This window comes from Salvelinus fontinalis, chromosome 10 (assembly GCF_029448725.1).
Source record: "Salvelinus fontinalis isolate EN_2023a chromosome 10, ASM2944872v1, whole genome shotgun sequence".
NCBI classification, from domain to species: Eukaryota; Metazoa; Chordata; class Actinopteri; order Salmoniformes; family Salmonidae; genus Salvelinus; species Salvelinus fontinalis.
The window spans coordinates 25,014,725-25,085,835 of NC_074674.1; the positions used below are offsets into that span (position 1 = coordinate 25,014,725).

The 71,111-nt window shown below is 43.6% G+C and overlaps 4 protein-coding genes across 8 annotated transcripts; all 4 read right to left on the bottom strand.

Moving 5' to 3' along the window:
• Window positions 1–1,160: 1,160 nt before the first annotated feature.
• On the bottom strand, window positions 1,161–27,542 carry LOC129863867 (dual specificity testis-specific protein kinase 2-like). 2 transcript variants are annotated; one of them, XM_055936213.1, is made up of 10 exons: window positions 27,224–27,542; window positions 26,654–26,771; window positions 10,691–10,887; window positions 6,115–6,236; window positions 5,940–5,988; window positions 5,464–5,613; window positions 3,010–3,186; window positions 2,778–2,861; window positions 1,957–2,043; window positions 1,161–1,475 (listed from the first exon to the last, which is right to left on the bottom strand). In XM_055936213.1, exons 2-10 carry the CDS (start codon window positions 26,682–26,684, stop codon window positions 1,374–1,376), a joined length of 999 nt encoding a protein of 332 aa, XP_055792188.1. In that variant the 5' UTR covers window positions 26,685–26,771; window positions 27,224–27,542; the 3' UTR covers window positions 1,161–1,373. The 2 variants fall into 2 exon arrangements, with proteins under 2 accessions (XP_055792188.1, XP_055792189.1); XM_055936214.1 differs by lacking the exon at window positions 26,654–26,771.
• A 526-nt stretch (window positions 27,543–28,068) lies between these two features.
• On the bottom strand, window positions 28,069–46,899 carry LOC129863864 (calcium/calmodulin-dependent protein kinase kinase 2-like). 4 transcript variants are annotated; one of them, XM_055936205.1, is made up of 18 exons: window positions 46,580–46,898; window positions 45,616–45,707; window positions 40,023–40,609; window positions 38,539–38,586; window positions 37,894–37,947; window positions 36,821–36,872; window positions 35,434–35,567; window positions 35,086–35,122; window positions 34,810–34,831; window positions 34,594–34,685; window positions 33,251–33,450; window positions 33,062–33,115; window positions 32,853–32,926; window positions 32,683–32,770; window positions 32,465–32,596; window positions 31,489–31,601; window positions 30,986–31,039; window positions 28,069–30,262 (listed from the first exon to the last, which is right to left on the bottom strand). In XM_055936205.1, exons 3-18 carry the CDS (start codon window positions 40,539–40,541, stop codon window positions 30,190–30,192), a joined length of 1,746 nt encoding a protein of 581 aa, XP_055792180.1. In that variant the 5' UTR covers window positions 40,542–40,609; window positions 45,616–45,707; window positions 46,580–46,898; the 3' UTR covers window positions 28,069–30,189. The 4 variants fall into 4 exon arrangements, with proteins under 4 accessions (XP_055792180.1, XP_055792179.1, XP_055792181.1 ...); XM_055936204.1 differs by lacking the exon at window positions 45,616–45,707; XM_055936207.1 differs by lacking the exon at window positions 45,616–45,707 and having other exon boundaries at window positions 30,174–30,262; window positions 30,986–31,034; window positions 46,580–46,899.
• Window positions 46,900–47,673: 774 nt separating this feature from the next.
• Window positions 47,674–50,907, bottom strand: LOC129863868 (small nuclear ribonucleoprotein Sm D3-like). The gene is made up of 4 exons (XM_055936215.1): window positions 50,784–50,907; window positions 48,393–48,531; window positions 48,064–48,256; window positions 47,674–47,926 (listed from the first exon to the last, which is right to left on the bottom strand). The coding sequence occupies exons 2-4, from the start codon at window positions 48,516–48,518 to the stop codon at window positions 47,859–47,861; spliced, it is 387 nt and encodes a 128-aa protein (XP_055792190.1). The 5' UTR covers window positions 48,519–48,531; window positions 50,784–50,907; the 3' UTR covers window positions 47,674–47,858.
• Window positions 50,908–61,603: 10,696 nt separating this feature from the next.
• On the bottom strand, window positions 61,604–67,001 carry LOC129863866 (adenosine receptor A2b-like). Its single transcript, XM_055936212.1, has 2 exons — window positions 66,448–67,001; window positions 61,604–63,463 (listed from the first exon to the last, which is right to left on the bottom strand). Exons 1-2 carry the CDS (start codon window positions 66,777–66,779, stop codon window positions 62,398–62,400), a joined length of 1,398 nt encoding a protein of 465 aa, XP_055792187.1. The 5' UTR covers window positions 66,780–67,001; the 3' UTR covers window positions 61,604–62,397.
• Window positions 67,002–71,111: the final 4,110 nt, after the last annotated feature.

The following is a 71,111-nucleotide window of genomic DNA, read 5'->3' on the forward strand; positions in this document are numbered from 1 at the left end:
TGTTTTATTTAATACATTTTAGAACACGGCTGTAACGTACAAAATGTGGAAAAGGTCTGAATAGTGAATACTTTCTGAAGGTACTGTATCAATAGTCTGGAGTAAGTAAGATGGGTATCACCTTTAGATTCCCCTGTTGCAGTAAAAAGGAAATATGAGAATTGCAGAATGAAGGAGGATCTCCAAGCCCATTTTCTGAGTGAATTTTGAATTATTCAACAGATTGGTTTTAGCCAGACACCAACTAAAGACCTTAAGCTAATGAGGCTAACGAGCAAAATTGTGTCAATCTTTTTCCACCCATGGAAAGTCCAGTTCAAGTAAATACACACAAGTCGTTTCATGCATTTTATTACAATGCTTTAAATCTTCTAAGCAAGATCCTAGTTTCCCACCAAAAATCACAAAATATAAACAGAGTACTGTATGGATTTGATATGGGAAACAAAATGTATCTCCACAAAAATGGTGAAGCAAAATCGTTATTGTACAAGCATGACAAGACACAAAGGCATTTCACATAAACTGATACACAAACTGCAGTTAAAGTCTTGCTGAGGTTAGTGTTTCATTGAGTTTAGTACTATTTCATTCACATCCTGAGAGGGAGGGATAGTGCCCCTTCCTCTGCCTACTTAACCCTAGTACTGAACACCACCGAACACCAACCCTTACCTAACACCGGCCAACTCTGTTCATCAACAACAGAAAATATGCGACATTACAAACCAGAAAGGATGAGAGAGGGAATGAGAGAAAGAAAGTGTAGTTTGGTCCTCACCCAGACAATGGCACAATTCCGCCATCCGATTGACTTCAGCCACATACTGTAACAGTCAGTTCTAGTGCAAAGTCATCCTGACTCCTGTAATCCTGACTCAATGTAATCGTAACTCGTCTCCTGTCCCATCAGCTCCACTGCTAAATGACGTCATTCAGATGACTAGTTGGACAGAGAGAGGAATTTCATGTTGCTTGCGTCGCCACGTGGCTGATGAAAGAGAGGAGAAGCAGTCCCTGTTCAATGATGATAGGAGGCAGCTTTGAAAGAGAAGAGAGAGTGGACAAATCCTTATGCACTATTTACAATCAAAGGCTTCTACATCCTTAACTTCAAGTGGAATAATACAATAATATCATACAATTTAAGAGCCGGGGGGGGGGGGGGGGGGGTTGAACTTTCGGTCAACCGGTTCTGTTTCAGAGAGTCACACAGAGTCAGCAGGGAGAGCTGCAATGGGAGCCCTGCATGTGTTACTGTAAAGCGGTCCTGAATTATAAAGTGCCTCTGCTGTATAAAACTTTGGAGTGGCTGCCTGCTGCAGTCCACACGCTTCTGGAGGGGTTTGGGAGTACACGGTGACCCCACACCCTCACCCCGTGGTCAGGTCTGAGTCGGGGGGTTCCAGGCTCTCAGCGATGTCCTCCAACTCTTCCAGCAGCTCTGAGAAGGAGGGTCTCCGAAACGCATCCATCTGAACCACAGGACAAGAGGACAACAAGCGTTAGCTTCTGCAGTAGATCGCACATGCAGGTCTTTCTCACACTCTTGTTATTGAGGTGCATTCTATTACCTGGATTCATTCAAAGCATGTTCAGATGCTGTCAAAGTGCATTCTAGCGCTACGCACAGAAACACAGACAGTGCGCCTTTTAAATGGGATTTTCCAGACGATCATGGAGATGATAAACGCTGCGGATGTTGGTTCAAACTTAAATGACTTTTAAAAGCGACATCTAAATAAACACAATGTGTTGGTCGGTCATACAACGTTGTTTGAAATGAATCCTAAGTCTCTCAATTTCGTACAGGTGTTCTCACATTAACGCTCTCTCTCTGTCTCTGTCTGTCTGTGTCTGTCTCTCTCCCTCTGTCTCTCTCTGTATCTCTCTCTCTCTCTCTGTCTGTCTGTGTCTGTCTGTCTCTCTCTCCCCTCCCCTCCAGTCCACACTGACCAGACAGCAGTTGGCTGACAGCTCCAGGATGTGTCGTGGACAGCCCTGCACCATCTTACTGAAGGCCTCCATATCTAGACCATAGTCCTGCAGAGAGAACAAACACGATGTCAAAAGCATTGCACACCATTTATACAACAGGTGTGTGTGTATGGGGCCATAGATTATCACTAAGTAGTTACAGGTTAGAGAGCTAGATCAGATAACCAATGTCATGGCAAACAAGGAAAGTTATGAGACCACAACTATTGCTGTAGGCTACTGTTCACCCCACTTTTGATAACTGGGGGCTACTGACGAATTTGCAGAACAAGTACTGTATGGATAGGATAACAGGGTGACTAACTGACCCTGCGGTCCTCCCACTTCCAATGACAAATGTCACAAAACAAAACAAATTTAAGTGAAACCTCAATGAGCACATTAAAGTCTCTCTCTGCTCCCGATGTCGACAGACAGGGACAATGTTACTGTCACTAATGGCCTAGCAACTGACAGTGCTATCAAGTCACTAGACTTGTGGACGTGTGTGTGTGGACGTGTTTAACTATACTTGTGGGGACCACAGGAGTAGTAAACATACCAAACTTTGACCAACTGGGGACATTTTGTTGGCCCCACAATGTCAAATGCTACTTCTAGGGGGGTTAAGGTTCGAATGAATGTTAGAATTAGGTTTAAGGTTAGTTTTAGGGTTTTAGAACTAGGGTTAGGTTTAGGGTTAGGGTAAGGGTACAGGTTGTGTTTAGGGGTTAAGGAAGTGTGTGTGGGTTTGTGCGCCTGCGTGCGTGCGCCAGTGTATGCGTGTGTTTTGTGTTCACCCGTGTTCTGGGAAGGATCTCAGGATCTGCTGGGATCCGACCCAGAATCTCACACAGCATGATCCCAAAGGAGAAGACGTCCACCTGGAGAAAAGCAGTTATCTTGTTTACTCAAGTCCTACTTCCATTATTACATTGTTATGAATTACTACATGTGTTAAATGAACGTTAAATAGACAGTACAAAGTAGTGTACTAAACTGGGATGCAGAGAGTGTGTGTAGGCTAACAACCTTGCGGTCATAGGGTTCCCCTCGGAGCATCTCGGGGGCCATCCAGAAAGCAGATCCCACCAGAGACATCTTCCTCTCGGGGTCGTTGACCGGCAGTTCCACCATCACCTCTCTGGCCAGACCAAAGTCTGTCACCACCGCCTCCCTGCCCCGATACGTCTCCCGGATCAGACAGTTCTGAACACACAATGTTCAGACAACCGTTATATATATATATATACACACACACACACGCACACGCACACAGTTCAGAATATTACTCCCAGGACTGGTCACTACTATCAAATCTATTTAAATTGACTATAAGTATACATTTTTATGTCAACTTTAAAGATGCACTATGCAGAAATGTTCTAGTTAATTTCAGTTTCTGTGACAAAACATGCAAGTATAGTGTAGAGAATCATTCTCGCATCTAAATCGCTGAGAAATATATTTTCCATAACCAAAAATATTGTATTTTCAGCCGTTAGAAGCTGGTGTACAAAACAGAAAGTAAAAAAGACACAAAAACGGGAAGCATAAAAATAGAGCACATTGCTTTCAGTGAGAATGACAGATCAATAACTCACATTCTACGTGAATTTTGTCAGGTCACCCTAAAAGTTACATATTGCAGCTTGAAATGTACAGTAGATATTCATAGAGCTGGTGTTCACAAGAAACACAATCATTGAAGTCATACAGTAGTCACACCGCAGTGCAACATGTTGACCACAAGAGGTCAGTGTAACACTTCTACGTCCACATGACAAGGCAATATAAACATCATCCATTCAATAAACGTCTCTTTGCATTTGAGCCTAGAGGTAGCAACCTAATTCCATAGAAAGTATGTGTGTGTTTCTACAAACACCTCTTTATTCAGTGTTGGAGTGCTGACAGGTATGACTTATCACTCAACTGGAGATCAAACCACAAGATTCTCAAATGTACAAAGAGGCACAGGGACGGAGAATAATAGAACACAGTCATAACATTGGATACAACTGTCAAAACACACTTAAGATGACTGATCTGCCTATGGCTCCTGCATTAAACAGTACCCATATGAAACCAGCTGGTTTAGCAGGCTGCCTCATAATCCGCTCTGAAACCTCCCTCACCAGCCATCCTCTCTGAACATTGAATTATTGAGATGTGACCCGGGGGCCGAGGTGGCCATTTTGTTGTCCCGATACTAGTGATGACAGAGCGGAACAGTAATTTTTGACCAATAAGTCTGTGACAGTGATTTAGACTGTATCCGTATGTAGACCTATGGGTCAGTGGCTAGACAGAGATGATCAGTATCTGTGCTATATAAAACCGAGTATAGAGATCTCCATAACCTCTGTCCCTGATGCTGGTGGAGAGACTTGGCTAGTCCTAGTTAGAGCATGCAGGGTGTTTCCTGACACACCGTGGGCCTGTAATGACACAGCAATGGGAGGATCACAACCAAACAGCCCATCGTTATCTCATCACTGATGTGCTTTACCACCAAAGAGAGGAGTTTGGACTGTGATGGACAGATAATGAGAAAGGAAGACGTGCGTGCTTTGTATATAAACAACCCCCCTTTCATCCCGTTCACATACAGGGTTATCTAGGACGTGGAATACACTCAGCCTTAGCCCCTTCTTACTGGTACTATAGACTAGAGTCCTGTACAGGGGGTGTACTTGTACATCATGGTGCCTCACGCTACAGAAACAGGAGACAGGCTCCTGCCCTTTGTGCTGTTTTGGTTTGGACAAGGCTTACTTACTGACTGACTTACTGTATAATGTACATGTGCAGGAGTTGGGCCTGTCTGCAGCATGGTGGAACTACCTAATGAAGTAGGAATAGTTGCCATTTGCGATGCAGCCTTTGAGAAAGGCTTATTCTTATCCTTTCACATAGTTGTCCAGTGGAACTAAAACTGGCGATGAAGAACGCAAACCCTGGAGCTTGGCATTTGCGTTGTATACAGTGAAACAGTGAAAGGTTCAGTTCCGCGAAAGCTGGTGGAGGTCAAATGGGCATTAGGTTCGGTCCCTATCAGGAGGGTTTGTGTAGAGGGCAGATAGAATGGATATCCAAGCTGGCTCCACGGCTACGTGCTTGAGAAAATAGTCGGCTGACCCTAGTTATCTGATTTACAGACCAAGAAATAATCAGAAACATTTACTTTACTTGTCCTTGATACCTTCAATCAACTTCCAACTCACGTCTGATACATGGGAAAAAATGACGTCAAATGAAAGTGCTTTTTTAAAATTTTGGAGCCCAGATTGCATTAGTAAGGTACTTTGCTCTGGCACCACTGTAGTTATCTGTCCAGACATGACCCGAGCCCGACCGTGGTGTGTGTGTGTGTGTGTGTGTGTGTGTGTGTGTGTGTGTGTGTGTGTGTGTGTGTGTGTGTGTGTGTGTGTGTGTGTGTGTGTGTGTGTGTGTGTGTGTGTGTGTGTGTGTGTGTGTGTGTACCTTGGAGTTGAGGTCTCTGTGGTAGATGTTCTTGTAGTGCAGGTAAGTCATGCCTCTGCTGATGTCACAGGCCAGATCCACCTTCTCCCTCCAACCCAGAGACACGTCCTCCTGGGCCAAGAGGTCTTCCAGACAGCCCCCACTCACGTACTGACAGCACAGAGAGAGGCTGCGTAAGAACCATAGATATCCTATATCCAAGGGTTATACATATACAAGGCAATCTATTCCCTCCAACAACCGTGACTACTCCCAGGTGCACAAATACAGAGGAGGGAATGTGCCCTTGAGATCCCTTACGTGTTTCTATGTGCTATACCATATAGATCGTGTTTCTATGAGTTTTACACAGGCATACCAGTCTCTTCCCTTCCAACACTGCTACTATGGTGAGATGCACACATGTACTGAGAAGAAAACACATCTGCTATCTGTGATTATCAACACGATCACAACAAACAAACTGACAATCTTACCTCCAATATTGGATACAGCTTATCCTCCCGCACGCAGATTCCAAGATACCTAGGAAGAATCAGCAAACATATAATAATAATAGCATTAGTATCACAATGGTAAGCTGTTTTTGCAACAACTACACATCTTCCTCTAAAAGCAGGCATTTGTCATATATGTTGGACAGGGACTGACCTGACAATGTTGGGGTGTGAGAGCTTCCGCAGTAGACTGATCTCTCGTACGATGCTGTCCTGGTCCACGTCGTTCTTATAGATCTTGACCACCATCACCTTTCTTGTGGTACAGTGTGACACCTAGACAACAGAGGGCGATATACTGTATTTTTACAGTGCCATCCTTGCTCAGGTTTGATTGACAACAGTTGGCGCGATCTCACTGTTCTGCATTTGTACAAGTTGTAAACGAGGCTGGATCTCTATGAACTGGAGCGAACGAGCAAAACAAACAGTGAATCGCTTCTTGTATACCAGCACAACACAAAAGCGTGCTAAAAATAGAACGACTTAAGCAACAGCCTTAACTTCCTGAGGTGATTAAAGTTTACTGCATCCTATTGTCTCTCTGTAAGGCAATACTGGTTCAGTGGTTCACCATGTGGCCTCCACAGTAGCATCCTCCACAGTAGCATCCTCTGTCTGCATCCCAAAAGGCACCCTATTCCCTATGTAGTGCACTACTTAAGACCGGTGCACTACATAGGGAATAGGGTGCAATTTGGGATTCAGCCTTTGACTGTTTGGCACAGGTTCTAGGAACCATCACTGGCTGACTGACTGCAAACTAATTACGCTCCTATCAGGACTGGGCTTTATATCGCCAAATCAAATCAGTTTTTATTTGTCACATGTGCCGAATACAACAGGTGTAGACCTTACAGTGAAATGCTTACTTACAAACCCTTAACCAACAATGCAGTTTTAAGAAAAAATAAGTGTTAAGAAAGTATTTACTAAAAAAACTGAAGTAAACAATAAATAAATAAAATGAAAAATGAAAAAAATAAGAAAATAGAAAACGGGGTACCGGTACAGAGTCAATGTGCGGGGGCACAGGTCAGTCGAGGTAATTGAGGTAATATGTACACGTAGGTAGAGGTAAAGTGACTATGCATAGATAACAGAGAGTAGCAGCAGCGTAAAAATGGAAGGGGAGTGGTCCAGGAAGCCATTTGGTTAGCTGTTCAGGAGTCTTATGGCTTGGGGGTAGAAGCTGTTAACTTCTTTGGGTATCTGATATGGGCAGAAAGCTTAAATTCTTGTTAATCTAACTGTACTGCCCAATTTACAGTAGCTATTACAGTGAAAGAATACCATGCTATTGTTTGAGGAAAGTGCACAATTTTGAACATGAACAAATTATTAATAAACAAATTAGGCAATTTGGGCAGTCTTGACCGGAAATGCAATGGTTCATTGGATCAGTCTAAAACTTTGCACATACACTGCTGCCATCTAGTGGCCTAAATCTAATTTGCACCTGGGCTGGAATAATACATTATGGCCTTTCTCTTGCATTTCAAAGATAGTACAAAAAAAATAAAAAACTGTTTTTTTTTTCTTTGTATTATCTTTTGCCAGATCTATTGTGTTATATTCTACTACATTCCTTTCACATTTCCACAAACTTCAAAGTGTTTCCTTTCAAATGGTGCCAAGAACATAAAAATCGTTGCTTCAGGGCCTGAGCTTAAGGCAGTTAGATTTGGCTATGTCATTTTAGGCAAAATTGAAAAAAATGAGCAGATCCTTAAGATTAAGAAGCCTTTTGGACCTAGACTTGGTGCTCCGGTACCGGTTGCTGTGCGGTAGCAGAGAGAACAGTCGATGACTAGGGTGGCTGGAGTCTTTGGCAATTTTTAGGGCGTTCCTCTGACACCGTCTGGTATAGAGGTGTGGACTGAGCATGCACCCCTGTGGGGCCCCTGTGTTGAGGATCGGCGTGGCAGATGTGTTGTTACCTACCCTTACCACGTGGGGGCGACCCGTCAGGAAGTCCAGGATCCAGTTGCCGAGGGAGGTGTTTAGTCCCAGGGTCCTTAGCTTAGTGATGAGCTTTGAGTGCACTATGGTGTTGAATGCTGAGCTGTAGTCAATGAATAGCATTCTCACATAGGTGTTCCTTTTGTCCAGATGGGAAAGGGCCGTGTGGAGTGCAACAGAGATTCCATCATCTGTGGATCTGTTAGGGCTGTATGCAAATTGGAGTGTGTCTAGGGTTTCTGGGATAATGGTGTTGATGTGAACCATGACCAGCCTTCGAAAGCACTTCATGACTATAGACGTGAGTGCTACGGGTCGGTAGTAATTTAGGCAGGTTACCTTGGTGTTCTTGGGCACAGGGACTATGGTGGTCTGCTTGAACCATGTTGGTATTACAGACTCGGGCAGGGACAGGTTGAAAATGTCAGTGAAGCCACTTGCCAGTTGGTCAGCGCATGCCCAGAGTACATGTCCTGGTAATCCGTCTGGCCCTGAGGCCTTGTGAATGTTGACCTGTTTAAAGGTCTTCTCACATTGGCTATGGAGAGCGTGATCACACAGTCATCCCGAACAGCTGGTGCTCTCATGCATGCTTCAGTGTTGCTTACCTTGAAGCGCGCATAGAAGTAATTTAGCTCGTCTGGTAGGCTCGTCACTGGGCAATTCATGGCTGTGCTTCCCTTTGTAGTCCGTAATAGTTTGCAAGCCCTGCCACATCCGACGAGTGTCGGAGCTGGTGTAGAAGGATTCAATCTTAGTCCTGTATTGACGCTTTGCCTGTTTGATGGTTCGTCGGAGGGCATAGCGGGATTTATTATACGCGTCCGGGTTAGAGTCCTGCTCCTTGAAAGCATCAACTCTACCCTTTAGCTCAGTGCGGATGTTGCCTGTAATCCATGACTTCTGGTTGGGGTACTGTATGTACATACGGTCACTGTGGGGACGACATCATCGATGGACTTATTGATGAAGCCAGTGACTGATGTGGTGTACTCCTCAATGCCATCGAAAGAATCCCGGGACATATTCCAGTCTGTCCTAGCAAAACAGTCCTGTCACTTAGCATCTGCATCATCTGACCACTTCCGTATTGAGCGAGTCACTGGTACTTCCTGCTTCAGTTTCAGCTTGTAAGCAGGAATCGGGAGGAAAGAGTTATGGTCAGATTTACCAAATGGAGGGTGAGGGAGAGCTTTGTACGCATCTCTGTGTGTGGAGTAAAGGTGGTCGAGAGTTTTCTTCCCTCGGTTTGCACATTTAAACATGCTGGTAAAAAATGTAAGTTTCCCTGCATTAAGGTCCTCGGCTACTAGGAGTGCCGCCTCTGGATGAGCATTTATTTTTTCTTATGGCCTTATACAGCTTGTTGAGTGCGGTCTTAGTGCCAGAAACGGTTTGTGGTGGTAACTAGACAGCTATGAAAAATATAGATAAACTCTCTTGATATACAGTGTGGTCTACAGCTTATCATGAGAAACTCTACCTCAGGCGAGCAGAACCTAGAGACTAAATGACATTTTGTGCAACAGCTGTTATTGACAAATAGACACAGACCACCTCCCCACTGTTCTATCTTGCCGATGCACGGAAAACCCAGCCATCTGTATGTTATCCATGTCGTCATTCAGCCACGACTCGTGAAACGTAAGATACAGAAGTACAGTTTTTAATGTCCCGTTGGTAGGATAGTCTTGATCGGAGCTCATCCAGATTATTATGCAATGATTGCATGTTGGCTGATAGGACTGATGGTAGAGACGAGTTACCTACTCACTGTCTGATTCTCACAAGGCACCCCGACCTACGACCCCTATATCTCTGTCTCTTCTTCATGCGAATGATGGGTATTTGGGCCTTGTCCTGTGTCTGAAGTAAATCCCTTGCGTTCGACTCGTTAAAGACAAAATCTTTGTCCAGTATGAGGTGAGTACTCACTGTTCTGATATCCAAAAGCTCTTTTCGGTCATAAGAAACAGTGGCAGAAACATTATGTACGAAATAAGTTATAAATAACACGAGAAAAAACACGCACAACAGCTCAATTGGTTAGGAGACCGTAAAACGGCAGCCATCTCCTCCAGCGCCATTATCTCTGATCCTTATCTGAGCATCTGGGAGTTCCAGCTCAAGACAAACACGCTAACAATAGCAGGAAAGCCACGGTGGCCCTGCTACAATTGTGACCTGACATGGCCTCCAAGGAAAAGGACTAGGACTGTTGAAGACGCTGCCAGTGTTCAGTCATGATAATTTAAATGTTGTTCATTTGACTCTACAGACAGTACCTCACACCTAGACAGTATTAAGGGAACTTAAATTGTGTTCCTTTGTCTCGTGGGAATATGAATGCAGAGAAGAACATGTTTGCAGTGTAATTACTTGGGCATGTTGTGTCTGATGCTCTGAGGGGTGTTTAAAGGATCAGCCAGGGCATAATGTTGTCAGTTTTGACACCGGAGTTGGCAGTAGACAAAATGTAGGTTGCTCTTTGTATGGGACGGTATTGTATGTACAGTATGTATTCTGTTAAATATGTTGTAGTACACTTATCTGGATGTGTGCCATATATAGCTTGATGCCACTTTTGAAATATGCTGATTTAATGAGGTAATTGTAACTGAAACAAACATGGTAATTAATGGGAAGTAAATCTTAAGACTTTAATTAGAGGGTGTGTGGAAGGTCAATTCTTTTTTGCTCCATCTTCCACGCACACAAGCATACACATAAAACAATTCCCAGCCATTTCCAAATGGAACAGGTCGTACCTTGTACACCTTGGAGAAGAAGCCACTCCCAATCAGCTCAGCACTGAAGTCTTCCCAGAATTCCAGCTTGCGGACGGCGGTGCGTAGCTTTTGCCATCGGTCCACCTGGCAGTAGGTGTCTGCTGCCTCTCCGAGCAGTGTGGGGCTGCTGGGTTCAGGGGTCCCCTCCACCTCACACCTCATCCTAGACAGCTCGTCTGGTGAGGCACAGGATCACAGGGTCAGACACTTAGTCTCACTCACTATCCATATCCCAGTGTTAAAGCCATCAGGCACTAGAAATATCTCCACGCTCTCCTTCAACCCAATTTTGAAATCTTGGAGACTAGTAAACATGAGAGAACAAGGCTTTTGAAAAAGAAAATAGATTTCATCTTTAAGTAAAGTGGGAGCGATTTGAAAGATAAATATACTAATTTAAAATGCAAATGAAACAGATTCAGAGGAAAGTGAGAACTGTTAAGCGAGCTGAAAGACATTCTGAGACGAAAACATAATTTGCACAGAAAATATATTTTGAATGCATTAGAATTAATTCCAAATAACTTTGCAATTTCCATCTAAGAACACCAGTGATTTTTGACTTGCATCTTCAAGACTGATACAACTTGTAATCTAACTGCCGAGTATAAGTCAATATGGTACTTCTGTAAGAAATCTAGTTTCAGAGGAAATTTAGTCAAGGTAATCTACTATTGGCTGACCCTAACTGTGTCAGGTTTAACACCCAGTTGGAGACGCACAATCGCGGTTTAGATTGATTATTCTTTGCTTTTGCGGTGCGTAACCCAAAACTACAAACACATACGTCAGTAGAGGTCTATGACACCATCACAACAGCATATGTCATTGGGGCATTCAGCTCCAAGACAGAAAACACAAGATTAAAGCCTTGGTTACTGTATGTACTGTAGCCTTGGTTACTGTATGTGACACCTGCTCAAGGCCAAACAACCTCTTACTTGTTGTCTCCTCACTGAGAGAGGCTTGTTCACACAGATTTAATCAGACAAGCTTCTCATAGCTTCTGCAATGGTGCAGAGTTGAAAATGGTTACGCTAAATATTTTCATCGCGATGATCAGATAAGGTAGGCGTGACAATAATGTAGTGGGAAAGTACACCTGGTGACATAGATGTAATATGTCACCATGCGTAGAACATTGTTGTGTAGAACATTGTTTGTTATGGCAATGTCACCATCTAGGCCAAGGCAACCATTAACCAGGAAGAAACCATGAGAAACTAGATTCTTAAGTGTTTACAAATCCTCTAGGGTCAGTTTAGTGCACTTGTAAAATGTTCTAAACGTTTTCCATTTGCAAGAGCAGGAACGTCTTTAATGAAAAGTCTTCAATCACAAGTGACAAGTGGCCACAATATGGCTGCAGCTATCTCTATTCGGTTTCTGGCAACATCTGATGTTGTCACTTTGACATGGAGTGGATTGGGTGGGGAATTCACCCTTGAGGCAGATAGTTCAGCCTTGATGTGACAGACTGAGTTAAACATGACTTCCCAGACTGCCAAGTTCCCTAAAGTGAACTGACAGATTTCTCCCTTCATCCCAAGGTCCCTCTTTATCCGCAGCAAAAACAGAACACGCTTTCTATTTTCTTCCCGAGGGCCTTGAAAGGGCTTATTTTTGCTCCATTCTCACTGTTTTCCAACATATCTGACGCCATAAAAGAGACAGATATTGGTCGAGCCCCAGTTGGAATGTCATGGTTGGGTAAGAAAGTGGAATGACGATGGTATCTTTGCGGAAAGACGCTACGGCAAATTTCCAGTTAGGCAGCCATGGCCGTGTGCCCAGAGTGGAGATGAGAAAGCCAGTGAACTCTGACCAACTACCAGGCTACACACAGGTCACCAGTGGAGGCTGCTGAGGGGAGGATGGCTCTTAATAATGTCTGGAACGGAGCAAATGGAACGGCATCAAACACATAGAAACCATTCCACTAATACCGCACCAGCCATTACCACGAGCCCGTCCTCTCCAATTAAGGTGCAGGTCAAATACAGGCCCCTGTATTACACCTCCCTGCTATGTGTAAACACAGGCCACTGGCAAGACAAGGCCTCTGAGACAGGGACTTCATCTGAAAGGTCAGAGAGTCTTACAAACAAAGGCCAAGAGTTCAGGACTCCAAGGAATGTCATAATCCACAATCATACAGTCATGGCCTTCTGGGCACACTCTGGTTGAATCAATGTTGTTTCAACATTATCAATGTATTGTCTAATCACATATAACATTCAACATAATTTCAGCCACCCAATATACTATATATTGAATACAGTTCAGGATGAAAAAGTAGAATTTCTAAGTAGAAGTTTCTATGCAATTTCAACGTATACATACTTCTGATGATTATGATGAAATGACCTTGATGTAACAACCACAAATATAAACGCAACATGTAAAGTGTTGGTCCCATGTTTCATGAGTGTAAATAAGACCCAAAAATGTTCCATACACACAAACATATCTCTCTCATCAGATTTTGTTCAGAAATATGTTGACATGTCTGTTAATGAGCATTTTATTCTTTATCAAGATAATCCATCCGCCTTACAGGTGTGGCATATCAAGAAGCTGATTAAACAGCATGATCACTACACAGGTGCACCTTGTGCTGGGGACAATAAAAGGCCACTCTAAAATGTGCAGTTTTGTCACCAACACAATGCCAATGCCATTGAGGGAGCGTGCAATTGGCATGCTGACTGCAGGAATGTCCACTAGAGGTATTGCTATAGAATTTAATGTTCATTGCTCTACCATAAATTGAATAGTATTTCTGTTTGTAATAAAGCCCTTTGTGGGGATAAACTCATTCTGATTGGTTGGGCCTGGCTCCCCAGTGTATTTAACCATCTACCAATAGGTGCCCTTCTTTGCGAGGCATTGGAAAACCGACCTGGTCTTTGTGGTTGAATCTGTGTGTGAAATCCACTGCTCGACTGAGGGACCTTACAGATAATTGTATGTGTGGGGTACAGAGATGAGGTAATCATTCAAAAATCATGTTAAACACTATTATTGCACCCAGAGTGAGTCCATGCAACTTATTATGTGACTTGTTAAGCAAATATTTACTCCTGAACTTTTTTAGGTGTTCCATAACAAAAGGGTTGAACACTTACTGACTAAAGACATTTTGTAATTTTTTATTAATTTGTAAGCATTTCTAAAAACATTGGGAAAGCGAATGTCTTAAGCACAAAGAGTCTGGGCACATTTGTGTGTGTGTGTGTGTGTTATGTGCCGCAGGGCCATTGCGTACAAGACAGATATTATTTAATCAACAACAGATGAACATGTCAGCGTGGATGAGAGCTTGTAACGTCACCCCAACATTAAAAAGCAATCACGGCTCAATCCTTAGCCATCTATGACTTGGGGGCTTGCCAGTAATGGCTTTCTTTCTCTTTAACCATCCTTTTACAGCAAAGGCTCAATCCAAACTCCCATGGGCAGTCCAAGCAGCCTCCACTCTGCACAGCCATCAGTCCAATGAGTCTATCAGTCTACCCCCTGGCTCTCTTTGCAACCCCGGTCAGCCTGACACATCCTCTCACACAATCTGCTTACCAGCCACCCCCCTCACAGTGGCGCAAAGCACACCACAATAGACAGATGATTGACAATGTTATAACAGACAAAAAACTAAGGGGAGTGGAATAACCTCCTCTCACTCAGCGACTGAGCTAAACAAGGCGTAATGTTGTGTACAGACATGCAGACCGGGCTTGGAAGGAGGACATGTTAGTTAACTTACATAAGGGCTAAAGCACTAACATGGGAATCATAATCAGCACATTTAGGTCCCAGAAGGGATTGAGGGGTTAAGGGGTTTACATAGAGAGATGGATCTGAAATCCTTTACCCCACACTTCCTGTCTCATGTCAACTAAAGATCAAATCCTGCTTTTTCTCTGTCAGATTTGTGAAACGATTGCTTCTGCTCATATCTGCATACAGTGCCCCCTTTATTTCTTTCATTCCAGCATCAGCCTTTCAGCACTATGGGATATGTGCACCATGCATATTTCACTGCACACAGTCAATATCTCGTCATATCCAATAATCTTTCATTGATAGGCTAACGTTTCCTTTCCGCACCCATCTTTTGCTTTGTAATATATTGCTTTCTAACAACCATGGTGTACAGTACAGTGTAGTACAGTGTCATATCAAAACAAACAGGCAATTACCTGGTGAAATATTCATTTTCTGCTTCCATGAGCTATCACCTATTGTACATGACACACACGGACAGAAACCTGCTTGGCTGGTCCCTTACCGTAGCACATTTATTCTCTTATAGGACTGAAACTGTTCTGCGCTTCCTCCTCACATTCTCTCCCACTAAAACTCTCAAAGCGTGCAGAAGAGTGGGCAGAAAAGCCTTCCTCATGTGTGTGTATGCATGACTGTGTGCTCATGCACGAGTGTATGTGTGAGTGTGTGAGCATGTGTAGATTCATGAGAACTAGTTGAGTTGGTGTGGGCTAAACTGTCTGCCCGAACATTATACCGTATGTGTGAGGGCAGGGGCGCAACTTTCACTTGGGACGGGGGGGGGACGGGGGGGGGGGGGGGCATGTCATTCTGAAGTGATACAAAAAGAGGCAGCGGTGTGCTTTAAGACCATGCGGACGTCTCCGAGCGGTCGCATAGGCTGTTTGGAGTGTTTATCCGACTGGATAAAGATAAATATACAGTACCAGTCAAAAGTTTGGACACACCTACTCATTCCAGGGTTTTTCTTTATTTTTACTATTTTCTACATTGTAGAATTATAGTGAAGACATCAAAACTATGAAATAACACATATGGAATCATGTAGTAAACTAAATATATTTGAGATTTGAGATTCTTCAAAGTAGCCACCATTTGCCTTGATGCCACCATTTGCCTTTGCACACTCTTTCTGTATATATATATATACATGTCCCCCCCACTTCTAAAACCAAAGTTGCGCCCCTGTGTGAGGGTTTATTCGGACTCTTGCAGGGGTTTGCACTGAGTGGTCCTTTGGAGCATTACGCAAACTCTGTGCCAGTCTTTGTCTGCCTGTGTAATTCCCAAGGAGAAATGAATGTGTGAGTACGACATATCTGAGTATACGAGCTATTGCAAAGAGGATGTGGTTGCGCTAATGGGAGTACGCTATGTACCCTGTATAAGTATGGAAAGACAGTGAGTGATAGATGGGAGAGAGAGAAAGAGAGAGAGAGAGAGAGAGAGAGAGGCAATCACGATGCAAGTTGGGTTAAGCGTTGTTGGACATGTGGAGGGCCACCCACCACTAAACAATCCCAGAGCCACTCAGCCCTGATTTCATGAGAGGGCCAGAGAGAGGCAGAGACGGGGGAGTCAAAAAGAACAAGGCCTTGTGTGGGTGATGTGATGAGCATAACAATATATACAAATAAACCTGATCAACAACAACCTTACACTGACCAGCAGCACAGGCTGCCTCAGAATCAATGCGTTATTTAATATGCAATTTGCAAGTTGATATCACTCTCGTATGCAATACAGTTAGTCTAAGATCCTTATAGGCGATGCAACAAATGAGATCAGTTTGAAAAGAGACGGAATAGAGCTTTTCTAAATAGGCCTCCCACTCGTGGATAATAATTCATTTATGCTCCTGTGTCATGAGGCTGCATGGAGAGCTGGCAGGGTTTGGAATTGTGTTGATGGAAAGAAGCATCGGGTCCTGACCTGGTTGGGCTTTGCTGTGCTGGGTAAATAATTCAGTCTAGTGGAACTCTAGAGCTGCTGCTGGCTCTCTGCTCCCTCACTTTCTGTCCCCGTCCCCTGTGACATGGCTCTCTGCTCCCTCCCTCTCTGGCCCTGGCCCCTGTGACACGACTCTCTGCTCCCTCCCTCTCTGGCCCCTGTAACACAACTCTCTCAGGTTACTTACCGTCACCCTAGACGGTCTGGCTCCCGGGGTCACGACCTGCTGCTTCCAAAAGGTTGGCCTGTGTGTATGTTTGGGGAGTGTGTGTGTACGTGTGTGATAAACTGCTGGAAAAGACTATGTAAGGAAACCACCCAGGCAGAGTTGAAGGTTCATCATGTAAAACACTGACTCCATCAGGAAGTTATTCAGGGTGTGGGACTATAGATATCTTCATGCTGAATGGCTAAGCGTCTTGGGCAGAGTGCTCTAAGCTCCTAATGCTGTGATCATTTAATTTGTCATGAGAGACCTACAGTTGAAGTCGGAAGTTTACATACACTTAGGTTCGAGTCATTAAAACTCATTTTTCAACCACTCCACACATTACTTGTTAACAAACCATAGTTTTGGCAAGTCGGTTAGGACATCTACTTTGTGCATAACACAAATAATTTTTCCAACAATTGTTTACAGACAGATTATTTCACTTATAATTCACTGTATCACAATTCCAGTGGGTCAGAAGTGTACATACACTGAGTTGACCGTGCCTTTAAACAGCTTGGGAAATGGCTTTAGAAGCTTCTGATAGGCTAATTGACATCATTTGAGTCAATTGGAGGTGTACCTGTGGATGTATTTCCAGGCCTACCTTCAAACTCAGTGCCTCTGCTTGACATCATGGGAAAATCAAAATAAATCAGCCTAGACCAGAAAATTGTAGACATCCACAAGTCTTGTTCATCCTTGGGAGCAATTTCCAAACGCCTGAAGGTACCATGCACATCTGTACAAACAATAGTACGCAAGTATAAACACCATTGGACCACACAGTCGTCATACCGCTCAGGAAGGAGACGCGTTCTGTTTCCTAGAGATGAACGTACTTTGGTGCGAAAAGTGCAAATCATTCCGAGAACAACAGCAAAGGACCTTGTGAAGATGCTGGAGGAAGCAGGTACAAAAGTATCTATATCCACAGAAAAACAAGTCCTATATCGACATAACCTGAAAGGACGCTCGGCAAGGAAGAAGCCACTGCTCCAAAACCGCCATAAAAAAGCCAGACTACGGTTTGCAACTGCACATGGGGACAAAGATCGTACTTTTTGGAAAACTGTCCTCTGGTCTGATAAAAAATTGAAAAAAATAGAACTGTTTTGCCATAATTTACCATTGTTATGTTTGGAGGAAAAAGGGGGAGGCTTGCAAGCCGAAGAGCCACATCCCAACCGTGAAGCACGGGGGTGGCAGCATCATGTTGTGGGGGTGCTTTGCTGTAGGAGGGACTGGTGCACTTCACAAAATAGATGGCATCATGAGGAAAGAAAATTATGTGGATATATTGAAGCAACATCTCAAGACATCAGTCAGGAAGTTAAAGCTTGGTCGCAAATGGGTCTTCCAAATGGAAAATGACCTCAATGACTTCCAAAGTTGTGGCAAAATGGCTTAAGGACAACAAAGTCAAGGTATTGGAGTGGCCATCACAAAGCCCTGACCTCAATCCTATAGAAAATTTGTGTGCAGAACTGAAAAAGCTTGTGCGAGCAAGGAGGCCTACAAACCTGACTCAGTTACACAAGCTCAGGAGGAATGGGCCAAAATTCACCCAACTTATTGTGGGAAGCTTGTGGAAGGCTACCTGAAATTTTTGATCCAAGTTAAACAATTTAAAGGCAATGCTACCAAATACTAATTGAGTGTATATAAACTTCTGACCCACTGGGAATGTGATGAAAAAAATTAAAGCTGAAATAAATAATTCTCTCTACTATTCTGACATTTCACATTCTTAAAATAAAGTGGTGATCCTAACTGACCTAAAACAGGGAATTTGTACTAAGATTAAATGTCAGGAATTGTGAAAAACTGAGTTTAAATGTATTTGGCTAAGGTGTATATATATTCAACTGTATATCCACAGATTTTATTCCTTTAATCACATGTACTGTACAATTTGTTCTCCATTGTCATTCTTCAGGTCACATTATCTTGTCAAGTGCCGGTGGTGGGAAGAGTCAGACTTAGGGAGTATCAATCAGACGTCAGTGACTGAAGCCTGATAGCACTATTACTGGATCAGCTTTCTGACAAACACTTGACCAGCCAAAGACAAATTACAATCTAGGCCCAGCATTTATTGAAGGGAATGAATAGATGGAATGGGTGAGAATGGTTCAGTACCAGGCTACCAGGCCAGGTGCCTCCTCACAGCTCTACCACATTCCACAACCCTGCCCAGGACAGCTACCTTCCAACCTAGCTACTGCTGGAGCACAGTCTGCTACTGGTGGTAAACTCTCTACTCTCTACCAATGTTACCCTGGCACACCATCGGAGAGCCCACAGAGACTGGTTAGAAGCAGCGGGGGGCACTTACTATACAATGCAATGGAGAGAATATTACTGGGTTCTACACCAACTAAACAAACAATACCCATGAAAACAGTTTCTTGGGGATTAACATTTTCCCTGACCAGAACTATGTATAATGCACCAGCTTCGTGTGGGATTCAGGTTGTTTTCAGTTCAATTGTGTAGGCAGGCTTTTTAAGTAGATACGTTTCAAGTAAAAGTGTGGCCAGTCATGCTAGTTACTTTTTATGAAGGATTAACCTTGGCCAGGAGAGAAAACGGGGCTGTAGGAAGGATCTTACTTAGGACGGGGGAAGGATCTACCTTGCCTGTGTGTCATCTAAAACAATCCAGGATGTGAGAAGGCACAGCATCGCAGTGATAGAGGTGTCACTACAGACTCTGGTTCAATCCCAGGCTTTGTCTTAGCCGGCCGCGACCGGGAGACCCAGGTGGCGCACAATTGGCCCAACATCGTCCGGGTTGGGGGAGGGTTTGGCCCGACCACGCTCTAGCAACTCCTTGTGGTGGCCGGGCGCATGCTCGCTGACTACGGTCGCCAGCTGTACGGTGTTTCCTCCGACACATTGGTGCGGCTGGCGCCCAGGTTAAGCGAGTAGTTTGGCTTGGCCCGGGTCGTGTTTCGGAGGACGCATGGCTCTCAACCTTAGCCTCTCCCGAGTCCGTACGGGAGTTGCAGCGATCGGACAAGACTGTAACTACCAATTGGATATCACGAAATTGGGGAGAAAAAAAAGGGGTAAAAAGTAATAATAATTTTTAAAAAGAGCTGGTCACCACGTGGCAGGGTTCAGCCAGCAATTGCGTGCCAGCGTTGTGGCACACAGAGAAAGGCTAACTCGTGTGGCTAAGCCCCTAATGAATCGACTCCCTTGTCCATGGACAAACCCCCACAGATGACCTACGCACATTCATTCAGCTACTTTGCTCCAACTGAACAATCGACTGCAACCACAAAAATGTCCCAGTAGTGAAACACCACAGAGCAATAATATCAATATAACCAAGAACGGTACATGGCAAACAGAAAGCACAGACAAAACGTACATCACTCCTAGTGGGAGAGAACATTCTTAAGAGTATTTCTCATTCCTTCTCTAAGTGAGTGAGAATGACTTCTAGATCTGATGAATGCTTTGTACCTGCAGAAAGGACACTGGGTAAGAGATCTGATCTTGTCATTGAAACGCCATAAGAGACTGTGCTGTTCCTCAGGCTCAGAGACAAATTACCACGGACTAGCTTGACAGTCGTATTGTCTTTGTCTAATGCACAGTTGATAGATCCGTAGGCTACCTTGCGCACCTCTTAAAGGCTGATGCAAATCATTTCATCCATACAATATTTCTACCAAGTGTGCTGATATTTCATTAAATCTTCAGGTATACTGTATGTGCATCCAGTCAGTGTAAATATCATTACAAAAATACAGTATGTGAATTATAATAATGTAAAGTTAATTTTCTGTCTTACCTGTATATCAAGCACTGAATCAACTGTACCCCCCCCCCCTTTACAGAACTTCCTGTACTGAAGGCCCACAATGCCTGTTCTGTTGTCTGATATTAATAACTGATTTATGACTTGTCCTCCTCTGTCCTCATTCAGGGGGGCAGTGGCACAGTTCCTGTTCTTTCCCTGCTCCTGGACAAATCTAATAAGACCAACTACAAGCCACAGGCAACCAAGGCTCTCCAACTCTCTGATTCCATTGATGCCTAGCGAGCTCATAACCGTAAAAGCAAGAGAGCACACTTTCTATTCAAACAGGCACAAAACATTCTCCCAAATCGATTTCGTGCTATTATCTACTCTTCTATTTCCTTTAATCAAGAAAATAGACATTTGACCTATCTGATCATAATGATTATTACTGCCGGATACACATGTCAGAATCTCCTAAAAGAGCCACAAGATGATGCTTGTCCTTACTTAACCAAAGATTCTCCCTGTTTTAATAAAGAATTGTACACCTCTGATTGTAAATCCACACCGAGCTAGATCAAATAAAATTAAATGTTATTGGTCACATACACATGGTTAGCAGATGTTAATGCGAGTGTAGGGAAATGCTTGTGCTTCTAGTTCCGACCATACAGTAATATCTAACAAGTAATATAACAAAAATGGAGTCGTTTTTTAAAAAGATATAAGAACTCCTCTTCTCTCAAATGAGGAAGCCGGCTTGCTGGAAGCCCCACGTCTCTCTCCATTAAATCAAAATGGCATTGGATAGCATGAATAAAGGCAAATTACCTGGTTGTGATGGTATTCCTCCTGAGGTCTATTTCACATTTTGGAAACAATTAGGTCCACTGTTACTTGAAATCAACAGTGAAGAGGCGACTCTGGGATGCTGGCCTTCTAGGCAGAGTTCCTCAGTCCAGTGTCTGTGTTCTTTTGCCCATCTTAATCTTTTCTTTTTATTGGTCAGTCTGAGATATGGATTTTTCATTGCAACTCTGCCTAGAAGGCCAGCATCCTGGAGTCGCCTCTTCACTGTTGACGTTGAGACTGGTGTTTTGCGGGATTTAATGAAGCTGCCAGTTGAGGACTTGTGAGGCATCTGTTTCTCAAACTAGACACTCTAATGTAATTGTCCTCTTGCTCAGTTGTGCACTGGGGCCTCCCACTCTTTCTATTCTGGTTAGAGTCAGTTGCACTGTTCTGTGAACAGCAGAGGTGGAAACTTTCCGTGGGAATTAACTGGAATATATGGGAATTAACAGAAATGTGTGCTAATTAATATTAATACCATTTAAATGTAGATGTGTTTTCATTGGATATATTTACCATATCATGTGCAGACAGAAACAAACATTTTACCTTATCATAAGTAGACATAATTGCAAATGATTAAATCCTTCCAATAGAAAAAAAAAGAGTTACGAATTGAACTTTAATTAAATGAGTTGACACTTCACATGGGACGATTTCACTGAACAACAAAAGAAAGGGAATATTGAATGATCCCCAATGATCCATCGCATTTCCAAAAATGTTTTCAACATACATCTGTAAAATGATAGTCTAGAAACTAAAGCTTTGGTTGTCTTCCTCTCAAGCTTCCATGTCTTCTCCCTGGACCTCCTCAATGTCCTCCTCTTGAACATCAGACTCTGAGGCCTCATCTTCAATGTCACTTTCCAACCTTGTTGAGGATGGCTTGTTGTCAGGCTCAAAAAGGCTCAAATTTGCCCTGATGGCCCCCACTTTTTCAACCCTTATATTGGTCAGTCTGGTGCGTGTGTGTTCCCAAACAAGGACCAGTTGCGCTCTGAGGTGGCTGATGTTGGTGGGATTTGGAGGATGATGGAGGCGACAGGGGAAAGAGCCTCAGATCCACAAAGTTCCCTTCTACCAGGTGGCTGATGAGATATGTTGGCACGAATGCCATATTGCATCTCCATCTCAAAGCCCTTGCTTGGAAGTGTACTTCGCCAGACTGCCAAGAACCTTGCCCTCATCCAGGCCAAGGTGGCGAGACACGGTAGTGATGACACCATAGGCCTTGTTGATCTCTGCACCAGACAAGATGCTCTTGCCAGCATACTTGGGGTCCAACATGTATGCTGTGTGGGGGCTTCAGGCAGAAGTCTTCATGCTTTTTGATGCATTTCAGAACTGCAGTTTCCTCTGCTTGGAGCAACAGTGAAGTGGGCAGGGCCGTACGGATTTATTCTCTTACATCTGCAAGCAGAGTCTGAACATCAGACAGGATGTCATTGTCTCCCTCAAATCAGTACAATGGCTGCTGCTATAGGTTTCAGGAGTTTCAGGCTGCTTACCACTCTCTCCCAAAATACATCATCCAGGAGGATCCTCTTGATGGGGCTGTCCTTATCGGCAGACTGTGATATGGCCATTTCTTGGAGAGACTCCTTCACCTCCAGGAGACTGTCAAACATGATGACAACACCAGCCCAACGGTTGTTGCTGGGCAACTTCAATGTGGTGCTCTTATTCTTCTCACTTTGCTTGGTAAGGTAGTTTGCCTTGCATGACCCTTGATGATGATGACCCTTCACATACCTAACAATTTCCTTGGCTCTCTTGTAGAGTGTATCCATTGTTTTCAGTGCCATCATGTCCTTGAGGAGCAGATTCAAAGCATGAACAGCACAGCCAATGGGTGTGATGTGAGGGTAGGACTCCTCCACTTTAGACCAAGCAGCCTTCATGTTCGCAGCATTGTCTGTCACCAGTGCAAATACCTTCTGTGGTCCAAGGTCATTGATGACTGCCTTCAGCTCATCTGCAATGTAGAGACCGGTGTGTCTGTTGTCCCTTGTGTCTGTGCTCCTGTAGAATACTGTTTGAGGGGTGGAGATGATGTAGTTAATTATTCCTGGCCCACGAACATTCGACCACCCGTCAGAGATGATTGCAATACAGTCTGCTTTCGCTATGATTTGCTTGACCTTCACTTGAACTCTGTTGAACTCTGCATCCAGCAAATGAGTAGATAAAGCATGTCTGGTTGGAAGGTGTATGCTGGGTGAAGAACATTCCGAAATCTCTCCCAATACACATTGCCTGTGAGCATCAGAGGGGAACCAGTTGCATACGCAGCTCGAGCAAGACATTCATCAGCATTTCTGACTACGTTCCTCCATTGAGTCAAAAAAACATCTGATTCCAGTAGGACCATGAGCTGTTGCTATCGATAAGGTGTCTGATTCAACATTTTCACCTCGAATAGAAGTAGAGGGACTTTTGTCAGAGGTTGCTTGTTGTGATCGCTGAGGGAACTTTATGCACTCGGCCAGATGATTCTGCATCTTTGTTGCATTCTTCACATATGATTTGGTTCAGTATTTGCAAATGTACACAGCGTTTCCTTCTACAATAGCTGCAGTGAAATGTCTCCACACATCAGATAGTGCCCGTGGCATTTTCCTGTAAAGATTAGAAAAAGATGAGTAAAAAAAACAAAAACAATTCCATGTACAGATAAATAGTTAAGCAGTTAGATTAAACAACTCCTTTGTAAGATAAATGTTTTAAAATTAAACATGTATGGAATCAGGTGAATTAACACTCAGTTAGCAGGCTCAAGCAAGCTAAACCCCACATGGTAGCAAAAACTAACTAGCAGAAATTATTATTTAAGTTATAAATGATTTAAACACACAGTGCTGTAGGCTACTATTTACTAGTTAACAAAAATCATGTATGTCATATAATATATTCACCCCACCCAGTATTGTAATCAAAATTTACCAGAAGGCATGTTGTCCTTGGCTCAGACAGTGTAGAAGTGTGGGCTCAATAGCATCTCATTAGTGTGCAAGATCTTGAGAATCAGCTGTACATGTGATGGAAGAATGCATCGTGCATGCAGAGGGTTGCAATTCCATTGAATTGGGGATAGCAACCCTAATCTACATACAATACCTCATAATGACAAAGTGAAAACAGGATTTTTGAAATGTTTGCAAATCTATTAAAAACCAGAAATACCTTATTTACATAAGTATTCAGACCCTTTGCTATGAGACTAGAAATTGAGCTCAGGTGCATCCTGTTTCCATTGAGATGTTTCTTCAACTTCATTGGAGTCCACCTATATTAAATTAAATTAATGGGACATGATTTGGAAAGGCACACAGCTGTCTATATTATGTCCCACAGTTGACAGTGCCTGTCAGAGCAAAATCCAAGCTATGAGGTCGAAGGAATTGTCCGTAGAGCGCCGAGACAGGATTGTGTCGAGGCACAGATCTGGGGAAGGGTACCAAAAACATTCTGCAGCATTGAAGGTCCCCAAGAACACAGTGGCCTCCATCATTCTTAAATGGAAGAAGTTTGGAACCACCAAGACTCTTCCTAGAGCTGGCCACCCTGCCAAACTGAGCAATAGGGGGAGAAAGTTCTTGGTCAGGGAGGTGACCAAGAACCTGACAATCGCTTTGACAGAGTTCTAGAGTTCCTCTGTGGAGATGGGAGAACCATCCATAAGGACAACCATGTCTGCCGCACTCCACCAATCAGGCCTTTATGGTAAAGTGACCAGACGGAAACCACTCCTCAGTAAAAAGCACATGACAGCCCGCTTGGAGTTTGCCAAAACGCACCTAAAGATTCTCAGACCATGAGAAACAAGATTCTCTGGTCTGATGAAACTCTTTGGCCTGAATGCCAAGCGTCACGTCTGGAGTAAACCTGGCACCATTTCTATGGTGAAGCATGGTGGTGGCAGCATCATGCTGTGGGGACGTTTTTCAGCGGCAGGGACTGGGAGACTAGTCAGGATCGAGGCAAAGATGAACGGAGCAAAGTATAGCGAGATCCTTGACGAAAACCTGCTCCAGAGCGCTCAGGACCTCAGACTGGGGCAAAGGTTCATCTTCCAACAGGACCACGACCCTAAGCACACAGCCAAGCCAAGAGACCTGAAAATAGCTGTGCAGCAACGCTCCCATCCAAGCTGATAGAGCTTGAGAGGATCTGCAGAGAATAATGGGAGAAACTCCCCAAATACAGGTGTGCCAAGCTTGTAGCGTCATACCCAGGAAGACTCGAGGTTGTAATCGCTGCCTAAGGTGCTTCAACAAAGTACTGAGTAAAGGATCTGAATACTTCCCGAAGGCACTGTATGACTATAATATATGAACTTTTGGAAAGCTCTTATTCTGAGCTAGCCATTAAAAAAGTATGGTCCACAGATGTAATAAAATAGAACAACCCTGTTAACTGGAACAGAATATAGAAATATATGACCTTGGCATCCCGTAATCCGAAATATTAACTTAAGTTTGTTCACAGACTGTTTGTTCACAGACACCAAGGAAACGTTTTACGATGAGATTGGCCCCAACTCCCAACTGTTCACTGTGTCCCCTAAATCAGGTAAGCACATTTCTTCATATGATGTGAGAGTGAGTGCCTGCAGTTAAATGCTTCTGGGGCAAAGTTACAAAATTCATTCACAGTATGTTACTTACTGAGTATAGCTTATTGAATCTCTCAATCAATAAGAGATGATAACTGCTGGCAGGCAGCACTGCCGCAAAATAAGTCTTTGATGTTATTTTTTCTTTTTTTGAGGGGAAGCCTACAGGTTTCATAAACATATCATTTGAAACGGATAATCTACCTGTATCTCCCCCAACAATACATAACAAAACAAAGAAAAATATTGAGGGAGATTACTGCTCTGTTCACCAGACACTCAGAAGTCCAAGGTGATTCAAATTGCAAAATCAGCAGTCAGTCAAGGTGACATAATTGACCAATCATGTTATTATCCGATTATTACCCTAATTACATTATATTTACTACTGTACAACCTTTTTCTTTCAGCTCAAGAAAATGAACTGATTTCAACACAAGTTTAGATCTACTTTATCACTGTGACTGGCTTGGCACAATCTAAGTTTAGTTTACATCATTAGGCAAGCCATATTTCAGTAGTCTAAGCCCTTGAAAAATGTGAAGCACCTGCCGTGCTGATGGATAATATAACGTTGTTAAACTCTGGGGTGCACGGATACAGGATTTAAGCAATGCAATCACTTTCAACAAGAGCTTTTCTCCAATTATTTTCTTTCAAGGGCAGGAATCTGGAGGAATTGCAGGCAAAGGAAGAAAAGAAAGTAAGTTAGTAGTAAGTAAGCTGTTGCAAGCATATGAATGGACTAAAAGAGTGTACTACTTACTCCATTGATTCAGTAAGCTATTCATATGCATCTTGTGGACAGGAGGGGTGCACAGTCAGTCCCACAGTGTGTGTAAACACAAGCAAGAGCAGCAGAAGTGAGTGCCTTTGTCCAGCAGCTGAGAGAGACCAGACCACATACATTATGAACACAAAGCGCACAGACAGGGACAACGCAACTAAAGGTGATTAAACATGCAAACAAGTGTCACTGTCACACCACAAGATACACATGAAAAATTTCACTATTGGTGATAAAACTATTATTGCACTTTCAGTAGGCTACTTGTGTAATCTGGATGACATAGGGACCTACAAGAGAGCACCTGTTGCATGTTTCAGCGCTTATTCGTGCATGATCACGTTACGGGTATCTTTACGTTACAGACGAGTAAACTACGCATTACTTGCCATAAAAATGTATTCTATTTTAGGATGGTAGGCTTAAAAAACGTGTCAATGATGCAATAAACAGCTGAATTATATTACGTACCATTTATAATTTTATTGATATAAGATATCATTCTAAACTTCACCTATCATTCGAAGGTGTAGACACCTTACTACTTACTGCGGCAAACTGTTGTATAGTTGAGCGTTTTCTTCAATGAACTACCCTGGCTGCGTCGTAGATGAAAATAGATATTTCCCCATAGAGGTTGCGCCAGTTCTGCAACACTTTTAGCGCGTTCATGCGAGTGTCTCACAGAGTAAACAATGCCTCAATCCCAATCAGTCACCGTCGGTTTCAGGTGTTGTGCAGAAACTGAACCCAAGCAGGTTGATGAAATCAGATTAAATGTATGCCTTATCTGTTGCCTCCCTGAAATTACATGACACACTGCCCTTCAACCGGTCACTCGTTAAAAAGTGAGACCAATGACAGCGTTGCCCAGTCGTGGCTTTCCCTCCCTCCCTCCCACACCACAGACAGCTGCCGCAATGGGAAACTTTCCTATTCTAAAGAACCGTTTGTTCTCATAACCTTTTCACTTCTGTGTTCTGTAAAGCAGGTCTAGGTGACCTCCCAAAATGTTAACCCGGCAATAACGAACCATTCTTGATTTATTAAATAACATCCCTAATCCACTTATTAAACTAATTCACCATAGACATAAACCAGCTGCAAGCAAACTTGTTGAATACAACTCTTATAATACATTCACCTATTAGGCCTATAAGTATTATTCAGCTATAGCCATTCATTTTTGACCGAGGCAGTGAATATGCAGAGTCCATATTGTATCATGAAATGGCATAGGATGCACTCTGGTGGTCATTTTGTGTAACATAAATTGATGTTCATACAGTATGGCCATTACCTACGATGGCCTGAAAACGTGTGACCAAGTGCTTCAACAATACCCTACAGCAAAAATACCCAACAATAATGTGACAGACACAGGACACATTGCAGAAAGTTAACCGTCATTTACTCAAATAATGAACTGGATACAATAGATTCAATCATCATGAGCTCTTGTTTTGTGAGAAGCTCTGTTATGCTATGACAATTCAATGGTATTTTTATAGTATGTTGGCATGCATTTAGGTAGAGGCACCAAAGCTCTCACTACAATGGATGGCATTATGCTACAGTAAATTGTGTGATATGGACAGTAATGTTAATCATTTTCAATAAGATTGGGCAAAGACTGAAACAAAAAGCGAAGATTAAATATATGTATAAATACAAATATAATACAGAATTCTGTGGGTTGCATTTAATTCAGCCCTGTAGTCAAACCCAACCTCTTCTTTGATATAATGAAGGGGAGGGGAGCACTTTCATGTGGAGTGATAAAATAAGTCGTAATGTCATTTTCTTCCCTCGTCAGCTCAGGGATTCAAACTAGCAACCTTACGGTTACAGACCCAGCGTTCTAACAGCCGCTTCTGATCTGGACTGAGGTCATAGTCAGTATCGTCTCCTTCATTTTAATATTCCATAATATTATTCCTGAACATTTTACACAAGATGGTGAGATCTCCAAACAGCTACTGCCATACTAAGCGGTCAGCTACTGTATACAGAGACCTCAATTAGATACTGTACCATCTAACAACACAGTATACATGACAGACCAATGACAGGGTTGAGCGCTGCACCACAGAGTGACATTTCGTATGCATAGTAAGTAATAAGTCTTAAAAAACACACAACATACAATTCAGATTGTTTTAACATACAGCAGTGACATGCAAGAAATGTTCACCCCCCCCCCCCAAAAAAAACTGTGTACCTTTGTCATACATTCAACACGTTGGTGCTGAAAAAAATCTGTATGTTGGAAGCATTAATTGTTGAATTAATGTCGTTTCAATGATATACTATGGAACCACAAACATGTCCAGTGACTGTAGCTATCCACACACAAACACTGTCTAACTGCATGCAAAAAAAGGCAAGAGGTAAACAAAAACATGCCACAAGACAACTGGGGAGATCATTCGACCGCTTAGACATGGAAAAAGAGTTGCACCCAAGTGGCAATGTCTGAGTTCTACTAGCACGTTTGTATCTTACCATATCTGATCACAACTTTATCTATGTCAAATGAATTCCAACATTTCCATAACAGATATGACATGCATAGATTTGTACAAGAGGTCTGCAGCCACACTATGTGCCTGGGAGTGAAATGAATTTGTAAGAGACAATAATTCCTATTATTTCACAATGACATTGCAATTAGAAATAGTAACTTGTTTTAAAGGTGTTTGCTATTAGTTTACAAAATACACAATTGATTTTCTTTTTGGTGTCCTGAAAATGAGATGTTTAAAAACCACACCCGTCAATCTATTACCATATAAAAAGCTTAAAGAAACAAACATGCCACAAACACATTATTTTGACTTGAGCTTCAACATTGTATCATCCCCTTGGACCGCCGCACGTTTGACAAGTAAACGCGTTAGAAAACACGCCCTTTTTAAAAGCTCGTTACCAGTTGTAATAACGGGGAGACATTTTACAACAAACCATTAGTGAGGACTGAATGAATCAAATAAATAGATTGTGCATCAATAACTAATTCTATGAATGTGCAAGGAAACAAACTCACATGCATACTATGAATGTAGTAAAGCTTTTTTTTTCTCTATTTTTCGTTTCAATAAACCTCTCCTGTTTATCGTTACAAAACTGTCCACATTAATGATGAGTGGTCCAGACAATCATAGTCAAGTAACTTGCTCTACTAATATGTGTTCACAAACACCCCCTCCCATCCCCCTGCAGTAAACGTGAGAGCCTTTTCAAACGGAGGAGAGGCCCGGAGAAACACATGTACCTCGGCTAATACAGACCTTTATATCAGAAGCCTGAGACAGAGCATGCTATGACTAGAAACATGAGCATTACAGATGGGTGTTAGTGAGTGACAGTCAGGAGGGAGCTTTCACCAAAAGGGTGTTCAGGCTCCCGTCACATCCCTATAACAGTCCTGTCCACCTCCACAAAAGACATTAGTGGCTTCAACCAACATAATTCGCTAGCATGCCTCCGCCCTCGCGCTGAGAAACCACACCGCATCAGGAAAGAGCCTCATCTTCGCCCACCAAGGGCAGGTCCACACTTCTCATGCCCTCCCCGCTCTCTTGTTTCCTAGGAAACAAACCGGAGGAGCAGAATTCAATACAGCCATCAGTGCTAAGTACCTGTGGCAATTCTATCACTGTAGAGATACAGCTAGTTAACCTCAGTTTAGCTGGGAAACTGAGCGCAACCATTCACTTGTTAGCTACATATCTGGAGAGATTGCGCAGAGAGGGAACTTAGCAAGCTGTTAGTTGAACATTCAGGTCAGAGATTTTTAAAAAACAACATCAAAGTAGTTCACTGGTATGTCCTTGGGAGGGAGGGGGGTATTGTGATGCTGCATGCGGAGGAATCAGTGACCCATTTTTTAAATACAGATATTCGGCCAAATTTAAATCCCGGTTTTCACAGGGAAAGTGTTTAGGCTGCAGTTCTATAAGTGCTTGGCCAAGGATGAGATTGATTCATTCTAATTTGCTGACCTGACGGTTTCTGCTCTGCTCATTGCTGTACAGTTCACACTTGGCCAGAAACACCTTAGATTGCACTTGGTCGTAAGGGAACCCCATGTCACCCCAGTTAGGGATCAGCAAGAGGTTCCCAGACATGGTTTCAAGTACCCCTGTGTATTGGCTATAATTATTCCCTTGACTGCATGTTGATCTGTTACACAGGAGCACTTGACAACGAACACCACTCATGCCTATGGACTTAAGTGAGTTTCATACCACTTGAATAGTATTGAGATAGATAGGCAGGCAAGGCAGTGGCAGGCCCATAGTCCTTTACCTTCTTTGGTTACTATGAATGTAGCAGTATCTCACATTGCCCGCTCTCCCTTTGCTGGCGGGCAGGAGGGAGGGGGGGGGGGGGGGGGGGGGGCAGATTAAGAGGTTGCTACAGCAAGCACAGACAAGTATATCACAAGTAAATCTTAACACCATCTACGTGACATCCTACTATCATTTAATGACAATTAAGAATCAATTTAGCAAGATAAAAATAGTTAGCCATGTACAAAAGAACCCCCAACACTGAGCTTTTCTATTGCAATATGAAGCTACATTACATTAGTAAGTGATTTTAGGGTTCCACATTTCTGGAAACTTTCTTAAAGTTGCCAGGTTTTCTAGAAATGTTCCAGAAATAAGTAGGAAATCCAGAATCCTACATCCAGGATTTTGGGAAAACCTGAGAAAAATACAGATATTTTGCAACCCTCACTGCTCAGAAAAGATGTTTCATCCACTGACTAGAGAGTAGTGTAAAAGGCCTAAGAGAGGGGGACTTACGTGAGCATGTGTCCTGGTGCAGACAGACCGGGGCTTCGGTCTTCGGTTCTCTGACGGCCCCAGTCAAAGGGGTTCCCGAAGGAGCGCTTCCTCAGCATGGTCCTCACCAGGATCTACAGACACAGAGAGACATTTGAATGGGCTATACCACAGAGTTAAGAATGACACCTGTCACAGAGCAGAGTGGCTATGAGCAGATCATTCAAATGTCCTAAATTTATCATTCACTTTTTCTGGTCAGTCGTTTATTAGTTACAACACTTCATATCAAGTTGCCCTCATGGTTTAATTACTTTATAACTTCTTTGTAAAGAGTGAAACTACCCAGCTGTACAACAGTAACTGTAGATGAAACAATTAAAGAGCTGAAAGGAAACTGACGATATTAAATCAACGAATGAATATTCATAAGGTATCTTTTGTGAACTGTAAAGTGTGGCCTCTTGTCCCAGTACACCAAGAGACTGTCTGCTGCAAAATGAGACAGTGTGAGTTCTGAGCCATTAATCCAGTGCTAACATGTTTAATCCAGTGCTATCATGTTTAATCCAGTGCTATCATGTTTAATCCAGTGTTAAAGCTAGAATCCTTAACTGAAACAATTAACAACGCATTTACCCCGCCCCTGTTTTTGTAAAAATCTGAGGGATGGGCCTGGAGAAATATAACCACTCTTTAATTCATAAACAGAGCTATGGATATCAAAATGATAGTTTAAAACCATGTTTTGAGGCTATATAGTGTTCGTTTACATTTGCTTTATTTACAAACATTAGAGTAAAACAAGCTTTCATTTTGTGTTCTGATGGGGTGTGACAGTTGAACTAAGCTCACGAGGCATTTATAAGTTATATTCTTCAAGAATCAATGGGCATATATCATTCATTTATAAGTCCAAAAAAAGGAAGTATCAACTACAGATTCTAGCTATGAAGGCAATGCAGTGTGGCCTGTGTGTTCTCCTCCCACCACTCACCACAGTGGCCAGGCTGGGGATGTGTTTGACAGAGTTCTCCACCTCCTCCTCGGTCACCTCGATCAGCATGCAGCAGTTATCATCCTCCAGAGGGAGGGGCTCCGCTCCTTGCCGCGTCACCCACGGGTGCACCTGGAGGGAGCAGAGAGAGGCCCAACGTGATGCAGCCACACACACCAAGTACATTACAAACACACACAAATCACTAAAAAGCAGACCTTAATCTGCGGTACTGATATCCTGGTCTCTGGATTCTTGTCAAGCATCTTCAGTAGCAGATCTTTCAGATCGTCAGATAAGTCTGAACTGTAGGGGCCACAACAAGGGTTAGGGTCCTTCATTAATCATGCATCGTATCCCTCCCAATAGAGTTGAACGGAGAACTCACTGCTCTGGCACCTCCACTGGCTGAGTCTTGATCTTCTGATGAAGACTGATGATGCGTTCATCCATAAAGGGACACTGTTGACAGGAGTCACATTCAAATGAGAACGCGTCAGGTGAAACCTGTTCTGTATTGGTCATAAGGCTGAACTATTGCATCATGCAGCTGTGGATTGTAATAACATATAGAGCACAGTAGGAGGAGAGGTTTACCACTCCGAACACGAAACAGTACAGCGTCACTCCCATGGCCCAAACATCCAATGCCTATAAGAAGAAACAGAATTCACTTAAAACCCACATCATTTCCTCATAACAGCTGCCCTTAAGGAATATCAGAGAGGAAATAGATCATATTTCATTCCCAAAGAGCATTCCAGGGGGTGACAGAAGCTCATTCACCTTGCCAGAGAAGTTCTTCCTGGTCTCGGAGAGGGTCTCGGGGGCGAGGAAGGCGGGCGTGCCCACCGTGCTGGTCAGGAGGGCGTCGGCCCCCTCAAACTGGTTACTGACCCCGAAGTCAGCAATCTTAATGTGACCGTCCTCCCCAACCAGGAGGTTAGAGGGCTTGATGTCCCGGTGGATGATCCTCTGGTAATGCACTGGAGAACAGCAGCACAGTATTATTAGTCATTTAGCAGAGGCTCTCACGGTAACGAGTCATACATGTTACTACTTTTCATTTCTCCTTCTGTAACCAGCGTCACTGTGCTGCTAAACGGTATCGCTTCCTTCACAGTCCCTGTCCATAGCACGGCTCCAACTAGTGACCCTCTGCTCGCAAACTTGCTTGTTATTCTTATTGTGTTACTTTTTATTATGACTTTTTATTTTAGTCTACTTGGTAAATATTTCCTTCTTCTTGAACTGCACTGTTGGTTAAGGGCTTGTAAGTCAGCATTTCACGGTAAAGTCTACACTTGTTGTATTCGGCGCGTGTGGCAAATAAAGTTTGATTTGATTTGACAACCTACTAAGCGCTGAAAAGGATCTGATTCAATGGCGCCATTTTAAGCTGTGGGTGAGTTGTTCAGGTGCGATCTCAATCTGTTACAAACACACCTCTGTATAACACCTCCTGAAGATACAGGGAAATGAGGATTCTTTGTGTTAAAGTGAAGGGAGGGTGTCTGAGTAGTTGTATGTGGGAGAGGAAGAGAGGTTTGAGTGCTGCTTTGTAGTACCCTTACAGTGCATCTCTCTCCCTCCATCTCTCCGTGTGTACTGCTCTGGTAGAAGACAGAGCTTGTGGTAAGCCTGGGTGTCCCGAATGGCACCCTATGCCTTATATAGTGCACTAGTTTGACCAGAGCCCCATATAGGAAATAGGGTGCCACTTAGGATGCACCCTGTGCTTGAGTGCAATAATGCCACCGAAAGCCATTGTGATTATGTGCATTGGGGAAAGGAGGCAGTGGGTGGCTGAAGAGCGGAAGAGTAGCTAATCAGACGAAGACCATTGTGCTCTCCCAAATGTTTGGTGGGTGCGTAAAACCCATAAATTCAGACTAGCAAAAAAGGTGTGATGGATCCACACTCAAAAAGAGGTCACATGAAGATTACTTCATTTGTATTATTTTCACTGCATCAGGGACAGATGTTTCGGCTTCGCAGCCAGGGTGTGGCTGCAAATCTTTTTCATTCACAACAGCATTTGTAGGGAACACAGGTGTGCTACCGGTGTGCAGCAGCAAAGAGAGGGAGAGCACAGACAGTACTGTGATTAGAGAAGAGAATCCACTCACAGAACTCAATCCCCCTGACCAGGTCTTGGAAGTAGAACCGAGCCTGGTCCTCATTCAGCGGCTTGTCTGTGGGCAACTCCTCCATCACAGCCCTGTGCACGAGCGACACACACAGACACAGACACAGCGAGAGAGCAGTAAATTGAGCGTCAGTGCTTAACGAGATTGAGCTCACTCCAGTTTATACTGATTACAGTAGCAAGAGGATTAACCCACCCCTTTTTGACCAGCTCGAACACTGTAAAAAGAACAGAGATGCCATCATTACTACATCATCAACGCTTTCAGATAGTTAGTTATCATGATTAAAATGATCAGATCTGTGAGTGGGTCTGATTAGGAAGTGAGTGGGACATGTGTGTCTCACACCTCATAACGATCCGTCGTAACGATGTTAAACAGTGACTGTGTAATGTGAACTGAAGGGATATCTATCGGTGTGTGTGTGTGTGTGTGTATGCGCTGCCAAGTGCAGAATCAGGCCAATCTTACCCATGTACAGATGGTCCTCACCAGGGTCGTCAAGAACCTGGCAGGAGAAGAGAGGGACGCAGGTTTAGAGGAGCACACATACTAGACCGACAGCACACTACAATACTAGCAGACTGTTGTGAACACAAATTCACTTGCAATCACTGACAGTGCCACGGTGCCAACGAGCTGTCACAATAATATTTTATAACATTTTTGACAAAACAATTGAAGCAAGGAGGTTCCTGTTTCATGAAAATAACACTGAACTCAAACAGTGACATAATGTGTTACAAATGTATTATGCATTGGCAATAGACAACAGCTTGAGTTAAGAGGACAAACACCATCCAGATTGTAGAGCCTCACCTCCACCAGCTTCACTACATTGGGATGGTCCAGCTTTTTTAGGATGGCAATCTCCTGGTAGACCCGTTCCAGAGGTCCTTTTGGCTGAGGGGGGCCTTCGGGGGCTGCTTTGGCTCCGCGGGGGGGTGGTCTCCCTGCAGGTGGACAGGAAGGAGGGGGGAGGGGGGAGAAAAAGTGTAGTGGCCTTGTTAGTCTACAGCAGTGGTCACCAACCGGTCAATCGCGATCAACTGGTCGATCACCAAACATTTCTGTAAAAAGCAACAACGATAAAGCCTTGCGTTCCTATTTTTTTTGTTTTGTTTTTTGTGCTGTTGACGGTAGGTGCACTTGATTCAGCAGCCCTAGCGCCGGGAAGGCAAAGTGTTCCCATTTTCAACCATTTCATGTGTCTGAACGTAGAACTCTGCCTACCTGGCAGGCCCAGAGAGCAAATCAAGTGCACCTACAGGCCTACAGCTGGCCAATCAGAAAGCTCAGATCACTGTGTTTGCACAGTTCCCTCGAGCCATAGACTGTGAAAAGAAACCTCAAACGCACAGCAAAGTTGATACCGAGAGATTTCAAAAGCATGACTAGAGAGAGTCAACGAATACAGCAAAGCACTGATGAGTAAGTTCATGTTCAAGTCATTATTCAGCACTGTCAACACTTTGTTCAAAACTTTTATAATCCATAAAATGTGTGTTCTCCCTACTTCCACTCACGCTACAACCAGCACTACAGCTGTATGAATGAGTACAGCAAAGTGTTCCCATAAGTTTGCATTGTTATTATTAGCGGCTTGTCTCTTTTTTAAATTGAGTAATATTTCACTTTATATGGACATCGGACTAACATGAATTAAGGCAAGAGGCAGAAATAATGCTGTGCGACTTGAGTGTCGTACTCAGCTGAAAGACTGTGCTCCCTTTTCTCAGTGGAGGGAGGGAGAGAGGAGGGACGGTGAGTCGGCTGCGAGGCAGCCTCACCGCTGCTCCCTCCCCCCTCAGACTGACCATGAGATGCAGGCCATCAGTCCAGTAAAATTAAATAAAAAGCCAATTATATTGCTCACTCCACTGTGCTTCACAAGTAATACAACAAATTATCATGATCATATATCTACATTTAAAAAAATTAAAAAAATAAAAATGGTCTGAGAAGAACATTGGCAGGGTAATTCAAGCATAGCCAACACGCAATGATGTAGCCTATTACAAACCTCATTGCTACAAAACTGTTTTCAATAGGTACATGTTTTTTTTATCTGAGTGGTAGATCTTGGCTTGCATCTTGACTCAGAAAAGGTTTGTGACCACTGGTCTACAACAGCAAAGTCTCACTGTAGTGTCCTAGAATAGTCTATGTAATCCCAGCTGGATTGACCATATGCCTCAGTACTTACGTGGGAAACCTGCCTGCCTCATCAGCCTCTTCTTGGACAGCACTTTCATTGCCTGGAGGGAGAGAGGGAGGAAGAGGGAGAGAGGGAGGAGAGGGAAAGAGGTCTGACATCAAAGTATGGAGAGATGTACAGTAAAGGGGATTGTAGTTACATGCTACAAACCTGTGCACATCGCAGGAGGTTGGTGGCACCTTAATTGGGGAGGACGGGCTTGTGGCAATGGCTGGAGGAAAAATAGAACTGCTTGGCCATAATGAACATCGTTATGTTTGGAGGAAAAAGGGGGAGGCGTACAAGCCGAAGAACACCATCCCAACCGTGAAGCACGGGGGTGGCAGCATCATGTTGTCGGGGTGCTTTGCTGCAGGAGGGAGTGGTGCACTTCACAAAATAGATGGCGTCATGAGCTGGGAAAATGATGTGGATATATTGAAGCAACATCTCAAGACATCAGTCAGGAAGTTAAAGCTTGGTCGCAAATGGGTCTTCCAAATGGACAATGACCCCAAGCATATTTCCAAAGTTGTGGCAAAATGGCTTAAGGACAACAAGTCAAGGTATTGGAGTGGCCATCACAAAGCCCTGACCTCAATCCTATAGAAAATTTGTGGGCAGAACTGAAAATTGTGTACGAGCAAGGAGGCCTACAAACCTGAATCAGTTACACAAGCTCTGTCAGGAGGAATGGGCCAAAATTCACCCAACTTATTGTGGGAAGCGTGTGGAAGGCTACCCCAAAACATTTGACACAAGTTAAACAATTTAAAGGCAATGCTACCAAATACTAATTGAGTGTATGTAAACTTCTGACCCACTGGGAATGTGATGAAAGAAGTAAAAGCTGAAATAAATCATTATCTCAAATATTATTCTGACATTTTACATTCTTAAAATAAAGTGGTGATCCTAACTGACCTAAGACGGGGAATTTTTACTAGGATTAAATATCAGGAATTGTGAAAAACTGAGTTTAAATGTATTTGGCTAAGGTGTATGTAAACTTCCGACTTCAACTGTACACGCTAAAATCGCCACTGTGTGTGTCTGTGTGTAAGATGGCCAGCAGGACTCACGTAGTAAGTGTTGTTGTCTTCATTGTAGGCCAGCTTGACAACACCATAGGAGCCCTTGTCAGAGAACAGGAGCACAGGCAGTGTGATGTTCAGTAGCTGTCAATCACCCACACAAATAAAAACCTACAGTACACACTCAAAAGAATACACACACACAATAGCTATCCCAAGCTGACCCACCGGAAATGTGTGGACCGAGTACTCTCAATGAGAACCAGCTGCTTCAAATCTAGTAGTCAAATTTAAATCTACCCGCCCCCCTTCCACCACCCCCACACACACACACACACACATACACATACACATACACATACACGCACACAGACACTTTAGACAGCAGGCAGAACTCTCTCCAACTTCACCCATCCTGAGGCTCCCATTGTCTACTGCTTCACACAGAACAGGCCCACTCTGCCCAAGGAGAGGAGAGGGGACTAGGGCTATTTATACCAGCCTCTCATCCTCCTCTAACTCTCCCTAGGCCAGGGATTTTAGGGAATTTGAAATGAGGACAAGGCTGGCAGGAAGAAGTGAGAATGACGGCAACCGTGTCCTTAATGATCCCCCCCCCCCCGACTTTTTAAACACGCACAGTAAGCCATAGGTGGAGGAATGGTGAAGTGCTTTGAGGAGCGACAACAGTACCTTTCCGATTTCATCTTTCAGCTTGTACTGGTTGAGCTGCACGCAGTCCTTTGAGAGAGAGAGAGAGAGAAGCTGACGTCTTTGCATGACTAATGCATTTTCTTGGTCTGCCAGAACCACACGAGGTGTAGCATTAGGAGAACCAATAATCCATGTAAAAGCAATGCGTTTACTAACAAAACCTTCCTTTTTTTTCAACTTGGAAAACAAACTACCAGAAGTCAGCATGACTAAACATAAAAAACATATAAGCCTGTACCATTCATGAGTAATGGGATCTGCTAGTTTTTGCCTGTAAAGTCTAGGGGTGTTCGGGGAGCAGGGTAACAGCCTAGCAAGCAGAGAGATCATGCCTGCATTCCAAACATGTAAAAGACACACCTTCTCCCCTCAGCCCTCAAATTAAGTGAACACTTCTGACGACGTATCATGACGTATGAGGAGTTGACACTTGCAGTGCAAGGGAGGAATTCATTCATTTTAAATGGACTGCCCTTGCCCAGGAAATTCTTCACTCGTCCCACGGTTGTTTTTCAGTCATCATGGAACCCCCGGTAGCTATTGTGTGTGCTTTGTATGCACTACAGTTTATTATGATTGAATTTCATATCTTGGCTAGAAGACAACACATCCACAGGCATCGAATACTAGCCATCCAACGATATCAGGTAAATCGAAAATGACAACGTATAAGTGCAATGTCAGGGAAAGTTGTTTATGCTAGATAACGTTTCCAAAAGCTAACCAAACAAAAAGACCATTACTTTTACGAGACGTGTTTGTGCCATCATGTGCATTAGTAGCACAATTTCTAATTTATTTACATTTGTTTTTACTTATACTGGTATGTTGACTTCTCCATATTGATGTTGGTTTTAAGTGTTGAATGACTTTTCTTAGCGGATGTACAATCATTGCAAATTGAATTTTGGGGCGTTTCAGGCCCCGGAGTGAAAAGAAATGTACACTCGAACACTCGGTCACAAACGAGGGCTGAGGGGCTTTCGTTGCCAACTTTTCTTGCTTGGCTAATTGTTTGGACCGATGGCAAAGATGGCGGCGGGGATTCCCCCAAGGACCATAAGGCGAGGGTAAGTGGAGGAGGGTGTGCCTTTAAGTGTGTGGAATGCAGCCCAAGTCTGCATCCCAAATAGCAGGTCCCATAGGGCTCGGGTCAAAAGTAGTGCACTATGCAGGGAATATGGTGCCATTTGGGACACAAGCCATCTCTACAGGGAGTCTACTGGACTACGCTTCTGAGATCTACTGGGGAGTGAGCTGGCATCTACTAACACCATGGACCTTACCTTCACATATGCTCAACCTTTATACCTGTATGCTGCTTTATTTACCACTGGAGACAAATACACAAGTTCAGCTGATGTGTGTTCATAGAGTTTGACCAACACAAAATTGTGTTTTATTCCAAAGACCGGGGGGGGGGGGGGTTTAAAAGGCAGAAGGGCTGTGGCGGTGGTGCCTACCTGCAGGTCAGTGATGGAGACGCGGTGAGACTCCACGGTGGGTCTACGGGGCAGCCGGGGGGAGGATTGGGGCGAGGTGATGGGCGAGTAGGGCAGCGAGGGGTAGATGTAGCGCCCGTTGGGGGACGAGGCCGTCTGGGAGCGCTCCTGCAGGGACAGCTTTCGGTCTGACAGGTTTAGTCTTCCCCTGTGCCCCTGGGGCTCAGGGGACAGGGCCTCGGGGTGGCCCACAGAGTGGGACAGCAGGTCGCAGGAGTGGGTTCTGAAGGGGGGCGCGCCGGGCTCAGGGGTCTCAGAGCACTCCATGTCCTCCACCTCATCACCCCCCTTGGGCTCGTACTCGGTCACCACGATGAGGGACTCCATGTAGTCTGGGACGGGGCGGGAGTTCATCTTCGGGGCGGGGCAGCTGCACAGTAGGTCAGGCAGGGGCTGTGTGTGACTGTGTGTGGGCAGGGAGACATGACCGCAGGGCGACGGGGGCTCAGCAGAGGGCCAGGAGGAAACGCATGGAAACATGACAACGACTGTCCCCAGAGCTTGTATGTCGCTGTTCCATCAGTAGTCTACCTCAGGAGAGCAGGGCACTAAAAGCAAAAACACAAAATAAAAATGATATTCCACTTTTCAACACAGAGGACTTGATGAACAATGAAAAAGCCTAAATGTCAGACATTTTAGTTATCATTTACAACACAGGTCGGTAGACAGACATAGAGCCTTGGTCCTGACCTTGCTCAAGGGCAAAATAGCAAAAGTGTATGTTGCTCTGGATAAGAGCGACTGCTCAACGTAAAATGAGCCAGACACACTTGGAATTCCAACCTGCAACATTATCTTTGCTCTTTCAACTGAAAACGAGTTGAGGTGCCAACAAACAAATCCTAACAAGATGACGCAAACACAAAGACACTTCATAAACATTCTTCAGAACCAAATCAACCTACAGCTGTTTGTACTTAGGCTAGGCAACGTTACTAGCATACTGCTTCTCCATGTGCTAACAACTTCAAACAGGGCAGGAATCAGTAACAACTTCTCAGAATGGTTGGACTCCCAAAGTCTCTATAGGGGGTTGGGTTATCTATTCTAGCCAAACAAGGTTGTTTACCTCTATCTCAAGTACACCTCCCTGTTCACAACCCAATCTGGGTCCATTATCTGTTCTGATGTTGACTCTGCCCGTCAAGGGTGGTAAAGACGGAGCGGTTTCTCTCGGCAGGTTGATTCCTGACATGGTGTTGAGGGGATTGGAGCTCAGTGTGTGCGAACTGAGTGGGCACCATAGACTGTGAAATCAAAGCCGACAGGAAAAAATACACTCATCCCCCAGCCAAGTTCACAACGAGGAGAAGGTGTGTGGGAAGAGACGCCCCATCCAGGTGGCCTTGACTCTCTTCTCCCCCCCCCTTACCTCCACACTGTCTGTCTCTTCTATACATCCCTCCCTCTTTCTTTACCACCACAGTCTTCTGGGAGTGAATTGCTTATGCTCTCTCCTGGACTCTCACTTTCACATTTTCTCTATTCATACAACTCCCTATAGCTGCCTCTATAATCTCTGTCTTCTGTGTCTCTCCTGCTCTGCCTCACACCACTTCTATCCACCCCCTCCCTGTCCCCTCAATCACATCTCCCACTCAGCTTGGAGTGGGTGCTCGTGGCTTGTGTTGTCTAAGCCTATGTAGAAGCTCTCTGTAGCCTTTCTCCCTGTTGGTACCTGCTGTACTTCACCAATGACCCCTGCCTCATCACATCTCCTACTCAACAACAGGGTTGAGGTCAATTCCATTTCTATTCCGGGTCAATTCAGAAAGTAAACCAAACCCCAATTCCAATTAAAAAATATTGAAGAAAATGTGAATTTCAGTGTACTTCCTGAATTGAAATTGACCCCAACTTCTCCAGCCTCTTTCCTCAGCTTTTTACTGACTGAAATAGTGGCGGGGAGAACACTTTGTTATTGTTTCAACTGCTTATTTCACTGCGAGTAACATAAAGTGATTACTGTTTTTTTATATTGTGTGACGCAGCAACAAAATATTTAATCATGGGCTGGGCCACCAACTGAAAAAGTTAGTGGCCCCAGTGTTACCAGGGGAAACAGGCTAGAGCAGTGATTCTTGTGTGTTTATCTTTTGAAGAAGAGACACATTTCCAGAACATGACGTGGAACCCTTGGGAATCTTCCTCCATCCTTCGTTACCAAGTAACAACACAATAACAATATCAAACAGGGGCCAGTTTCAACAGAGAATAAACAACGAAGTGCCCCTTCATTATTTTCAGAGCAGAGCACTGTTCCCTCCCATGTTGACTAAACTAAACTGTGACTTATTTGTTCTGTGCAACCTATGTGAATATCACAAGAATATTCTTGCAACATCCCAGACAACTACCATAAGTTCATTTAAAGAACTTATACCAGGTGTTCTGTCAACATTATAGGAATGTCCTGTGCAACCTAACATCATATGAATGGCATCATAACTAGGGTTGCACATTTTGGGGAATATTCAGAGGTGGAAACTTTCCATGGGAATTAACGGGATTATATTAAAATTAATATTAATACCATTTAACTGTAGATGTTTTTTGCATTAGATATATTTACCATATCATATGGAGACAAACAAACTTTTTTAAACCCCCTTTTTTGTGGTATCCAATTGCTGGTAGTTACTGTCTTGTCTCATCGCTACAACTCCCGCACGGACTCGGGAGAGGCGAAGGTCGAGAGCCATGCGTCCTCCGAAACACAACCCAACCAAGCTGCACTGCTTCTTAACACAGCGCGCATCCAACCCGGAAGCCAGCCGCACCAATGTGTCGGAGGAATCACCGTACACCTAGCGACCTGGTCAGCGTGCACTGCGCCCGGGCCGCCACAGGAGTCGCTAGTGCGCGATGAGACAAGGATATTCCTACCGGCCAAACCCTCCCTAACCCGGACGACGCTTGGCCAATTGTGCGCTACCAGCTGCGACAGAGCCTGGGCTCAAACCCAGAGTCTCTGGTGGCACAGCTAGCACTGCGATGCACTGCCTTAGACCACTGCGCCACCCGGGAGGCAAACATAAACCTTTTACCTTATCATTAGACATAATAGACATAATTAGACTTAAATCCTTCCAATAGAAATGTAAAAAACAATTTAGTCACAAATTGAACTTTAATTAAATTAGTTGACTCTTCACATGGGATGATTTCACTGAACAACAAAAGAAAGGGAATATTGAATGATCCCCAATGATCCATCGCATCTCCCAAAAATGTTTTCAACATACATCTAAAATGATAGTCTAGAAACTAAAGCTTTGGTTGCCTTCCTCTCAAGCTTCCATGTCTTCTCCCTGGACCTCCTCAATGTCCACCTCTTGAACATCAGACTCTGAGGCCTCATCTTCACTGTCACTTTCCAACCTTGTTGAGGATGGCTTGTTGTCAGGCTCAAAAAGGCTCAAATTTGCCCGGATGGCCCCCAATTTTTCAACCCTTATATAAGTCATCATGTTGCGTGCTTTGGTGTGTGTTCCAAAACAAGGACCAGTTGCGCTCTGAGGCGACTGATGTTGGTGGGATTTGGAGGATGATGGAGGCAACAGGGGAAAGAGCCTCATATCCACAAAGCCCCTTCCACCAGGTGGCTGATGAGATATGTTGGCACGACTGCCATATTGCATCTCCATCTCAAAGCCCTTGCTTGGAAGTGTACTTCGCCAGACTGCCAAGAACCTTGCCCTCATCCAGGCCAAGGTGGCGGGACACAGTAGTGATGACACCATAGGCCTTGTTGATCTCTGCACCAGACAGGATGCTCTTGCCAGCATACTTGGGGTCCAACGAACGCTGTGGCGTGTATGGGCTTCAGGCAGAAGTCTTCATGCTTTTTTATGTATTTCAGAACAGCAGTTTCCTCTGCTTGGAGCAACAGTGAAGTGGGCAGGGCAGTACGGATTTCTTCTCTTACATCTGCAAGCAGAGTCTGAACATCAGACAGGATGGCATTGACTCCCTCAGTCTGTGCAATGGCTACTGCTATAGGTTTCAGGAGTTTCAGGCTGCTTACCACTCTCTCCCAAAATACATCATCCAGGAGGATCCTCTTGATGGGGCTGTCCATATCGGCAGACTGTGATATGGCCATTTCTTGGAGAGACTCCTTCACCTCCAGGAGACTGTCAAACATGATGACAACACCACCCCAACAGGTGTTGCTGGGCAGCTTCAATGTGGTGATCTTATTCTTCTCACTTTGCTTGGTGAGGTAGATTGCTGTTATAACTTGATGACCCTTCACATACCTAACCATTTCCTTGGCTCTCTTGTAGAGTGTATCCATTGTTTGCAGTGCCATGATGTCCTTGAGGAGCAGATTCAATGCATGAGCAACACAGCCAATGGGTGAGACGTGAGGGTAGGACTCCTGCACTTTAGACCAAGCAACCTTCATGTTCGCAGCATTTTCTGTCACCAATGTAAATACCTTCTGTGGTATTTGCAAATGTACACAGCTTTTCCTTCTACATTAGCTGCAGTGAAATGTCTCCACACATCAGATAGTGCCTGTGGCATTATCCTGTAAAGATTAGAAAAAAACAAGTTAAAAAAAACAAATACAATTCCATGTACAGATAAATAGTGAAGCAGTTAGATTAAACATCTCCTTTGTAAGATAAATGTTTTAAAATGAAACATGTATGGAAACAGGTGAATTAACACTCAGTTAGCAGGCTCAAGGAAGCTAAAACCCACATTGTAGCAAAAACTAACTAGCAGAAATGGTTAACACGTTAGAAATGGTTAACACGTTAGAAATGATTTAAACACACTTTGTTCTAGGCTACTATTTTCTAGTTAACAAAAAATTATTTATGTCATATAAAATATATTCACCTCACCCAGTTTGGCCATCAAAACTTACCAGAATACATGTAGTCCTTGGCTCAGACAGTATAGTAGTGTGGGCTCAATAGCATCTCATTAGTGTGCAAGATCTTGAGAATCAGCTGTACATGTGATGGAAGAATGAACTGTGCATGCAGAGGGTTGCAATTCCATTGAATTGGGGATAGTTTAACCAAAATATGCCACAATAACTAGAATTATTTGATGTGTATGCCACAAAAAAAGGTTCAGTTATAAGCTAACTTTTGATGAATTTAAGAAAAATTCCCGGGCTTAACTTCCCATGTAAAATATCCGGCCCTTTGCAACCCTAATCACAACATATTTAGTGTTTTGGGAACCTCTCTCTTTTAATGTACTGTTCCACAATAGACTGATTTAGCTTGAGGAGAGAAACTTGGTGAGACGTGACCCAAGATGTAGGCCTAGGTAGCCTGCCTAACCCACTGTGTTTGAACCTATAGTAGAATCAGAGTGCAGTCAACTACCCATGACCTACTTTGATCTCAGATGGGTCTTGACCTGTTTCTCGCCATCTATTTCCACTTGCTTGAGATGCTAATGCACACAGTCAGTGATTGAGAAATTCACACACACAAGTAGCAAGATTACCTATTTATACATGGTCACTTTTTGTCAAGGCAGCTATAATGGAGTCCATGGCAGGCAAAGACAGACAACTTACTGACTTGCTCCTAGAGATCTGAGGCTAAAGCCATTCAACTTCTGTGATCCCTCATTACGGTGGATCGCTGAAGAAGCAGCTTCTTTCCAGCCCTGGAAACAAACAGATGCTGCTCTGAGGGCAACAACACAATGCCATCTGGAGCAGAGGGGTATTCTAAGCATCATAACAGATCAACCCTGTCACTGATCTGTAGATAGTCCTTGAGACCAGATAAGCCTGTGAATGGCAAAACGAGTCTCCTCTCTCAAGCAGACTACAGATGCTGTACTGTGCTATTTATGCAGAGGCCTCAATGGGACTGATGGTGCCGATTATTAGGCCCATTTGGTATACATTTGACCGAACAGAGATGCTGCAAGCGTGCACGTGGAAAGTCTGGTATCATGATGATTTGACCGTAGCTGTTATGACTTATAGATATGGTCAATCCTCAATTGATTGGGAAGTAATTTGCATCAATGTCAATGCAAACCCACAATTATTATCGTCGGTAACCAGATCATTCATTCCGAAGATGTTTCCGATGGCCTGTACATACACAAAACATATAGGACCCCAGTCGCCTGGCGGGCGGGGGCACGTCATTTAGCACATCAAAACAATCAGTAGACGCAAACTAAGGTTAATTCCCCTGACATTTCTTAGATCAAGTAAATCCAGCTTGCAGGCTAAAATGTTCATGACCGGATAGAGAATGTCTTGTGCGCGAGACAAGGGCGATGAATAACGCAAAAGCATACACACCAGAAACATCAAAGGCCCCCTGGAAGGTTCACATTCATAACAGTTTACATTAAACTAGCAAGCTACAGCATAAAATATATGTATCGCTGGCTAGATTGCTAACCTAAACGAAGATTAGTGGAAGCAACGCTCACGCTTTGTAAAAACAATCTCTCGACCACAAACGTGACGCATGGTAGAAAAAACATTACCATCTAATCATTGCTCTAAAACTTACCTTTTCGTGTGCAATTATGAACTAAGGGCGTTCCGTATGCTAGCCACCTGACTATGTATGAAATAGTGTTGTTGCTGGTAAAATATCTAGCTACATGAAGAAACTGAACGAAGCATCGTGATAGGTGGCGAGCATCCTCTGAAGAACCAATCCAGCTGGGCAGACACCGTGTGGCCAGTGGGTGAAACGCTGGAGGTCGTGGACCGTATGCTGGACGCTCTGAGTTATCTTATTTATCCCTCCCTGAATATTCACAAAAGGAAAATTAGATATTCAGCCCCAATTGTCGGAGCATAGCTAAAACACTAACTTTGCATGGCATTGGTCTTTCTTGGCAAGAAGCATAATGTAGCCTTGATTCATTCTGGCTCCACCATGTGGTACAAAAACTATATAATTTGACGACCCAGAAAACCAGGTAAAATGCTAACTGTATAGTTAGACGTTCATCAAAAAGCAGTTGCATTGCACATCACAATCACTCAAGAGTCCACACAGTGGTGAAGGCATGACAAAGCCAATAACCCTTCAGGATGTTCTACAGCACCATTGAGAGCATCTTGACTGGCTGCATCCCCACTTGGTATGGCAACTGCTTGGCATCCAAACACAAGAAGGGTAGTACATCCAGGAGCTCTAGACCCGGCAGTGTCAGAGGAAGGACCTAAAAATTGTCAGACTCCAGCCCCCCAAAATCATAGACTGTTCACTCTGGTACCGCACAGCAAGCCTTGAACCAACAGGACCCTAAACAGCTTCCACCGCCCCATGACTGCTAATTAGTTAACCGGACTATCTGAATTGACCCTTCACATACACTGCTGCTACTGTTTATTAGCAATCCTGTTGCCTAGTTACTTCATCCCTACCTATATGTACATGTCTACCTTAATTACATTGTACCCCTGCACAGCAACTCAGCCCTGGTACCCCATGTATATAGTCAAGTTACTCCTTGTGTATTTATTCCTCGTGTTATTATTTTCCTATTAATTCAATTTCTCAGCATTGTTGGAAAGGGCCAGTAAATAAGCATTTCACTGTTAGTCAGTTTACAAAGCACACGATAAGAATTTGATTGAGACCAAAGGCAATTCAAATACAAATTGACAGAACAATTTATTTCAAAAAAAATAAATAAAAGTACAATGTCAAAAAGCAGGTCTTGATTTTCTTTTTAAAAGGCTAGCAAAATAATTAGATCAAGTAGAGTACCAAAATCTCGAAAGAAAAAAATAAACTGTACAACGCAATCATTTTAAATTAACCAACGCAGACACTACCGCCTTTTCGGGAAAATGGGTCCTCTTCCCATCCCTCCACCACGACCCCGTCCTCTTGCAGCCACTGCAGAAAAAAAGACAATTAGTTAAAGATGCACAGAAGTTAGCAGTTAATTGCATTTTCTTTTCTTATCCTTAGTTGAGCACAAATGAGCAATTGCCTCATTCGCCATAGGTGCATGTAGAAGCAGCAGCACTCACCCTGAGCTTTGAGAATGGCTGCCTTACCCCGTCCTGCTCCAGAGCCCTGGTTCTTGTTTTTCATGCTCTTTAACATAGGGGCGTTTTTTAACATGTCCGGTAGGATCAGGAAGCGAATCTTGCTGCCCCGGATATAGACCTGCTCCAATTGGGCTACACGGCCATCCCGATGCGTCACAGTGATATTGGACATCTGAAAGGAACCTATATACACTTACAACACAACTCAAAAAAAGGGACAAACACAACCCTCCTATACACATGAGCTCACAAATATCCCCTAAAACAAGATCATTTGTCTGAACGCTAAAGGCAATCAGAAGACCTACCTGGCAGTTCATGTTGTCCTCAGCCTCAATGAGCTTGCCCCTGTACACTTCACCAGTGTTGGTCTCACAGGTCACAATGTGGCCCTCTGCTTCATGCAGAACTTTGATGGGCACACCAATGGACATATTTGCAAGGGTCCTGTAGAAACAGAGACAAGGTATAGACTCAGTCTGCAGAAATCAATTGGCACCCATCACAATACAAAAGGTATAAAAGAAACAGCATTTGGTTTGAGTAAAATGGAAAGGATTAGCCTACCATACATATAAAATACAGTTGAAGTCAGAAGTTTACATACACCTTAGCCAAATACATTTAAACTCAGTTTCACAATTCCTGACACTTAATCATAGTAAAAATTCCCTGTCTTAGGTCAGTTAGGATCACCACTATTTTAAGAATGTGAAATGTCAGAATAATAGTAAAGAGAATGATTTATTTCAACTTTATTCTTTCATCACATTCCCAGTGGGTCAGAAGTTTACATACACTCAATTAGTATTCGGTAGCATTGCCTTTAAATTGTTTAACTTGGGTCAAACGTTTTGGGTAGCCTTCCACAAGCTTCCCACAATAAGTTAGGTGAATTTTGGCCCATTCCTCCTGACAGAACTGGTGTAACCGAGTCAGGTTTGTAGGCCTCCTTGCTCACACACGCTTTTTCAGTTCTACCCACAAATGTTCGATTTTGTGAAGTCCACCAGACCCTCCTACAGCAAAGCACCCCCACAACATGATGCTGCCACCCCGTGCTTCACGGTTGGGATGGTGTTCTTCGGCATGCAAGCCTCCCCCTTTTTCCTCCAAACATAACGATGGTCATCATGGCCAAACAGTTCTATTTTTGTTTCATCAGACCAGAGGACATTTCTCCAAAAAGTACGATCTTTGTCCCCATGTGCAGTTGCAAACCGTAGTCTGTCTTATTTTAATGGTGGTTTTGGAGCAGTGGGCTTGTTCCATGCTGAGCAGGATATGTCGATATAGGACTCGTTTTACTGTGGATATACATACTTTTGTATCTGTTTCCTCCAGCATCTTCACAAGGTCCTTTGCTGTTGTTCTGGGATTGATTTGCACTTCTCACACCAAAGTACGTTCATCTCTAGGAGACAGAACGTGTCTCCTTCCTGAGCGGTATGACGGCTGCGTGAGCCCATGGTGTTCATACTTGCGTACTATTGTTTTTTTTCTGAGAAGCTTCTAAAGCCATGATACAATTTTCTGGAATTTTCCAAGCTGTTTAAGGGCACAGTCAACTTAGTGTATGTAAACATCTGACCCACTGGAATTGTGATACAGTGAATTATAAGTAAAATAATCTGTCTGTAAACAATTGTTGGAAAAATGACTTGTGTCATGCACAAAGTAGATGTCCTAACCGACTTGACAAAACTATAGTTTGTTAACAAGAAATTTGTGGAGTGGTTGAAAAACTAGTTTTAATGACTCCAACCTAAGTGTGTAAACTTCCGACTTCAACTGTATATAAAGTGCTTGATCTGCTCTGCCTTACCCCTGGTTGTGCTGACCCAGTTCAAGATCGGTCTCCACTGTTGGCAATGGCAGGCCTTGCCCGATTCAGCCTTGGACTATTGTTAAAATGAGATGCACTGAACTTGTAATTGGCCAACCAGAGGATGTACTCCCTCTTGAGTGGTTCCTTCCTGGTTTCCTGCTACCTGTGGCAGTTCTTTGCAATTGTATTGGCACCTGGCCTACAATTACTGTGGCAATGGTATTCAATTCCCTGTAGGCCTAGTTATTTAGTCCTACATGTTGGAGCTCGAAGCCTACAATTTTCACTGTACCCTGCAATCACACCTGCACATGTCACTATTACAACACTGAATCTGAGTATGGCCTTATGTTTTGGCCTACATTGTAAACAAAGTAACACACCTTTTCAATTCTACTGAAAATAGAAGGGAGTTTCAATACCAATGTTGATAGTTAATTTCTGAGCCAGGTAAATAAAAATAGGACTTTAAAAACAGCCAAACGTAGTTAACTATAGGCTCCCGAGTGGCGCAGTTGTCTAAGTCACTGCGTATCAGTGCTAGAAGAATCACTACAGTCCCTGGTTCGATCCCGGGCTGTATCACAACCGGCCGTGATCGGGAGTCCCTTAGGGCGGCGCACAATTAGCCCAGCCTCGTCCGGGTTAGTGGAGTGTTTAGCCGGGGTAGGTCAAAATTGTCAAATAATAATGTGCTCTTTTTAACTGACTTGCCTAGTTAAATAAATAAAAATACTAATATGTGGGTCCAGCATGCTGGCAAGGGTCGGTGTGTCGGCCTCGCTGATAGTAAAAGTAATCTAGCAACTAACACAACAGGCAACTACCTACATTAACTACAGCAAACATTCAACATTTGTATTTTGTTTACCTTTCAACGTGAACGAAGTTGTTCTTTCTTGATTTCCGTATTCTGTATTTCAAGCTTACCCAACGTGCGACGAATGAATGGACCAGCAGCGAGAATACTTTGTGCGTTTTCCGACTACCCAGAATGCAACTTCAGAAAGGAAGAAGAAAAAAGTGCTTCCGGTTAAAACATGAAGTGATGCCTCATGGGACTTGTTGTCTTTCTCAACGTACCCCCACTTCAATACAGATGACCCTACTGTAAAAAAAAATAAACGTATTTAGATTAACGTGTTTAAACAAATTAAATATATGTGCAATGTGAAATCCATTTTTTTCATTTTCACTCTGATCTGCTATGATTCAACCAGTGGTGTAAAGTTCTTAAGTAAAAATACTTGGAAGTACTACTTAAGTAGTTTTTTGGGGGTATCTGTACTTTACTTAACTGTTATATTTTTGATTACTTTTACTTCCCTACATTCCTAAAGAATTTTCCCTGACACCTAAAAGTACATCTTACATTTTGAATGCTTAGCAGGACAGGAAAACGGTCTCACACACTTAATAAGAGAACATCCCTGATCATCCCTGCTGCCTCTGATCTGGTGGACTTACTAAGCACATGCTTTGTTTGTCAATAATATCTTAGTGTTGGAGCGTGCTCCTTCCTATCAGTAAAATAAAAAAATAGAAAATCAGGCTGTCTGGTTTGCTTATTAATATAAGACATTTTTAATTATTTATACTTTTACTTTTACTTTTGATACTTAACTCGACTTCCACTTTTGCTAATTTCCCTTGTTTCTCAGGCTAATTGACAAAGACAACTACAACATTTGTTTCGTGCTTCCTTCAAAGTGTCTCTGCATGTTTGGTCAGTTTCACAGCTGGTGTGATAAACATTGCCATGACCCTGGCTGCCACTGGATGAAGTCATGTAGGCAACTGTAATTTATTCTAAGCAATGCACCCTCTCAATGCTCCTCCCTTTTGTCAGTATTGGTGTACTACAGGATTGTACACCACTGTTGAATCTAGTGGTGGAAAAAGTACCCAATTGTTATACGACACCAGTAAAATGCTACTTGAGTAAAAATCAAAAAGAATTTGCTTTTAAATATACATAAGTATCAAAAGTAAATGTAACTGCTCAAATATACTTAAAGACATGCTCCGTTAATTTGGCGACTAAGAAAGTATTTGGGCTGGATGTGTCAATGTGTAGTTCACACATGCATAATCTATGAGCAGAATTACTATTTTACCTCAATTAACCACGAAATCCCTAGTTTGAAAGCAACTGTTTTCTTGAAGCTGTGCTGTGCAATTTTACTACATTTCCCAACACATGGGCCAGCCCCCTAGCAATTCGAGTTCTAGCCAATGAGCTTCAGCCCTTCACATTTGAGTGACAGCTAGAAAGAGGCCTGCCCAGCGTTATCCAATGAGGTCGCCGTGCGGGCCCAATGGCTCAGTGGACAGAACAGAGCTAGAGAGCAATAATGTGGTGCACATATCTGCACATATGTGATGTAGTTAGAAGTTTCCGTAGACCACTTTTGGCTTTCGAGTGCTACTTTCAGAACTAGTTTCAGTTCTCTTTGTCTGACAAGTAGTATGGCGCTGCGGCTCTGAGTATTGTTTGTTCATCCTACTGTATGTAATGTTTTATCAGTGAATTGTTTTGATGTTTATTTTTTTCACTGCTCAGAGAAATTAGTCATTGAAGTTATTAGATTTATGTCCCATTCTACATCCTGATATTACCAGGTTCTGGCCACTAGATGGTGTTGTTCCAGGTGATTTATTTTTTTAAAGAGACATTGGTTTCCAGTTTATGGACAAGGTATGACAGCAATCCATGCACTGGTTTGTTGTCCACTGTTTCAAATCCAATGCAAGTCAATAGTACCTATTTTAGCAATTTCACGCTTCATGTCGAAATCATCCTAAAGTATCTAAAAATTGATTGTGTAACTCAATGATGTTACTTATAGATGATTGGATATTAACTATAAAATGCTAATATAGATACCATTGACTTGCTAAAAAGTTAGCATTTCAAACAGTGGCCAAGTAAACAAAACCAAAGTATGAGTTGCTGTCATACCTTGTCCATTAACTGCTTACAGGGTAAGGAAACCAATATGAAATTTTGTAATTTGGGTGAACTATCCCTTTAACATTGAGGGGGGATTCTTTTAAAAAATCAATTAATAGCAGGAACAACACCGTCTAGAGGTCAGAACTTGATAATATCAGGATGTAGGATTCGACATACCCTAAGAACTTCAATGACTAATTTCTCTGAACAGTTGTAAAAAACATAAAATTCACAAATAATACATTACATAGGATGAAGAAACAATATTCCAAGCCACAGCTCAATACTTCTTGTCTGACATGGAGAACTGATACTGTATACTCATTGTTAGGGTGTATTAATAATAATAATACAAATTCATTTTTGTGGGTCGGGGGCCCTAAGGGGGCGGCAGGTAGCCTAGTGGTTAGAGCGTTGGGCCAGTAACCAAAACCGGTTGCTGGATCGAATCTCCGAGCTGACAAGGTAAAAATCTATCATCCTGCCCCTGAAGGCACTGTTCCCCGGTTGGCCGTCATTGTAAATAAAAACAAATTCTTAACTGACTTGCCTAGTTAAATAACGGTTAAATAAAAATGTTTAAAAAGTGACAACTTACTGACCTTTGGAAAGTATTCAGACACCTTGACTTTTTCCACATTATGTTACATTACAGCCTTTTTCTAAAATGGATTAAATAAAACCATTTCCTCATCAATGTACACACAATAGCCCATAATGACAAAGCAAAAACAGGTTTTTAGAAATGTTTGCAAATGTATTAAAAACAAAAAACTGAAATACCTTATTTACATAAGTATTCAGACCCTTTGCTATGAGACTCGAAATTGAGCTCAGGTGCATCCTGTTTCCATTGATCATCCTTGAGATGTTTCTACAACTTCATTGGTCCACCTGTGGTACATTCAATTGATTGAAACAAGATTCTCTGGTCTGATGAAACCAAGATTGAACTCTTTGACCTGAATGCCAAGCGTCACGTCTGTAGGAAACCTAGCACCATCTCTACGGTGAAGCATGGTGGTGGCAGCAACATGCTGTGGGGGTGTTTGTCAGCGGCAGTGACTGGGAGACTAGTCAAGATTAAGGGAAAGATGAACGGAGCAAAGTACAGAGATCCTTGATGAAAACCTGCTCCATGACCTCAGACTGGGGCGAAGGTTCATCTTCCAACAGGACAACGACCCGAAGCACACAGCCAGGACAACACATAAGTGGCTTCGGGACAAGTCTCTGAATGTCCTTGAGTGGCCCAGAGCCCAGACTTGAACCCGATCGAACATCTCTGGAGAGACCTGAAAATAGCCGTGCAGCAACGCTCCCCATCCAGCCTGACAGAGCTTGAGAGGATCTGCTGAAAATAATGTGAGAAACTCCCAAAATACAGATGTGCCAAGTTTGTAGCGTCATACCCAAGAAGACCCGAGGCTGTAATCGCTGCCAAAGGTGCTTCAACAAAGTACTGAGTAAAGGGTCTGAATACTTAAGTAAATATGATATTTCTGTTTTATCATTTTTAATAAAAAAACAGTTTTTGCTTTGAGCTCAATTTCGAGTCTCATAACAAAGGGTTTTGCTTTGTCATTTTGCGGAATTGTGTGTAGATTGATGACGGGAAAAAACTATTTAATACATTTTAGAATAAGGCTGTAACCTACCAAAATGTGGAAAAAGCCAAGAAGTCTGAATACTTTCCGAAGGCACTATATGTCGCCTATGCATGGGACCGGCCCTGCTCTCAGCTTCAGACCAAAACCCAATTCAAGCTTCAAATAAACCTGCCAGGGACCCTGATCTACACATCTCCCCATCCATCTGTTACCTTAAATGCACACTTATTTAGTTTGTGCCAATAACCTAGAGACATGAATCTGGGGGTATATCGGGGTAGGTTCCTTGTTCCTTGTCAATCATTGGCTTATTGGTGAAATCAGCAGTCAGACAATAGCTTCTTTAAGTAAATCAATCAAACCTTTATTGCAATTGCAGACAGAAGTTGACAACGGAAACACAGCACGTATGTTTCAGAGTAATTTCTGCAAAATAAAAAAGTTCAAAGTTGCTTTATTTATTTATTATTTTCTTTATATATATATTATTTTTTACAAAGTTGCTTTAAGTTGCTTTAATATACTTGCAGTCAACCACTAGTGATGTAACTGCCTACATCAACACATTCTACTCATGAGACCAATCCCATGCAAATACAGTTATACAAACTTACAGGAGAAAACAATACTCCAGTGTTTTCTAAGGGCTCAGTAGTCATTTTCCATTCACGTGTGGCTTACAGTGGTATGTCTGACTTGTCTCTTATCTATTTACTCCCCTGCAGGGGTCTGTGTCTCTGTATCTCTTTTAGCCTTGAGGCGCTTTCTCACAGACACCCAGTTTTGACCGCAATGGCTCACACATCAGCTCAGATTGTTTCTATAAGAGGCAGAGACTAGAAAAGAACTGTGGAACAGTATTAAACCTTATAATGCATATGATGCTAATCTGTGGTCCAGGACCCTATAAATGTAGTGGTGGAGGGTCTTATAGCCCTTCCCCTTCTATTAATACAACATACGCATTATCAATTATTATAATATATCAATCATTTGGTGCAGCCCCTATCATGACCCCAAGGTGACCCCCATCAGGTACAAGTCCCCTTTCCTATTTGCAGTATGTGACCGTATGTGTGGCGAGAATGCTACAGAGACACATGTAAGGGCTTGTAATGGCATGTTTACAAACCAATAACCATAGTGATGATCAGGTAGGCTAATTGTGTGTATAATCTATGATGGCACCCACCAGACAAATGTTGTATACTATTGCCAGGCTGTCTGTGTGTTACATTTACTATATGACTCACTGTAAACGTAACCCACTTGAATGAGCAATTGTTTTCTTGCAGGACATCATGGCGCCAAGGCCTCCACCTGAAACCTTTCTTTCTTTTACCAAGCTTACGCTATGATTGATTATGTCATTCAGAAGGCAAAAACATACCACAGTGATCAATTAGGGATTTTATGATGGTTATCGAAATCCCTGTAAGTTATAGAGCTCATTTTCATATTTCCTTTATCTCGTGTTTATCATAGTAACACAACACAAAGCATTTTTAAGAGCCATTTGCTAATGTCCACCTTCCATTTTCATTCACTGCATAATGTTATAATAGATGCTCAATAAATGCAATGCATATTTTTTTTAACTTAGCTGGGAGCACTTATGGAGAGAACTCTTCCTCCACATCACGCGATTGCGCTGGGGCGCAAACACTGCTTAATGTAGGTCTTTCCCAGTGGAGGAGCTTTTTAATGAGGAAACGGAAGGTGTAATGGCACAATAAAAGACATCACATGCACCTTTATTTTATTTCCATTGCATTAGGCCCAGTGACTAGCGTCAGCAAGTATTCTAAACACAGTCACACCAGTTGGTGAGCGTGTGTGTCTGTGAGAGTGTGTGTGGGGAGGTTAAAGATGTGTTCACTTTTATTTGAACAGTGAGATAAAATCCTGTGTGTTTTGCCTTGTTGGCAATGCTTGTAGGGGATTCTGGCTCTGAAGTAAAATTATTACAATTATCTTGTTACTCAATAGATTTGTATCGGTGACTGGTGCTTTTGACCAGGTTATCGATTTGACATCCTCATACGTTCAGTAGATATACAGAGTATATTTGGCTGTAAGATAAGCAAGATTCATTGTTACAGAGGTTATATATGGAGGCTACATGGAACAATACATTTTCCCCTTGGGAGTAATGTAATTTGTTTTCACTTCAGCAGTGAGTGTGCAATCATAGGATGCTGCAATTTACTGTCCAATCAGATGCAGTGTCATAGCTTTCTATAGAAACTACTAGATTTCTACAATCTTAGAAAAAAAGGTGCTATCTAGAACCTAAGAGTTCTACCAGCTGTCCCCATAGCCATAGGATAACCCTTTGAAGAACCCTTTTTTGGTTCCAAGTAGAACCCTTTTGGGTTTATGTAGAACCCTTTCCACAGAGGGCTCTACATGGAACCCAAAAGAGTTCTACCTGAAACCAAAAAGATTTCTATGGGGACAGGCGAAGAACCCTTTTCTAGCGATATGTGACTTGCTGTGTATCTCACTCTCCTCAACAGGACTCACTTAAAAATAACACACACAGTGAGCTAGCTTATTACATAGCTTATTTAGGTATTTTAATAATCTGACAAGTAAACACACAAGTGACCTGTCTTGTTTTGCACGCTTTGTACAAAATAATAAAATGCAGTACTACAGGATATTTCTTAACGTAGCTCTTTATTAGCTAGCTATAACTTGCATGTTCACATATCTCCAACCATGATCAACTGACCATGACCTAACCATCTGGGTGGTCTTAACCAATCATAGCACAGTATGATACGGCGGTAAAATGCATCCAATTATAATTCAGTATGTTTACACATATGAATATTACATCCCCCTTCTTTTAAAACAAAAAAAATGTTTACATATTCTCAGCGTTTCTTTTGAAAACATGCTCTGCAGTTTGAACTCAAGGTAAGTAACCTTTTATATTGTATTCTACACCAACTGAATCAACATATACTCTGAACAATGATCCAACATACTGTTACTTTTCGAACAAGGGATTCTCAGCAACTCAGCTTTCACAGTAGAAATTACATCTCAACATTTCAAACAAATACAATACCAAAGCATTTCAAGTGAACTTTCAATAACAAGTTGAGTTTACAGTCGGAACTCTTTTAGGGCAGCGATCCGCCTACACCCTTTGACATTTCACAGGTCTAGGACAGCTCTGGGCTTGACCCCTCTTCCTGACCTTGTGCGATATGATGCTGAGCATGCTTCTGTGTCAGTCAACAGTTCTTGTGGTATTGCAGGTAAGTATGGTGTATGTTGAGCTGTGTGTGTGTGTGTGTGTGTGTAGTCCATCACATTCTCTTTCAGGGGAACAGTTCATCTCATCAGTGTGTTGTTCTTTTGTGTTCAGTAGGTGACGACGATTTTGGCGGTACACCGCTCCTTCTGCGGTGCGGACGTGATATGAACGTTCAGTGTCAGCTGGCTGGATGACGACTGCTGGCTTCCAGAGGCCATGCTCCTGGATTCTAACTGACTCTCCGTCGATCAGTGGTGGCAGTGGTCTAGCTGACCTGTCGTAGTATCGCTTTTGTTGTTGTTGTCTCTGTGCACGTTTTTCATGCATTTCCTTGTAGCTGACGACCTCAGGTTGCAGCTGCTGGTTGGTGCTGGGAAGGATTGAGCGAAGTCTGCGGCTCATCAACAGCTGGGCTGGTGATTTGAAGTTGTCAACTGGAGTGTTGCGGTATTCAAGGAGACTGAGGTTGGGGTCTCTCTTGTCTGCTTTTGCTTTGTCCATGAGTGATTTAGCAATCTGCACTGATTTTTCAGCAAGGCCATTACTTTGAGGGTAATGCGGGCTTGTGGTGACGTGTAAATTCCCATGCTTTTGTGAATGCTTCAAACTAATTTGATTTGTAACAGGGCCCATTGTCAGATATTAAAGTTTCTACAATGCCATGCCTGGCAAAGGCTGCTTTCAGCTTGTGTATCACAGCTGCAGATGTAGTCCACTGTTACGATGTAGTCCTCGTTGTTCCAGGTGAACAGATCGGTTGCCACGACCTGCCAGGGTCGGTCTGGGATACAGTGAGGTAACATTGGCTCTTTGGTGTTTGAGGGGCGTCGTTCAAGACATATGGCGCATTTACCAACAATGTCCTTTATTTCTTTGCACATTCCGGGCCAAAACAAAATGTCCCGTGCTCTGTTTGCACTTTTCCATGCCCCTGTGTCCAGCATGGATCTTTGTCAAAATATCTTCTCTGAGACTGGTAGGAATAATGATTTTCTCTCCTTTGAAAATTATTCTGTTGATCTGTGATAGTTCATCACGATGGTTCCAGAATTCTGAGGCGCTCTGAGGGCCTTTTCTCCTTTCCTCAGGCCATCCATCCTGTATGACCTTCCTCAGCTGTGCGAGTTGCGAGTCCTTTTCTGTTTCTGCTTGGATCTCCTTCAGTTTTGTGTCACTAACTGGTAAGTTGCTGTACACAGTGTGCACTTGCATGTCCATGCCTTCACTGAGGCTGCTGTCCTTATAGGTAAGAAACTTCCTGGAGAGCGTGTCTGCGACAGGGATGTCTTTGCCTGGACGGTGAGTGATTGTGAAGTCGTATTTTTGTAGTTGAAGGATCATTGTCTGTAGCCTTGGCGGGGCTGCGGCTAGTGGTTTCTTCATGATTGACTCAAGGGGCTTGTGGTCGGATTCCACAATGACTTGTCGTCAATATACGTACTGATGAAAACGTTTACATCCGAACAGAATGGCGTAGAGCTCCTTTTCAATTTGAGCGTAGTTGATTTCACAGTCTGTGAGAGATTTGGAAGCGTAGCCAATGGGCTTTCCTTCTTGCAGTAGCACTCCACCTAGTCCATACTTCGACACGTCCACTTGGAGTCTGAGCTCTTTGTCGGGGTCGTAGTAGGCAAGGATTGGTCCTGGTTCTCTCGTGATCAAGTCTTTCACATTCTGGAAAGCAATGTTGTGTTGCTTGTCCCAGAGAAACTCACTGAACTGCTTTAGCAGTTGACGCAGGGGTGCATTAGCATTGGAGAGGCTGGGTGCGAACTTGGCTAAGTAGTTGACCATGCCAAGCACTGTTTCCAGCTCTGCACGGTTCTTTGGTGGCTCCATTTCTTTTATGGCTGAAATCTTCTGTGGATCTGGCTAGATTCCAGTCGCTGTAAGAAGATGTCCAAGTAGCTGACCTCTGTAGCGCCGACTGTGCTCTTCTCGGGGTTGAGCCGGACTCCTCTCTCGCGGTACCTTTGCAGCATCGCGCGGAGGTTTCGGTCATGCTCCTCTTTGGTTCGACCATAGACAAGGATGTCGTCCACAATTGCCACAACTCCGTTGAAGCCTTCGCACACTTCATCGATCTTTCGCTGAAACTCGTCTTGGGCTGAGATAATCCCAAAAGGCAGGCGACGGAACCTGTAGCGTCCAAATGGTGTGTTGAATGTTGTGAGCTTAGATGACTCTTCTGTGAGCTTGATAGCTGATCTAGCGTCCATGACACTGAAGTAGTGTGCTCCCGCTAGCTTGTGTGTGATGCCATCTAGCGTCGGTAAAGGATAATGGGGGCGTTTGATAGCCTTGTTCAAGTCTCTTGGGTCGAGGCATACTCGGAGCTTGCCTGTGTGTGGTTTCTCCACCACTACTAACGCATTTACCCAGTCAGTCGGTTCTGTAACCTTGGTGACTGTCAGATTGCTCCATGCTCTCCAACTCTTTCTTGAGATGGGCAAGGGGAATCTTTCTCGGTGGGTAGACCACAGGGGATGCGTCTGGGTCAAGGTGAATGGTACATTCTCCTGGGAATAATCCTATTCCTGTATAAACACCAGCAAACTCCTCCAGTACATTTTCTGTCTCTACTGGTGCTGTCACTGATAAAACTAGCTTGATGAGGTCCATGTCTAAACATGCTTTAAGACCTAGCACTGCAGGTGCTCTAGTGTCAACAACATAAAAGTTCAACATCATGTCACTTTCCTTGTATTTGCATTTGTGAGAGCTGAGAGCTGTTCACCACCATAACCAGTCAGTCTGCGCGTGGTGGGCTGTAGCTCGCACTCAGATGTCAAGCTGCGGTACTTATTCAGAGGAATAATGTTTACTTGTGCACCAGTGTCCTCAATGTCAGCAAAGGCTTGCTCTGTCTCTGATATTTGACTTTTCTGTGTCACTGAATCAATAAACAGTTCATCAGCGTTTGACTCTTTGATTGACATTTCATCTTCACTCACTGTGTGTACTGTTTTTCCATGGTAAGCTCTGCACACTTTTGCAAAGTGATTCCATTTTCCACATTTAGTACACTGTTTGCCTTTAGCTGAGCAATTTCCTTGTTCGCCATGCACTTTGTATCCACAATATCCACATGTTTTGGGGCATTTTGAGTCTGTGTCACTCTGTTTTGGAGTTGTGTCTCTCTCCGTTCTAAAACGCGCTTTCTGTGCACCGGAGGTGTGCTTTGACGTCTGCCTGACTGCGTGCACTGCTTGTTCACGTGATGCGCTCGTGCTACCCCGCGAAATGGTTTTCATCTGAGCCAGTGCTAGATGGTGAGATCTGGCTATGTCGATAGCTTTGTCCAGCGTTACTTCAGACCCAACATTCAAAAGTTTCTCTCTCATTCGCGGTGAGTGTATTCCAAATACAATACGGTCCCTGACCATCTCATCCTTGTTTGCATAATCATAGTCCTTCACAAGCAGACGCAGCTCTGTCACAAACTGTTCAAAAGACTCGCTAGCTCCCTGTACTCTCTCATGGAATTTGTACCTAGCGAAAATCGTATTGGTCTTCGGCACAACATATGCTTCAAAACGATCGTAGTATGTTTTCAGTACCTTTGATTCAGTCTCGGTAAGTGTCCATGTGTTGTAAATATCTCTCCCTATTTCACCGATCCAGAGGAGCGGGTAGCTGCACTTTTCGTCTTCTCCTCTTTCCTTCAGAGTACCCGTGAACATTGGCTCCACATGCTGTTTGTACCTACGCCATGCATCGGGTAAGTTTGTAGACTCCCAGTCCATTCGAGGTGAAGGAACTCCAGAAAAATCCATCTTGTAAGACCTTTTTCTCTGACACCATGTCTTGTTTTGCACGCTTTGTACAAAATAATAAAATGCAGTACTACAGGATATTTCTTAACGTAGCTCTTTATTAGCTAGCTATAACTTGCATGTTCACGTATCTCAACCATGATCAACTGACCATGACCTAACCACCTGGGTGGTCTTAACCAATCATAGCACAGTATGATACGGCGGTAAAATGCATCCAATTATAATTCAGTATGTTTACACATATGAATATTACAGGACCAGCATTTGAAAAGATGATATGACACATTTGGTGGAATACTGCATTGCAAAAGAGAGAGAATACATTCCCGAAGTCTCACACTGACATACAGTAGGTAACTCAGTAGTGGTTGGCCAGCAATACCAAATATTGAGTCATACAGTATTGGACAGTGTCCAGGGTCAATATGGTTTCGGTCATAATCTGTCAGCATATGACAGGTGCTCAGTAGATCAGACCATTCATTTATATCGTCATACATTTTCAATTCTGAAAGACTATTAGCCTACAGTAAAGAGCCTCGGAGGTAACGTGTATAAAATGTGTCCACCAATAACAGCTATGTGATAAGTAAACAAGAACAACAGATACAATAATTTGAAGAAAGAAAAAAGCTCAATGGCTAGGCGTAATTTAATAACAGTTTGTTGTTGCCCTTTCAGGCTAAGAAGTCTCCCTCCTAAAGAAAGAAAAGCTATTTCTAGTCAGGGCAACCATTTCCAATATTTCGGTAGAATTTATCTTACAGGTGAAGGGAACCTGCTTTTGACCTGGTCCCTCACTTCTCCCCCTCCTAGTTGATGATGTACGTTGGGGTATCAGTAACTTGTCCATCATGGGGATAACTATGTCATGACACCTCTACTGAGTGGTTAGGGCTGGTTAGTGTGGGGGACAGAGGCCTGACGTGCACAAAGGATATGTTCCCACTGTCCTTCACCCCCATCAACTCTGTTGTAGTCTCAACCCCACATTGGTCCGCACATCCCATGATGCATTGCTGCTGCCTGGGAGACACCGGGGCATCACCTTTGTTGTGTCCATTTTCAATGGAGCTGATTGGTGCAGTGTCTGACTGTGGTGGTGACCATTGGCAGGAGTCAGAGTAAGCTTCTTTCCCAGCTCTATGGGTCTCTATGGGGGTCCGAGTGGGGCTGAGTTTGGGGCCGGGCTCCAGGGAATAACTGTTCCCCATGGTGCCACATGAGCTGTCCACCATGCTGATGCGAGTAGAGGCACGTGTGATACTGCTGCTGCTACCCAGCCCTCTGCCACACCCTCCCCCAGCTCCATGCCCCTCCCGGTGCCCCAGCATGTGCTTGTGCAGGATCCTGCGGAAGGTGTGGCGGAACTCCCGGATGCGGTATGCGTAGATGATGGGGTTGACCACGGAATTGGCGTGGGACAGGATGATGGCGATGTTCATCACCCAGATGTGCGGGCGCCCACAGTCCTGGCAGAACAGGTTGAAGCAGTTGATGATGTGAAGAGGCAACCAGCAGAGGGCGAACAGCCCCACGATGATGGCCAGAGACTTGGCTGCGTGGACCTCCTTCTGCAGGGTGGAGCGGGACGATGTGGACGATGAGCATGCCCCAGGGGCGTGCATGTGAACCAGCTTCAGGTCCATCAGTCTCAGCTGGTGCCGCGCCGCCATGAAGATGCGGGCGTAGATGACCAGCATGGCCAGCAGGGGCACCAGCACACAACCGAAGAAGTTGAAGTAGACCATGTATTCCAGGGTGACCACACCCTCGAACAGGCACTCTGTCATGCCTTCGGGGCACGAGCTGCTGTTGGTGCTATTGACACCCCTGTTCCAGCCCAGCATGGGCGTGAGGCCGATGCCCACAGAGAGAACCCAGCACACTGCGATGATGCCCTTTGCCCTCCCGGACGTCACAAGACTGTTATACCTAGAGGATCACGTGAAAACATGAGAGGAATTCAGATAGGCATTTTATATTGTTACATGACACAGAAATACTCCCAGGATGATAGGGCTCCTCTATTCAAGTCCAGACATTCCCAGTAACACTCAATAAGAAAGCAAGTTCACCTTTCCTGGACCCAACCAATGACTTTTACTTCCTTTAATCAAAGAGCTTAGAGAACGTATGGGACAGGCTTCAGAGGGTAAAAAGCCTTTATTCCGAGAACATATTAGTATTTGCATATATAGCAGTAAGCTCTTGGAAAATGAGTCCATTGTTTGGGAGACTCGACCAGTCCTGCCATACTAGGACATGGAGCAGTGGATATCAGGTCACGCACTACATGTAGATTTAAGAAAGCATTTCCTACCTGTATTGTGATTTAGGGAACATTGCACAAAAGCTTATCTATAGTCTGATGTAACCCTTCTTGGCGTTGCTTTGTTTCTGCATCAGACATTAGACAAATGGAAATCATTGTGTCATGAACAATGTATCAGGCTATATTAACGCGTTTTGCTGTCTGTATTCTTCCATTGGTCATGTCTAAACCAGAGATCATAATGTACACCAGGGTGGAAGTCAGAGGGCGGCACCACAGGCACATGACCCTGTTGTTTGTGGTTATCGGGGTGTGTTTGGAGTCCAGGGGGGATTTAGGCCTCTTTGACTGAGACCTCTGTGGACCAGGGTGGCGACAAGTTTATTAAGCCCCCTTGGATCTATGGTCATTGGCACCAAAGCTCCGGCTGAAATGAAAGCTCATTCATATCCACACACACACACACACACTGGCTGGGCCCTTTTGCAATAAACACCTGCTTTAGGACTTTTGCATGAAAGCAATGCCTTCCCACGGGAGAATCAAAATTGCAATTGCGACTGTGACCAAACAGTGACTTTGATTACCTACACATTTGTAGTATGAAGCATTAATGCGTGTCTTAATATTTCACTCTAGTAAAGAAAAGGGATTTGCAAGTTGAACTATTTGGTTGTTGCCAAGTTGCTTGCAGGTTGAGTTGTTTGATTATAGTCTGATGGAAACAGGTTTGTGTAGGTTGCTTTCTAAGGGTTATATTTTCGGATGGCCGTTAAGGCGGCGCTAGTGTCAAAAGTACGTTAGCTTGCAAATTCGTAATGTAAAAACTGGCGCACTGGCATTTTCCAGACCTAACCTCAGGTTCGGGAATTTATCTGTCTTATATCAGCTTAGATGAGCTGGTTGGAAATATTTGAGGTGTGTCCTTAAAAACATGATCCAAAGTTCTAATTTCAGGCAGCGCTGGTAGGGATATTTAAGACCAACCAAAAACTATTTTTAGAAGTAACGCAGTTGGTTATGACATTAATTTTGAGAGCGGAAACACAGCCTATCCAGCCGTGACGCATACTGTCCATATTCGCGTCGAACAAGAGTAGACTAATGTGCCTTTGATGCATGTATACTTTGTATTTAGTTAAAATGCCCAATGCAATCGCGAAGTACTCAATACTGTCGATAAAGGGTTTGGCTCATGAGACCGCTTGGAAATACGTCTTAATCACCAAATATGTATTAAAATATCAGGTTTGAGAGGAGTAAAACAGTGAGCTGACATTCCCTTTTTATCTATGCATTGTAGGCAGGCCCACATTATTTTAGCCATGCAGGTCCCGTTTTGGATGTGCGTAAAAACCTCCATAGTCTGCGTTGTTTTAGTATTATATGCCCACAGGGGGAAATTATGGTGTACGGTAAGTGTGACATAGCCTATTTAAAACAAGTTGTTGTTTTGTTTTGTTTCAAATAGGAAATAACCCTTAACAAATGTTCAAAGTTACATATTTGTCCCTTATGCAAGCTTGAGTGCCTTATTAACCAAACATTATATAGCGTCCTAATAAACTAGCTATCTCGATTTTTATTGCAAGCAATTTGTTGCAGTTAATGTTGCTAATGACTAGTGTTGAGCAGATAGCATTTTCTACCTGTCATCACACCCTGATGGAGTACTGGAAAACAGAAAAATAACACCGCTCTCTCACTCGCTAAAGCAAAGAGTGTCAGAAGCACTCTTGACAGGCTCTTCCGGCAGCGCAAATGGAGACAATTCAGGCGGAGGTTTGAGTTTGACAGATCCTAATCTGCTACACAGTCACGGACAAGTATAGAATAGAAGAGGCACATGGGACATTTCACATACAACACATTATAAAAGATCATTAGACATAACTAATAAAGACAACAAATAATTGTCAAAATTATGAACTCATCTAACACTACTTGACATCCACAAAAATATTGTTTATTCCAGTTATTGTTATGTATAAACAATCTCCATTTGCTATTAAAGGCAAGACTATAAATGTACATTGAATTGTAAAGAAATTAAAACACGTTCCTACATTCTTTGGGGAAACTGACTATCGATTGGAGAGGGATGACAATGCTCTGTGTCCACCCCGTCACACTGACAGAGAGACTACGTGAGCTGATGCACGTTTCTGCTAAGGTGATCCAGGGCTGTTTAAGGTGAGAACACTGGCCTTTCTATCGATACGGTGCCTGGGTCTGCCCCCTCACCGCTCTCCCTTGGTGTTGATTTATCAGGATGATAACGATCAAAGCCTTTAGTCCTTTTAGTCCTTCCAACAGCACACAAACACTAACCCAATGAAGCCTGTGGAGACATTTACCTCTGTCTGCCCTGCGGTGGGGAGATGAACCCTAATCGAATAACCTCACTATAATTCAATGTGTTTTGATACACAAAAGCATTTTGTTGTGCGTCACTTCGATCACAGCCAAGATCTAACGGCCAGAGGATCTGCCTTTGGTGTTCTGCAAATAAAACATCGTATTAAACATGGATGATACCTGTTTAAGTTTCATTGTTGCTTTCTAGAAAAAGACCAGGAACAGTGTCACCACCATCCTCAGTCCCCCCTCCAATCCCCTCCCTCTCCTGCCCTGCTAAGATCACCTGAGGGGGCTCTTGATGGCGATGTAGCGGTCCACAGCGATGGCCAGCAGGCTGAAGATGGAGCTCTGGGTGAGCACCAGTACGAAGCAGGCGATGAACAGGCAGCCGTGGAAGTTGGCACAGAAGCCCGTGCTGATGGTGATGGCGAAGGGGATGGCCAGCAAGCCCACAGCGATATCTGCCACCGCCAGGGACACAACGAAGTAGTTGGTGATGCTCTGCAAGGTGCTGTTGAGGCACACGGCCCAGCAGACCAGCATGTTACCGGTCACGGCCAGAAAGGCTATGACCAGCTCCAGGGCGATGTAGACGAGGGAGGCATTGTTCAGCATGGTGGGGCTGGGGTCACGTTGAAGGTCACAGCCAGAGTCTGAGTCAGGTAGCAGGGAAGGGGCTTCCTCGTCTCTACACGCATCGCTACACGTGCAGACACTCTCCCGCCAACAGCTAGCCACACACACACACACACACACACACACACACACACACAGGTGAGGTGCTATTGCAGTGCTGCCAGGGACTATCCTTTCAGTGATTAGCAGGCCCCACCACCACTAACCACTTCCTGTTTATCCACCCGACGCCCAGGAAATGGTGCCACTGCCAACCACAGAGCAAAGGATGAAGTGAGTTGAGATTCACTCTAATGTATTGTCACTCTACAGAAGGTTATTTGGTTCTCTTCTTCTTCCACTTCTTCTGTCCAATCGTGCTTTCTGTTGCTAACCTCACCAACCTCCTCAGTGGCTGGACACTGGGAGGGGGCGGAGTGTTGCCGTGGCCAGCCCACTGTCACATGAAGATCAGTGTCCTGTGGAGACAGAAAGAGAGAGAGGAGAGAGAGAGCGAGAAAACAATCTCATTACAAGTCCCTGTACAAACAGGCTGCAGGTTAACCCACACACCCCAGGCCACGACAGCAATCTGTCTTCCAAAGCCAGCAGCTCTGTCTTCCAAAATACAGATTTTTATTTTAGAACAGCTTCCCTCCCCAAAAAGATCACACATCATCAGACCCTGTCACACCTTATTTTCTATTCTCCAAGATTTAGGCCCAAGAGCATATCTGTATGAATTATAGCGACACAGCTAGTTTCCATAGTAATCATTAACATGGCTGTGCTTGTTCTATTCAAGGTGTGGTCGTCTTCTCCAAAGCATTTACTATAGTCAGTCAGGTTATTCTAAATCTAAAGCAATTGTTGGCATTTGGTAGCCTGGCTACCAAATGCCAACAAGTGTTGGGCCAGTAACGGAAAGGTTGCTGGATCGAATCCCCAAGGTAAAAATATGTCATTCTGCCCCTGAGCAAGGCAGTTAACCCACTGTTCCTCTATGTCGATGAAGGGTTGGGTTAAATGCAGAAGACACATTTCAGTTGAATGCGTTCAGTTGTACAACTGACGAAGTATCCCTCTTTCCTTCCTGTTGCCAGTACAAACCCCTAAACAAGGAGAGATTTAAATGTGGGCTAGTTTAATGAGTTCCACAGGACAGTGCCAGTTATTACTATGTATCAGCCTCACTTTAATATTGTCACGGCTGTTGAATGAAGAGGACCAAGGTGCAGCGTGGTGAGCGTACATATTCCTTTTTTATTGGAAATGCTGACAAAAACAATAAACAATACAAAACAAACCGTGAAGCTTAAGGCTATGTGCCACAAACAAAGTAAACTTCCCATAAAGACAGGGGGGAAAAGGGCTACCTAAGTATGGTTCTCAATCAGAGACAACGATAGACAGCTGTCCCTGATTGAGAACCCTACCCGGCCAAAACATAGAAATACAAATAATATAACATAGAATACCCACCTCAAATCACACCCTGACCAAACCAAATAGAGACATAAAAATTATCTCTACGGTCAGGGCATGACAAATATCCTTTATACAAACCTTGATGATTGAGGTCAGGAAAATTGTACAATATTTCAAAAGAACAGTTTTGAACGAACATACACTTCTGGATCTGTATTAATGGATATTACCACTTGAATGTTCAGCATGATGACAGAACAGTAGACAGAGGGAAGCTATGACGCGGTATGAGAGGAAGCATTTCTAATGTGAAAACACTGCTGTTCCCTTACTGATAATATGCAGGGGTCTGTTTTTTTTCTTCTGTTTATAGTAAGTACGTAGCTCGTTGCTATCAGGCCCTCTTGGCTACCCTCTTGAATATCTTCTTGGCTATCAACCCTCTTGGGAACCCTCTTGGCTATAAAGTTCAGACAAAGATTAGACAGCTCGTTCCCCTGGAACCCATTGAACTCTGTGTTGGCAGCCATGTCTGAGAACGTGGCAGAGCGAGAAAAAAAATAATACGTGCCTTTAATCAGAGTGAATGCTCTTTAATCCTGGCCCAAAGGGTCAAAGGGGCCATTTCTTACACTTTACCCCCTCCCTCACCCTGCAACCCCCTGTGCCCCTCTGGAGTGATATAAGGACAGTGGAATCTAGGGAGAGGGGGGCAAAGGGTCGTAATAAGGGTGCTGGTCTGGGAAAGAATTCCTCAAGAGTAAGTTAGTGGGCAGACAGACAGGCAGATCATGGAAGCTGATAAATGGAAGCTGACATTTCCACAACCTGTTTTTTCAACTACAATGACACATCATAACATGGGCTCTTCCTTCTGAAGTGTACTGAGGGCAATTAGTGGGATTTGAAGGCAAAGTGCATGTCCTATAGACACTGAGTGTACAAAACATTAGGAACGCCTTCTTAATATTGAGTTGCACCCCCTTTTGCCCTCAGAACAGCCTCAATTCGCCGGGGCAGGACTCTACAAGGTGCCGAAACCATTCCAAAGGGATGCTGGCCCATGATGACTCCAATGCTTCCTACAGTTGTGTCAAGTTGGTTGGATATCATTTGGGTGGGGGACCATTCTTGATACACACGGGAAACTGTTGAGCGTGGGTTAAACCCAGCAGTGTAGCAGTGTTGCAATTCTTGACACAAACCGGTGCGCCTGGCACCTACTACCATACCCCGTTCAAAGGCACTTAAATATTTGTCTTGCCCATTAACGCTCTGAATGACACACACACACAATCCATGTCTTAACTGTCTGAAGGCTTAAAAATATTTTTTAACCTGTCTCCCCCCCCTTCATCTACACTGATTGAGGTTCATAGATAAGGGATCATAGATTTCACTTGGATTCACCTGGTCAGAGCAGGTGTGCATAATGGAAAGAGCAGGTGTGCATAATGTTTTATTTAGGCAACATGACAGACAAATATCCACATCCACTATATATACAAAAATATGTGGCCGCCACTTCAAATGAGTGGATTCGGCTAATTCAGCCACACACATTGCTAACAGGTGTATAAATCGAGCATACAACCATGCAATCTCCATAGACAAACATTGACAGTAAAAATGCCTTACTGAAGAGCTCAGCGACCTTCAACGTGGCACCGTCATAGGATGCCACCTTTCCAACAAGTCAGTTTGTCAAATGTCTGCCCTGCTAGAGCTGCCCCGGTCAACTGTAAGAGCAGTTATTGTAAAGAAACATCTAGGAGCAACAACGGTTCAGCTCCAAAGTAGTAGGCCACACAAGCTCACAGAATGGGACGCTGAGTGCTGAAGTGCATAGCGCATAAAAATCGTGGAGTTCCAAACTGCCTCTGGAAGCAATGTCAACACAAGAACTGTTCGTCAGGAGCGTCATGAAACAGGTTTCCATGGACAAGCAGCCGCACACAAGCCTAAGATCACCATGCGCAATGCAAAGCGTCGGCTGGAGTGGTGTAAGCCGCCATTGGACTCTGGAGCAGTGGAAACACGTTCTCTGCAGTGATGAATCACGCTTCACCATCTGGCAGTCTGACGGACGAATCTGGGTTTGGTGGATGCCAGGAGAACGCTACCTGCCCCAATGCATAGTGCCAACTGTAAAGTTTGGTGGAGGAGGAATAATGGTCTAGGGCTGTTTTTCATGGTTCGTGCTATGCCCCCTAGTTCCAGTGAAGGGAAATCTTAATACTACAGCATACAATTACATTCTAGACGATTCTGTGCTTCCAACTTTGTGGCAACAGTTTGGGGAAGGCTCTTTCTTGTTTCAGAATGACAATGTCCCTGTTCACAAAGCGAGGTCTATACAGAAATGGTTTGTCGAGATCGGTCTGGAAGAATTTGACTGGCCTGCACAGAGCCTTGATCTCAACCCCCTCGAACACCTTTGGGATGAATTGGAACGCCGACTGTTAGCCAGATCTAATCGCCCAACATCCATGCCCGACCTCACTAATGCCCTTGTGACTGAATGGAACCAAGTCCCCACAGCAATGTTCCAACATCTAGTGGAAAGCCTTCTCAGAAAAGTGGAGGCTGTTATAGCAGCAAAGGGGTGACCAACTCGATATTAATAACCATGATTTTGGAATGAGATGTTCGACAAGCAGGTGACCACATACTCTTGGTCCAGTCGTGTATTTAGGTGACATGATAATAGAGTCAAAAGTTTGTACACACCTATTCATTCAAGGGTTTTTCTTTATTTTTACAATTTTCTACATTGCAGAATAATAGTGAAGACATTAAAAACTATGAACTAACACATATGGAATCATGTAGCAACCAAAAGTGTTTAGCAAATCATGCCTTGATGACAGCTTTTCAGACTCTTGGCATTCTCTCAACCAGCCT

Bases quoted from the DNA above. Each gene is read 5' to 3' on its own strand.
- LOC129863864 (XM_055936204.1), bottom strand. From the start codon at position 40,541: ATGTTTCCATGCGTTTCCTCCTGGCCCTCTGCTGAGCCCCCGTCGCCC. The intron at 38,587-40,022 runs GTAGGCACCACC...TCTCTCTCAAAG, and splicing joins TCTCCATCACTGACCTGCAG to GACTGCGTGCAGCTCAACCA. The intron at 31,602-32,464 runs GTGAGTGGTGGG...CTGTGTCTGTAG, and splicing joins TCCCCAGCCTGGCCACTGTG to ATCCTGGTGAGGACCATGCT.
- LOC129863867 (XM_055936213.1), bottom strand. From the start codon at position 26,684: ATGCATATGAATAGCTTACTGAATCAATGGA. The intron at 10,888-26,653 runs GTAAGTAGTACA...GTGCCTCACCAG, and splicing joins TAGCTTACTGAATCAATGGA to ACGAGCTGTCTAGGATGAGG. The intron at 3,187-5,463 runs GTACACACACAC...TTGTGTGTTCAG, and splicing joins ACAGAGACCTCAACTCCAAG to AACTGTCTGATCCGGGAGAC.
- LOC129863868 (XM_055936215.1), bottom strand. From the start codon at position 48,518: ATGTCCATTGGTGTGCCCATCAAAGTTCTGCATGAAGCAGAGGGCCAC. The intron at 48,257-48,392 runs GTAGGTCTTCTG...GGTTCCTTTCAG, and splicing joins AGGACAACATGAACTGCCAG to ATGTCCAATATCACTGTGAC. The intron at 47,927-48,063 runs GTGAGTGCTGCT...TTTTTTCTGCAG, and splicing joins AGCCATTCTCAAAGCTCAGG to TGGCTGCAAGAGGACGGGGT.
- LOC129863866 (XM_055936212.1), bottom strand. From the start codon at position 66,779: ATGCTGAACAATGCCTCCCTCGTCTACATCGCCCTGGAGCTGGTCATA. The intron at 63,464-66,447 runs GTGATCTTAGCA...GTGATCCTCTAG, and splicing joins GCCATCAAGAGCCCCCTCAG to GTATAACAGTCTTGTGACGT.